Genomic DNA, 72,089 nt, shown 5'->3' on the forward strand with positions numbered 1-72,089 from the left:
ACGTCTATTATAGAAAACGTCAATTTTTAATTTTCTGTGCCGGAGAATAATATGATGACAAGGTGTAATAGTGTTCATGAATCAAGATGTCAATAGCTTGTCCTAACAAAGGTTCACAGATTTTTCTCTCAAGTCAAAGCTACTAATGATCATCACTGGGGTTTCCATAGTCCTCGGGCATTAGCTTAAAACTTCCTTCTTGATGAGAATGTCATTGAAATTGACCTGGTTGATATTTAATCAATTTAAGAAATATAATTAGGAAAGTTGGCTAGACATTGAAACTGTACTTCGATGTGACAAGGAAGGAGGGAATAATGGGTGGAAGTTCCTCTAAATATCAATTTCCTTTGGCTACTGTAACAGGGAGTCGGCGACGCGCTCTCCCTATGCAGCGCCGCCAGCATCCCACTCATGAGGAGGAGCGAAGACGGTGCCGATGTTAATGAGTTGGCGCTCATGTGTACTGAGATGCTGGACATGGGTCATGTGACGCTGGCCACGTCATGTGATCCATCAAGAAGACCTATTTAAGCAGGTAACCTGCTGGCCACAGGTTGCCTGTGATTTGTCTTACTTACCTCACTAACGTATCCTGCATGTGCGACTTCTGTCTGTTTGACCTCGGCTTGTATTTGACTCTGACCTGGTGTTACCCCTGATACTGATGCGATCTCCTGGCTCTTGACCTCGGCTAGTACTTTTGATATTGTTATACCCCTTGTGCTTGTGTTACCTCCTGTACCTTGTCCTCAGACCCCTTGCTTCTGTTGTTATTTTGTACCGGCCTGGGAAGCTCTTGCTTCTGTGTGATCTGTCTTGTTTATTTTTTTTAATTTCTTTAGCCCCCTGCACATAATTAAGCTAGGGACTTCCGCCCAGTTGTACCCTGTTGGTTAGGACGGACCGTGCAAGTAGGTAGGGATAGGGGTGTGGGTGGAGATAGGGCTGCACTTATCCCTACCTATTTGTGACAGCTACACTAAACATACCTTAGATGTTCCTTAGACATAGGAGAAATTTATACATGTTGGGGATTCCAAATATGGTCCATGATAACATGAAAGAGCCACAGATCAGATTCATCCAGGTTTGGTCAAGGGGTAAGCTTCCACATGTATTACCTCTTGTAAAGGTCACGTACACACACACACAGGGGGGAGGATAGTGACCACTGCGCTCCACCCTCACCCCTGGCCCTGCCTACTTGCCTCACGAGCCCTGATGACAGGGGACAACTGGACGGCAGTCCCTAACTTAGGATATGTGCGGGAAGGACAGACAAGACAAATAACGGATAGTGAACGGACCGGGTCAAAACCAAGAGGACAACGCAGTAAAGAGGGATAAGCAAAGAATGGTCAGGAGAAGCCGGGGTCATAAATACCAGGAGAGTCGAGAAGTACCAAAGGAGTCCGCAAAGAATAGTCAGGTGGAAGCCGAGGTCAAAATACCAGGAGGGATGCGCAGTACAGGAGGAGCAGGCAAAGGATCGTCAGGGAACAGGATCAGGTAAGTATACAGGTATCCAACAAACGCCAGGAACCTAAATTAGCAGGCAACCTGTGGCCAGCAGGCTGCCTGTATTTATAGTGGGGAGTGAGGGTCATGTGACGTGACCAGTCGAGCACCGAGTGATCAGCTCGGCGCTCAAGGCAGACCTAGGAGCAGGGAGCCTCCCAGCTAGCATAGCCGCCCTGGGAATGAGGTCAAACACAGATCCTCACTCCCGAAGCTAAGCAGCAGGTCTGCGGCTGATGGGAGACCGAGTGTGCCTCTTCAAACAGCTATGTTTATGGTCCATGTTTTCTCCATACACACAAGGATACATACATAAGCATAAAAGTACACATGACACAACATTTTCAGGTGGGATAGATACCCCAGTGTCCCCATAACAGACAATATTACAGAGTAACTGTTCTGTATGATATTGTTGGACGGAGAAATCACTGTACATGAATGCATGCAGATATCTCTTTCTTTACCTTTCCTCTTGGCTGATATGTGTATCACGAGATGGCCAGATTTTCAAAACAACATGATTTAATGATATTTTGTCATGAGATGTCTATCCTATATGTTTATTTGTGGCCACCCAGTGGTCATGATATAGATTGCAGCTTTTAAACGGTTTTACTAGCATGTCATGATATTGTATTGAATTGGTTTCATGAGAAATTGGAATTTTTAGCCAAATTATAGATAAGGTAAAGGTGGACACACCTGTATATTTGAACATTATCCTGGAAAACATAGTTGCGCCATATAAATTTTCCTTTCCATGATGGCCACACATTAGGTAAATGTAAGTTGCAGGTAGCCCCCACGCTTGTTGTTGAACTCACTGATGTATGTAAGGTCTCAGCTGGACCTTTAATGCAAACTACTAGAAATTAACTACTAACATTAAATGTGAATAATGAAGAATTGTTATTAAATTGGGGATGCAAGCATTTAATAAAAGGGACATGTCAGGAGAGGTGACAGCTCCTCTTTAATCAGGGCTAGACCTCCACATTGTCCCACAGTCTATGCAATTAAAGGGTAAGATTCATGTTGAGGGTCACGCTTCTAATTTTCCCCAGAATTGTTGGGGGAAAACAAGCATTATGCTTCTCAAAAGGTTTGTGTGGTACTGTGAAACAGCACTACAGTGGGGCCCCATTGAGACATTAGCCATGGGAACCTCTAAATTCTGTGGATGCCTCTGTAAATGCAGTTGTGCATTTTCTAGCAGTGCTCTAACCTTGTGGAGAGGTGTCCTAAGTCCACCCCTGAAGGAGAGGGGTTTTATGCTGATGACCTATCCTCAGGAATGGATAGGTCATCAGTATGTGATTGTGGGGGTTTGCCTCCCGACACCTCCACTGATCAGCTGTTTGAAGCGGCCATGATGCTCTGGTGATCACCGCGGCCTCCTTGCAGCTTGCCAAGCACAGTGGCGTTCATTGGATCGTGGCCATGCTTGTTACTACAGCTCAGCCCAAGTCACTTGAAGAAGTGAAGGCTGAAGAACATGATGTCACTGGCCTAGAAAGAGGCCACTGGCTGAGCTCAATGCAGTGCAGCTGCCTCTTCAAAGAGCTGATCGGTGGGGGTGGGGTGGGGTGGGTAGTCAAACCCCCTCGGATCAGATACTGAAGACCTATTCTGAGGATGGATCATCAGTATAAAGCACTCTGAAAATCCCTTTACCATTAGTCTATGCAAGATTTGGGTGGAGGCACTAGACCAAGAGAGTGGTACGACTTGCACAACACCTTAGACCCCTAAGTGGGGGTCATACATGCACCGAATAAGGCTGCACATTCCGGCTGGTCTGGTTGAGACAGAACTCTCTATTACTTTCTCAGGCACATTATATGGCGTATGTCACCGGATCTGTGCAAGCTACAGATAATAATCATCTGTTTGTACTTGGGTTATGCCAGTTTAGATCAATCACCATGAATAGCGGTTGTGAAATCTTATCTCCTTGTGAAGGAAAGTCAAGATACTGCGGTATTATTCCCTGACATAAAATGACACTTTATTTCAAGTGGAGATCATTAGAACCGGGATGTTTCTTCAATTACGAACATTCTTGACCTGGCATCGAGCATCGGCAATTAGTCTCCTATTTGTAATGAAAAATAAATGATATGAGATGTACATAAATATGCTTATTAGAATGATATGCACACTTCTTTTTCTGAGAAAAAACTGTAAATCTTTCCCTGAAGATGATTATCAGGGGCATAAAATATGTAAATGAGATCTGCAAAACCTAACATTTTAGAAATTAATATATAAGAACATTTTAAGCATTAATATAGGAGAGTGATGGAACATGATTTGCTCTTCTCACTTCATACCTAGGATTATTGTATAACCTCACAACTCTTACCTGCCCCATTCTCCATGTATGTTCTGGACTTGTAAGTGCTACTGGGGTTGATATGTCCCCCCACCCCCCAAAAGGATGTAGAACATACAGATGCCATGGGATGCTTAGCTCCTATCCCCTTTGCCCCTGGATAAAGAAAAGAAAAAAACAGTGTCCCAAAAATGGACACCCTATTGGCCATCAGCAATTAGCCCAATGTTCATTGAAATGGGGCTGACTAGGCTAATTTTTATAACTTGTGGCAAACATAGACTGGGTCCCGACAGAAAAGATCCAATATGGGCACCCCCCATCATGGAGTTTACCTGCACTAATTCCACAACACTTGGATCAATGCCCAACTCCTTGTAAATAAAGAACAAAAATAATTTCATCATCCAAGGATGGGCCCCATTTCTCCAAGGGCCCAATAGTCACATTACCTGCCTTTTTAATATGTACGCCTTTAGCTTGAAAGATACATAGCTAGCCAGAAACACCCATTTGTGGACCAGCTTGTTTTGTTACTTTGGATCTCATCAACAAACCAAATATTCATCCATAGACATCTGTGCCTTCCATGGGGTGCTTGACCCTCATCATAACAGAGTAGGATTCTGACTGGCTGAGGGTGAATATGTCTTCATTTGCAGATGGTCTCTTTAAGGGGAGTCAGGACCTTGACTAAGCTGCATCCAAGGCATTGCTCTCAACCAGCCAGAATCCTACTCCATACTGATGAGGGGCAAGCACCCCGAAACAGCCATCTACGGATAGATATTTGGCTTGGCTACTTTTCCTTATCATGTCCCAAGACATGTTAAAAGATCAAACTTGAATTAGCAAGATGGCTCCCTTTCCCTCTTTGCATATTATTTTCCCATGGGACATTGCCACTAAGTCTCCAGACACAGCAGGTCTCCTTATGAAGAGCCAGTACCCTACCAAAGCTAGATCTCATCAGCAAAAAGAAGCATTTGGGTGGCAATGTAATTTGAACAGCCTCACCAGATGAGTGATTCATTTTAGGACGGTAGAAAGACTTCAAGCCATGCTGCTTGGGAAATAAAAACGTGTAAAGAGCATTCCTATACAGTAGCTAACCAGATCCTTGCCCTGTGCTGAAGAGGTCGAGATGGTGTCGCTGTTTTTCGAGACTTTTGTACTGATGACCTATCCTCTGGATAGGTCTTCAGCATCTGATTGGTCTGTATTCCGGACCTGCCCTGCTGATCAGAAGTTTGAGAAGGCACCGGTGCTTGCAGTAGCGCTGCGGCCTTCTCTCAGATTCCAAGCACAGCGCCATCTATTGCCATGCTGGGTATTGCAGATCATCCCCGTTCACTTTAATAGGGCTGAGCTGCTCCTAGGGCATGTGACCGATGAACGCGATGTCACATGGTCTAGGCAAAGATGAGAGAAGATTATGGTGCTACTGCGAGTCATGGTGACTTTTCAACCCCAGACCCCCACCGATCAGATTCTGATGACCTACCCAGAGCATAGGTAGGTAATCAAAAAAATCTCGAAAAACCCCTTTAACATACAAGTATTGTTTTAAAATTATCAGTACACCTTCAACAGCTGTCGCTCATTCAGCCAACTGCTATTTTTCCCAACCTCCCCATACATGTGCAGGCTTGGCTCAGTTAAAGGGAACCTGTCACCAGTATTATGGTGTCCTAACTAAGGGCAATAATAAATAAGTGACTGATTCTCTTAGCACAATGCTGGGTCACTTTCTTTAATTGACCCAGTCAATCTGCCAACATCTTGTATTGAAAGCTCCAGCTGATAATGATGAGTCCTGAATATTCATGAGCTCCTGACTCTCCCCGCCCACCTGCTGCTGAATGACAGTTTGTTTCCATATGAATCAGCAGCAGGTGGGCAGGGGAGTGGCTATAGCTCTGAATTAAATATACGCTGGACTCAATGACATCACGCTGGACTCAAATCAGCTCATTAGCATGCGGCATCTTTGTGTGTATATTATGAGGTAACCATCTGTCACACCAGTAAGTGAATACATCTAAGGTATTTTTTTGTAGTTAATGATTGTATATAATTAGCTAGATTATAATCAAATATCCACATGACAGGTTCCCTTTAAGTGTGCATGTGTTCTCAATAATGAGAGGGGAGTGAGCTTCTGCCTAATCCCCATCTGCCATTGGGGGAGAGCAGGACACTTCCATACACATTGAGATGGTCTGGCAGTTGTGCTGAAATGGGCATGTTTGCTCTGATGCTTATATCCACCTTACTTAAAGGAGTTCTCTCACTTCAGCAAATGGCATTTATTATGTAGAGAAAATTAATACAAAGCACTTACTAATGTATTGTGATTGTCCATATTGCCTCCTTTGCTGGCTTCATTCATTTTTCCATCACATTATACACTGCTCGTTTCCATGGTCACGACCACCCTGCAATCCATCAGCGGTGGTCCTGCTTGCACACCATAAGAAAAGAGCACTAGCCTCTGTGGGCTCCCATGGTCCTGGCTACCAGACAGGCCAGGGCTTTTTCCTATAGTGTGCAAGAACGACCACCGCTGATGGATTGCAGGGTGGTCTGTAACCATGGAAAAAGCAGTGTATAATGTGATGGAAAAATGAATCCAGCTAACAAAGGAGGCAATATGGACAATCGCAATACATTAGTAAGTGCCTTGTATTAACTGCATCTACATGATAAATGGCACTTGCTAAAGTGAGACAACCCCTTTAAAGGAATTATCCACTTCTTTTATATTGATGGCCATCGATATCTGATCGGTGGGGGTCTGACACCCAGCACCCTGACGATCAGCTGTTTGAGAGTAGCACCAGTGCCTGTAGTAGACGAAGGAACTGCACAGCGCCATCCATTGAGTAGTGGATAGAGCTGCTTACTGCAGTTCTACTCCTATTCACTTCAGGGGAGCAGTTGTGCAGTAACCAGATCCTTCCACTAGATGGAGCTGTGTAGTTCTGGTGCCAAAGCTACTGGTTGGTGGGGGAGCTAGTTGTTGGACCTCTGCTGATCAATATTGATGGACTATTCTGGAGGTATGATATCAATATAAAAAGAGGGGACAACAGATATTTTTCTGTATGCACTTTGCATATTCTAGAGAATTTGCATGCAGTATTTCTTCTTCCATGACATATCTGGTGCGCATCCTGTATCTTTCATGCTCATAAATCCAGTAACCTCCTGTTCTGTCTTTTCTACCAGGCAATGTGTCAGTCTGACCTGATCCTTCTCAGCTTCTTTTCTTTGGCTTGAAATCACCTGACAATGATTGTTTCGAGCTTAGAAGCAACAAGTTTATTTTTTTTTTTACTATAGACCCTTAGAATAGATGATCTTTAACAAGGGTAACAGAGCACTGAGGGTCTTTGTCGACGACTTTTATCTTCAAACAGTCTTCGTGTTAAGAGGAACCACCTCATCCATATCTTTTTTCTCCTTCTCACTTATTTTTGGTTATTTGGCTAAATTTTTATAGCATTTTGCTTTATTTGTAACTGTAAAATACTATTTCTATCTTACATTTGTGGTGATTTCCCCATCATAATGAATGATCAGTATACCTGTGCTCATCTTGTTAAGGGGTTCTCCGTGATTTAAGAGGCTCTCTTGAAATCTATCATTGGTAGTCTACCCTCAGGATAGGAAATAAGTTCTGTGGGAACTAGAATGAGCTACAGAACTATTCACAGCCGTACAGCAGTGCAACTAAAGAAGAGGATGTGGCCCTTGCTTGGGGCACTTACTGTATGGTGGTTTCATACAACACATTTTCTGCTATTTTTTATTTTTTTAAGTTTTGCTTTCCAGATGCCAATGTATCCTCTGGCCTGATAAAATATTCACCTCTCCTCATTCCTGCAGTCCTTTTTAATCCCAACAAGTAACCAATTCTAGGGCCGCTGTTAGAATATTGTCTGCGGTAGAGCCCAGAAGTGAAGAAGACTTCAAGAACTAGGTGAGGTGAGTATCTGTATGTCTGATCTAAAGCTTGTATTTAGGGAGTCTGTCTGAATCTGATATGGGGCCTATATTGTTTATTTAGGGATCTGGAGTCTGTTTTGATTAGGGTGTCTCGTCTATGTATGTATTCAGAGTGTCTGCTCTGGGGTCTGAATAGAGGAGGTCTGATCTTTATTTAAGGATCTGTTTGGGACTGTGTTTGTTTAGGTTGTCTAGCAGGGGTGGACTGTCCATAGACCCTACAGGGAAATTTCCTCATGGGCCGATGCCCAGGGGGCCACTCTAGCCCTCCTCAGGCCGCTGGGTATGTAACAATTTGACCCTCTCAACATTAATAGACGCATCATGCACCCAGCTGGATACCACAGAGACAGTTGAATGCTGTGTTGGGCACAGTAGACTCATGGCTTCTTGCTCCGCCGTTTGCTCCGTCTGTGGCCTACATTGCATATGGTATGGCTGAGCCCCCTACTTGTGTTGCTCCCAACTTCTGTCTATTTGGATGGGCCACATTTTTTTTTCCAGGGCCCCTTTAAGTTGCCAGTCCGCCCCTGGTGTCTAGTCTAGATCTGTATTAAGGGGATCTAGTTTGGGTTGTATATTCGGCGACTCTGGTCTGTGGTCTGTACTTAGGGAGTCTGGTCTGTATTTGAGGATCTAGTTTGGGTCTGTATTTGGTTAGGGATGTGTGTCTAGTCTAGGTCTGTATTCAGCGTGTTTTGTTCTGGGGTCTGAATAGAGGGGGTCTGATCTTTATTTATTGATCTGCTTAGGACTGTGTTCGTTTAGGGTGTCTAGCAGGAGTAGACTGGCCATAGATAGTACAGAAAAGTACAGAAAAATTTCCCGGTGGACCGATGCCCAGGGGTTCACTCAAGCCCTCCTCAGGCCGATGGATATGTAAAAATCTTAAAACTCCCAACATTAATAGATGCATCAAGTACTTATGTACCCAGCTGGATACCACAGATACAGTTGAATGCTGTGTTGGGCACAGGAGACTCATGGCTTCTTGCTCCGCCGTTTACTCAGTCTGTGACCTGCATTGCAAATAGTATGGCTGAACCCCCCCCTATTTGTGTTGCTCCCACCTTCTGTCAATTTGGATGGGTCACTTTTAGATTTTTTTCCAGGACCGCTTTAAGTTTCCAGTCTGCCTCTGGTGTCTAGTCTAGATCAGTATTCAGAGTATCTAGTTTGGGGTGTGTATTCAGCGAGTCTGGTCTGTGGTCTATACTTAGGTAGTCAGGTCTGTATTTGAGGATCTAGTTTGGGTCTGTATTTGTTTAGGGTGTCTAGTCTAGGTCTGTATTCAGGGCATCTGGTTTGGGGTGTGTATTCATGGAGTCTATATTTTGGGTTTGGTTTGCATCTAATGATTTGGTCTGTGTCTAGATTTATTAGGAGCTCTGGTCTTGGGTCAGTGTTCATTTTGGGTTGTGAGAAAGGAAGGGGGGAATGTGCACAAATTAGAATACAAATGCCTCAGTCTAGGAACGAGTCCTATATACATGGATGAGCTGTTAAAATGTTGCAGTTCCATGTCTGGATCCCATAATTCTATTCAGACAAGAGATGCTGGAATATGTAGTTCTCCACTTTCTGGTGGGCTTCATTATATTATAGCCAGCACAGATCATACACTCTGCAGATCAAAATCAGTTTTCGTTGCAAACTATTCATCCAAACAAGAAACAAATCAATGAACACGTTTCCCAGAGGTGAAAGTCAAAGAACCGCTCTCAACGCTCACAAAAGATGCAAAATGCAACCAAACGAATTCACTCCACAATCAATCACCACAGAACAATTCTCCAGGTCGCGATGGATACGTGGGAGCCGCCTCTCGCCACAGTCACAAATATGATTAATTCTCTGTAATAATCCAAGGAACAGTCTGTTTTCTTCTGCAGAGATTACATTGCAAGGTGACACATATCTGTTCAGAGGATTCCGGTCCTGTCTAAATAAGCAGCGGCTGACATCCCTAATGCAGAGCTGATGGATGCGGGCGCAGTGTCCGGGCGTTTGGAACCATCAGATGCAATTATCTGTGTTTCACCAGTATTTTTATGCAATTTTGTGTCCCGTGGAATGTCAGATGTTTCTAAGAAACCCAAAGTTTCAACTTTCTTACTCTCTGATCTTATTGTGCATTTTAGTCACTACCTAGTGTTATAAAATAGATGATGATTCATGACAGATAGATACAGTTGCAAGAAAAAGTATGTGAACCCTTTGGAATGATATGGATTTCTGCACAAATTGGTCATAAAATGTGATCTGATCTTCATCTAAGTCACAACAATAGACAATCACAGTCTGCTTAAACTAATAACACACAAAGAATTAAATGTTACCATGTTTTTATTGAACATACCATGTAAACATTCACATTGCAGGTGGGAAAAGTATGTGAACCCCTAGACTAATGGCATCTCCAAGAGCTAATTGGAGTGAGGTGTCAGCCAACTGGAGTCCCATCAATGAGATGATATTGGAGGTGTTGGTTACAGCTGCCCTGCCCTATAAAAAAACACACACACACCAGTTCTGGGTTTGCTTTTCACAAGAAGCATTGCCTGATGTGAATGATGCCTCGCACAAAAGAGCTCTCAGAAGACCTACGATTAAGAATTGTTGACTTGCATAAAGCTGGAAAGGGTTATAAAAGTATCTCCAAAAGCCTTTCTGTTCATCAGTCCACGGTAATACAAATTGTCTATAGATGGAGAAAGTTCAGCACTGCTGCTACTCTCCCTAGGAGTGGCCGTCCTGTAAAGATGACTGCAAGAGCACAACGCAGACTGCTCAATGAGGTGAAGAAGTATCCTAGAGTGTCAGCTAAAGACTTACAAAAGTCTCTGGCATATGCTAACATCCCTGTTAGCAAATCTACGATACGTAAAACACTAAACAAGAATGGATTTCATGGGAGGATACCACAGAGGAAGCCACTGCTGTCCAAAAAAGCATTGCTGCACGTTTACAGTTTGCACAAGAGCACCTGGATGTTCCACAGCAGTACTGGCAAAATATTCTGTGGACAGATGAAACCAAAGTTGAGTTGTTTGGAAGAAACACACAACACTATGTGTGGAGAAAGAGGCACAGCACACCAACATCAAAACCTCATCCCAATTGTGAAGTATGGTGGTGGGGGCATCATGGTTTGGGGCTGCTTTGCTGCGTCAAGGCCTGGATGAATTGCTATCATCAAAGGAAAAATGAATTCCCAAGTTTATCAAAACATTTTGCAGGAGAACTTAAGGCCATCTGTCCACCAGCTGAAGCTCACCAGAAGATGGATGTTGCAACAGGACAACGACCCAAAGCATAGAAGTAAATCAACAACAGAATGGCTTAAACAGAAGAAAATACCCCTTCTGGAGTGGCCCAGTCAGAGTCCTGACCTCAACCCGATTGAGATGCTGTGGCATGACCTCAAGAAAGCGATTCACACCAGACATCCCAAGAATATTGCTGAACTGAAACCGTTCTGTAAAAAGGAATGGTCAAGAATTACTCCTGACCGTTGTGCACGTCTGATCTGCATCTACAGGAAACGTTTGGTTGAAGTTATTGCTGCCAAAGGAGGTTTAACCAGTTATTAAATCCAAGGGTTCACATACTTTTTCCACCTGCACTGTGAATGTTTACATGGTGTGTTCAATAAAAACATGGTAACATTTAATTCTTTGTGTGTTATTAGTTTAAGCAGACTGTGATTGTCTATTGTTGTGACTTAGATGAAGATCAGATCACATTTGTTGACCAATTTGTGCAGAAATCCATATAATTCCAAAGGGTTCACATACTTTTTCTTGCAACTGTATGAGATAGATTGATTGATATGAGATAGATAGATGGATAGATAATAGACAGCCAGATAGACAAACAGACAAATAGATTGATTGAGATAGATAGATAGCACTGGGATTGATTGATTGATTGATTGATTGATATGAGATAGACAGACAGATAATAGAGATAGATAGATAGCACAGTCATGCTGGATCAGAAAAGGCCATTTCCCAAACTGTTCCTACAAAGTTCGAAGCATGCAATTCTCAATACGATTTCCCTTGCCTCAGAGTTCTAGGCCGACACCTGAAGAACATCCCATAGCATTATCCTCCCTCCACCAAACTTTATAGCTGGCACAGTGCGGTCAGGCAGGTAACATTCTCCTGGTATTCACCCAACCCAGACTACCAGAGAAGTGTGATTCCTCACTCCACTGTAGACATTTCCACCGTTCCAAAGTCCAGGGGCAGCAATCTGGCCAAGCCATCTGGCGCTTGGCACTGTGCTTGGTGATGTAAGACTTGCATATAGCTGCTCGGCCATGGAAACCCATGCCATGAAGCCCCCGTCACAGCACACTCTTTGTGCTGATGTTAATGGCAGAGGAGTTCTGGTGCTCTGCAGCAGAATTCCACAGCATTTACAGCACAAGCAAAGCAGATAAGATTTTAGAAATCTCATCTAAACGCTGTGAAGAAAACTGGCTTGCGCTGCAGGTTGCCAGATCCAGAGCATGTCAATTTATGTAGATTTCAGCCTTCGTAATGCAAAGGTTGAGAACAGCGTAAGACCAGTTGCATTCCAGAAAGTGATGCTGCTACAACAGCTAGTGCATTTTGGGCATTTTTTTGCAGATCATGTTTTCAGCTGATCCACTGCAGAAAATGTGCAGCAAACGATTTTCGTGTGAACGTTCCCTTAGAGAGCACCAGTGGTGACGAGACAGTTACCCACTAACCAGCTGTACAGAACAGGTGCATTTTCCTTTCAAAGGGGTTGTCCCATTGAAGGCAGTGTTGAGAATGCTGGCGCCAACCTCCAGCGATGGAGCTATACCCAAACACTTGATTGGACTTGTACCCCTGCCGACTTGCTAGTGATGGCCTATCCTGATGAAAGGCTATCAGCTAATAAAGGTTGGACAACCCTTTAATTTCATTGTAAACTCTGCTGGATCTAAGAAGTCTTCTTAGGCCTCATCCGCAAATACGGGCAAGAATAGGACATGTTCTACCTTTTTTGCGGGGCCACGGAACTGACATACGGATGCAGACAGCACACAGTGTGCTGTCCGCATCTTTTGTGGCCCCATTGAAATTAATGGGTCCGCATCCGATCCGCAAATTTGGGGAATGGATGCGGACAGAAATAAAAAGTCCCTTAGCTAGGTCCAGTTCAGGGCTCTAGACCCAACAGAGGATCTTACCGTCCCCTGGTGGACCACTCCATCCCTACTTAGATGTCAACCTACTTTCACTGTCCCTAAATACCGAGAATTTCGAAACTACTCTACCTGACAGTAAAGGACATCTCAAGGGCATAGATATAAGAAGGAATGTAAGAAAAGTTAAAATGCCTCACGCTCTCCTGTCAGATATTCATTTCCTCTGCGGATATACGCCACATTTTTACTACCGAGAAGTAATTATCGTAATATCTCATTATATTAAGTAATTGCCGTTCTTTTTCCTCCCATTTTTCGCCCGTTGTATAGACGTGTTATTATTTTGTTCTTTTCATACGTTTTAATGTATTGACATTTCAAAGAATGTAATTGCTTCATTGATTGCCTCGTAATTAACATTCCCGGTGAACAGCACAAATCTTTAATAACAAGATTTCTGTTAAGTAAACTCGCAGCGATCAGATTCCATCTTGCATATGTATCCTTAAGTCAATCCTTCCTTATTTCATTTGAGATTGGAGCAAACACTAGTGTAATAGGAGTTCTCCAAATGTCTTTAAGTCCTCAACAGAGATGTCCATAGTCATCTATCTTTTACGGTTGGATTTGGAAACGATTAAAACAAGAGCAGGCTTTAAAGAGGTTTTGCACAAAAAGTATGACTGTGCAATGAAGGGCATTTCAAATAGTCATGCAATAAAAAATATTATTTGTTTTTTATGTACGTGACATTTTCCTCTCTGGTAGCGCCCTCTGCTGTTTATCCTTCTGGTCCACCTTCTCCTGCATTCACAGGTGGACGGACATGCTCAGTATCTTCCCTGCTCTCAGTTCACGTATAGAGATCTCTTAGTACTTCTAAATTATAGATATCTAGAGCTACTGTATCTCTCGCTCTCTAGACAGTAGAAAAGGAAATTGTGGGGGTATTATAGACCATATACAGTATATCTCTGCCGCTATGCGTGAAAGACTATTTTCTGCAGGGGAGTTATATTATTAACAAGAGCTGATTACAATATTTGTGAACGATGCAGGTGCTTGATTTTCTCATGTGAGCTGCTGCCTGCTCACAGAAAGAGAAGAAATTCCTCCAAATAAGCAGATAAGTGAGTTAAAAAGAGTTTTATATTTGTTGGCCAATCCCTTTAAAGGAAAATAATCTACATATTTTCTATGCAGGGGAGTTATGGGATTAACAAGAGCTGATTATAAGATTTCCTGGAGGATGCAGGTGCTTGATGAGCTGCTGCCTGCTTATAGATAGGGAAGAGAGTGTTATATTTGTTGGATAACCCTTTGAAAGGAAAATAATCTACATACATTAAAGTGTAATTTTCCCCCCAATCTTGTAGTCATTCACGATCTTGAGAAAAACCCATGTGCTTTACACACAGTAGCTGTGGCAGAGGAAGGAGGAATTAAAGGGACTTTTCCACTAAAGCAAGAAGAACGGGCCATTACTGATCAGTGCAAGGATCCCCACTAATTCTTAAAATGAAGTGACCACAGTGAGCGCCTGTCACCGCCAGCTCTCAGAGAAGGTCTTGCAGACGTTCTTCTCTACCTCTTGCATGATGTTCTTTGTTTTGGTTTCACTTTGTCATCTCCTTTCCTTCTCCCAGCTGTCACCTGTTTACACTAATTGCCTCCCTTTATATTCCCTCCCATATGCCTCACTTTGCGGTTTATACTACTTCCTGCTATCTGCAACATCATCCGTGACAGCGCCAGTTAAGTTCTGCAGCTTCTTCACAGATTTATTCTGCACAGCAGCGCTCCCAGCCAACCACTGTGCAGGAAACTACAATATGACCGCACTGACTTGAATGGAGTTGGGTTGCACAATCGGTGGCCAGAAGCACCACTGTGCGGAGACATGCCAAAGAAGCTTTGAACTCTGGATCAGTCGTAGTCCCAGAGGTCAGAATATTATAGCATATCCTAGTCATTTGCACAAACATTTAACTTGCCAACATCTGAGAAGAGGGATTCTGAAAGGGGACATGTAAAGGTGCACCCTATGCTTGCTTGGCAAACATATAGACCTCATGTCCCATACATGCTCCAAGCACAGTAACACCATTGTTTGTTCTGGGGCATTGTAGTTCCCCTTTTTAATGTCCCCATCCCTTTGTATCTATTTCCATCCCCTGAAAGCACATTTGGGCACTGGGGCTGCATCTAATGATACAGCATCCTGACAGTGCATATAGCTGAGATACATGGAGGGCTGCTTTCTGGCAGAGATCAGTACTCCATGCTGGGCCGGGAGATTTTCTAACTATTCTTGGAGTTCAAGAGGTCTGCCTATTTTACCTTCAGCCTGCTGGATGTTCTGGGAGAGATGGCAAGTATGCCTATGGCATTTGAATTCATCATACCCCACAATAAATACAGACCCCCAAAATGGAGCCCTTAAACAAACACAAACCCAAAACCATATCACCTAAATAAATGCAGTCCTCAAACCAGACTATCCCCATGATACAGACTCCAAAACAGACATAAAGATATTCACCTTTTCACTTTCTTGTAGTTGTTGTCACTCCTGGCCATGGCAGACACGGACAACATTTTGACGCCTGATGAAGGCAGAGAAATGACAAATGCGTCCGGATTGCCGGATCTGGCAGGCAGTTCCGGCGACGGAACTGCCTGCCGGAATCCTCTGCTGCAAGTGTGAAAGTACCCTAAAAAAAGATATCCTAAGAGCCAGCTTTTGCCCTCCCGAATAAAATCGTATTTCCATTTTTTTTTTCCCAAGGAGAATTTCCTGGCCTATAAATCTATTGACACCAGCTTGGAGGTTTCCACAATAAGAAACTTTATTCCCCCGGGCCCACAGAAACGTCTCTCTTCCAACCAATAAATACCTTGCTCTGCATTGATGAGGGTCCTCAAACTCTAAAACGGCTGTCTGCGGATAAGAGTCTTTTTCTTATGGAAAATATTCTGGTAATTGCTTACAGTATTTCCCAACTTCTGTTCCAAGACCTGTTTAAAGGGCCAGGCACTGATAATAAGTGGCAGGAGGGTGACAGCTTTTGTCTCCCTTAATCAAAGTTAACTTAAGGCTCTATTAGGCTGCATGATTTTGGGCCAATTATTGAGAATACAAACGCTTGTTCCAAAGAATTGGCCCGTTTAAATGAACAGCCGATCAGCCGGTAAATGAGCATATGGTTGTTCATTGGCTGATTGGCATCTTTCATCACATTGGAAGATGCCTAATCGGCAGCACATCTCCCTGTGTAATCAGGGTTGATGTGCTGCTGTCCATCTATAGAGGGGAATGAGGGTGGAAAAGAAAGCTGTAGCCATCTTTCTTCTTTCATTAAAGGCTGGCATTGGCCTGTGTAATTAGACTGGTGCAAACAAGCGCCGATGTAAATCTATAATCCATCGGTGCGTGCACTGCCTGAAGATCGGGCAGAGAAAAATTACCATTGTAGACTTTAAACTTATAATGACCAACACCGTCCCAGAAAACAAGGTGTCTCTTAACTTCTCTGCAGCTACATGTCATCAGTTGCCTTGCTGTTTCTTTCTTTGACTGTCCTTTCATTGTGTTTTCTGGCTTTGCAAACCAGCATAGGGAACAGACCAACCTAAGGGTGATGTGACCAACAGATTGGCTTCACTTTTGTGGGGTACACTATAAATAAACATGAAGGCTGCTGCTGCCCTCTCACCAGTCAAGCTCCGGTCCAACTGAGTGGGATCTAGTGAAGTGAAGACAGATCGTGGGAAGAGTGTCTTGCCACCACCTGTCTCCATCTCCCTAGAATGACCATGAAACATTGTCCTACTTGGAGGAGACAAGTAACAGTTGTTATCTCTCACAATGTGTTAATAAACAGGGTGGTGGGAATGAAACTCAGGACTTACAGGTGGAAAGGGTATACTTCAGTCATAGTCTTCAGGTCAAGTAGTCATATTTGAAGGAAATATCAGCTATTACTCCCAGATTATCTGCACAAAGAGCATAGTGGGAATGTGAATGATGACCTAGCAGTGGCCATGCACGCTAATTGAGCGTCAGCTAAATCCTACGATTTCAGTAGGACTGATCAAACATCTATTAAATACGGGGTGTCCCAACTCTGACCCGGAAAAAAGGATCAAGCATGGCATAGATATTAGTGGTGGAGGTGTCTGGCAGTGGCTCATTAACAATATGGATGTATAGGTGGGTTGGGATTAATCACTGTTGGTCAAATAAGCATATCTCATGCGGCCTTAAGGGGTATCCTTCTATTGTGGTCTCCAGGACTATGGTAGCTATAGAATGACCCAAGTAGTTGTACAAGAAGAAGACCATTTGGAGCCACTTCTATATGGACAATGGGGAATGTTCATGAGGGAAGGGGTGTACAGGTCCGCACCAGGAGAGACGTCTTCTTTCAATTTCTCTACTGGACCTTCTTTTTTCCTTCGTGCACAGTCCTGTACGCACCCTTGTCTTACCCTTGTCTAATTCATCTCTTTGCAATCCTCATTTAATACCCTTGAATCCATTCATTTGTACAAGAGTTAAGATACACTTCTAACCATCCAGCGTGAGTAATTCCTTACAGTTTCCAATTAAAACCATCACTTAGAAAAACAGTCATCAGTCTGATAAAACAATGCAATTAAATCAAAGCAATTAATTCTTTCAAAGCAACAAATATTTCAGGCAAACAGGGAAACGAGCAATAGTCGGCCATGTTGCCAAATGCGGATTTCATGTTTATAGTTTCACTGGCATATGGTTGTCAAAGAGAGTCCGGACGTAATGCGGCTCCGCACACAGAACATTCACCACGGATTAGATTCTGCTTTTCTCCATTACAGAAATACAGAAGATTTCTTTTTTGTCACATTGTAAGCAATTCATAACTCCTGATGTCTCTGAAGCTCACAAAAGTGAATCCGAGTAATATCATGAAAGTCACTTGGGACTTTTAGAGCGGATAATCTTTCTTTCCTTGTGTCACTGGGTTGATGGAAAAAATGACTAATGATTACCTTAAATTGCAGTAAATATATTTCTTTAGCTAAAGCCAGAACTTTGATTCCATAAGTCTATTAAGTCTTATGTGTATGTAGACTGTAAACTTCATCTTGCAAGTCATCTCATGAAACAGATTTGCAAGATTTGGGAAATTGCAAAATGTAGATCAAAGGTCCTGTCAGATGCTGCTCTTTTCATCCTTGACCAAATTCTTTCTTTGAACGAAAATTTCTACCCAGTTGTCCAATGCACAAAACAATCAGCAAAGAGTACAGATGGCACGTCAGAAATGCCATCCTCTGAAGGGTTTAGATATTGGCGATGATCCTTGGTGTCTTTATATTTGCTCTTTTTACTGTGTCATTATGTTTTGGGGGATTTTATTTCTCATTTCCATATTACTAGTGTTTCTTCTATATACAAAAATTATGCAGAAAATGACAACTAGGAAGCTTAAAGGGGTTTTCTAAAATGTTCACCAGGTTAGGCCATCAATATATGATCGTTGAATGGGACTAAGCTGCACCCAGGTCATGTGACTGATAAACGTGATGTCACAGGTCTGGGAAAAGGATGTGTCGCTCACTGGAGCACTGCAACCTCTTTAAACAGAGTCGGACCCCCACTGATCATATATTGGTGACCTATTTTGAAGGCAGGCCATCAGTATGAAAATCTGAAAAACCCTTTTAATAATTGTCCAAGTGGAGCCCCCAAAGTTGGAGCAGAATTCTGTAAATACCGGTATTTTCTAAAATTGTCACCTCTCCTGACATGTCTGTTTTAGTAGTTACTTGCATTCTCTATGGCAGGGCTGGCCAACCTGAGGCTCTCCAGCTGTTGCAAAACTACAACTCCCAGCATGCCCAGACAACCTACAGCTATCAGTCTACAGCATGGCATGGTGGGAATTGTAGTTTTACAACAGCTGGAGAGCCGCAGGTTGGCCAGCCCTGCTCTATGGAATCACAATTATGGAGTGTCTACTATTCTATATTGTGCAATTCCTTTATTTTTCCTCTTATAAGTTATACATGAATAAGTAGCAGTCCACCATACCACATAAAAAGGTACAGCTGGGGGTTACCAGTTTAGGGTGTGTCCCTGCAGTCTGACATTGTCCAATCAGTGATGTCAGATTTGATTCAGATAATGTGGCCGTGACAAAGATATGCAGTAAAGGTGCTTTGATATAATGATTTGGTAGCTCACATTTATTATCACTAAGTATCTCTAAGGTTTGTTAAACAGGGATTTTCCAGGAGTTTGATATTAATTAACTATCCTTGGGATCAGGTGCTAACATACTGTAGATTTCATAGGGCCTCATAGCAAAACTGATATGGATCCCGCTGCCCTATCCACTTTCCGAGAGTATCAATCATTCCCAGGCAATGCAGAATGCAAAGTTTAACATCCCAGATTTCTGATATATACAGTCAGGTCCATAAATATTGGGACATCGACGCAATTCTAACATATTTGGCTCTATACACCACCACAATGGAATTTAAATGAAATAAACTAGATGTGCTTTACCTGCAGACTGTCAGCTTTAATTTGAGGGTATTTACATCCAAATCAGGTGAACGGTGAAGGAATTACAACAGTTTGCATATGTGCCTCCAACTTGTTAAGGGACCAAAAGTAATGGGACTATCGGCTTCTCAGCTGTTCCATGGCCAGGCGTGTGTTATTCCCTCATTATCCCAATTATAATGAGCAGATAAAAGGTCCAGAGTTCATTTCCAGTCTGCTATTTGCATTTGGAATCTGCTGCTGTCAACTCTCAAGATGAGATCCAAAGAGCTGTCACTATCAGTGAAGCAAGCCATCATTAGGCTGAAAAAACAAAACAAACCCATCAGAGAGATATCAAAAACATTAGGCGTGGCCAAAACAACTGTTTGGAACATTCTTAAAAAGAAGGAACGCACCGGAGAGCTCAGCAACACCAAAAGACCCGGAAGGCCACGGAAAACAACTGTGGTGGATGACCGAAGAATTCTTTCCCTGGTGAAGAAAACACCCTTCATAACAGTTGGTCAAATCAAGAACACTCTCCAGGAGGTAGGTGTGTGTCAAAGTCAACAATCAAGAGAAGACTTCACCAGAGTGAATACAGAGGGTTCGCCACAAGATGTAAACCATTGGTGAGCCTCAAAAACAGGAAGGCCAGATTAGAGTTTGCCAAACGACATCTAAAAAAGCCTTCACAGTTCTGGAACAACATCCTATGGACAGATGAGACCAAGATCAACTTGTACCAGAGTGATGGGAAGAGAAGAGTATGGAGAAGGAAAGGAACTGCTCATGATCCTAAGCATACCACCTCATCAGTGAAGCATGGTGGTGGTAGTGTCATGGCGTGGGCATGTATGGCTGCCAATGGAACTGGTTCTCTTGTATTTATTGATGATGTGACTGCTGACAAAAGCAGCAGGATGAATTCTGAAGTGTTTCGGGCAATATTATCTGCTCATATTCAGCCAAATGCTTCAGAACTCATTGGACGGCGCTTCACAGTGCAGATGGACAATGACCCAAAGCATACTACAAAAGCCACCAAAGAGTTTTTTAAGGGAAAGAAGTGGAATGTTATGCAATGGCCAAGTCAATTACCTGACCTGAATCCGATTGAGCATGCATTTCACTTGCTGAAGACAAAACTGAAGCGAAAATGCCCCAAGAACAAGCAGGAACTGAAGACAGTTGCAGTAGAGGCCTGGCAGAGCATCACCAGGGATGAAACCCAGCATCTGGTGATGTCTATACGTTCCAGACTTTAGGCTGTAATTGACTGCAAAGGATTTGCAACCAAGTATTAAAAAGTGAAAGTTTGATTTATGATTATTATTATGTCCCATTACTTTTGGTCCCTTAACAAGTGGGAGGCACATATGTAAACTGTTGTAATTCCTACACTGTTCACCTGATTTGGATGTAAATACCCTCAAATTAAAGCTGACAGTCTGCAGTTAAAGCACATCTTGTTTGTTTCATTTCAAATTTATTGTGGTGGTGTATAGAGCGAAAATTCGTAGAATTGTGTCAATGTCCCAATATTTATGGACCTGACTGAATATATATATATATATATATATATATATTTATGTAATAAAAAAAATCATCTTTGGCCTCACCTGCTTTATCCGACTTTTATGTTGGAAAAAGTAGAAGAGGTCCTTCATAAATATGACTCAGCCACCACTAGAGGGAGCTCATTGCATTGGAATGTATACAATTACCGTGGAAGCTGTAGCAATCGCTTTTCATTGAGCTCCCCTTAGTGGCGGCTGCATGAAAATGCAGTGTTTACAAGTTGAGAGTCGAAGAAGCAGCTCAGTGCTAGGCCTCCCCTTACCCAGGTCCCTGTAGCAGTCACCTCGACAGAATAGGTCAGTACTGCGGCCTCCTCAAAGCATACCAAGCATGAAGCTCTGGCCCATTCACTTGAATGCGACTGGCCACATGAAAAGCCCACGTGACGTCACTGGCCTAGAAAGAGGCACCAGAGCGATGTGACCTCTTCAAACTGCTGGGTGCTGGGAGTCGGACCACCACTGATCTGACATTGATATCTTCAGGATAGGTCATCAAACTCCCATGAAACTTTTAAAATTATTTAGGCTGTTACCTTGGGTTAAAGGTTTCTACATTCGCTATTTAGTTTTGTGAAACACCTAAAGGGTTAACAAAGTTTGTAAAGTAACTTTTAAATACCTTGAGGGGTGTAGTTTCTTAGATGGGGTCACTATTTTGGAGTTTCTAGTCTAGGCTACATCAGGGGGGGCTTCTAATGGGACATGGTGTCAAAAAAACCAGTCCATCAAAATCTGCCTTCCAGAAACCATATGGCGTTCCCTTTTTTCTATGCCCTGCCGTGTGGCTATATAGCCATTTACAACCACATATGGGGTGTTTCTGCAAACTACAGAATCAGGGCAATAAATATTTAGTTTTGTTTGGCTGTTAACCCTTGCTTTATTAACGGAAAAAAAGGATTCAAATAGAAATTTTTTTCACAGTTTTGTCACAGTTTTTATTTTATATTTTTAACGCTGTTCATCCGAGGGGTTTGGTCAAATGTTATTTTTATAGGGCAGATTCTTACGGACGCGGCGATACCCAATATGTCTACATTTAAAAATTTATTTTACAGTATATTATCATTTTAGGAACCAAAAAAAAATATTTTTTGTATCTCCATAGCCTGGGAGCTACAGTTTTTTTTTTTAGTTAGGCGACTATCAAATGTAGGGGCTAATTTTTTGCGGGATGAGATGGAGGTTTTATTGGCACTAATTGGGGGTGCATATAACATTTTGATCGCTCGCTATTACACTTTTTGAGATGTAAGGTAACAAAAAATTCCTTTTTTTTTTACAAGTTTTTTTTTTTTTTTAACGCTGTTCATCCGGAGGGGTTGGGTTAAATGTTATTTTTATAGAGAAGATTTTTACGGACGTGGTGATGCCCAATATGTATGGCTCTCAGACTTTGGAGACACTAAGCAGGCATCCTCAAACTGCGGCCCTCCAGATGTTGTAAAACTACAATTCCCACCATGCCCTGCTGATGGCTGTAGGTTGTCTAGGCATGCTGGGAGTTATAGTTTTACAACATCTGGAGGGCCGCAGATTGAGGATGCCTGCACTAAAACTAATATTTTTGGGGAAAAAAAAAATTGTTTCCGTGTCTCCAAAGTCTGAGAGCCATAGTTTTTTATGTTCTCTAGGTGACTGTTGGGGATTATAAAAATGTACTACTCCATGGAAGTGTGATACTCCCTGAAGCAATCGATAACGCAGAGGCCCTATGATCGGGGAAAGTGTCACATTGAGTGGTGGTGTCCTTCCGTCTTGTGACACACTCTGCATCTTTTTTGGGTTCGTCCCTTCTTTCCAATATGGGGGACCACACCTGTAAAATGTTGGCCAGGGTCGATCCAGGCGCCTCCAATTCCCGAGATACTCTGGCCTGCTCTTCCTGCTCTTTCCCGGTCTGAAAAAATCAGGTATATAGCACCCAATGACATTTTCCGGCCAGCCAATCACTGTAATGCCAGTACCCAACATGGCTACTGGCATTACAGTGAGAAAAGTACTTACCTGCACGTTTATTGACTGCTTAGCAGCCACGAAACGTGCGGGAAGGAGACTCGAGCATTGCACTCGAGCACATGCAGTACTCGTCCGAGTACCGCCACGTGCCGAGCATAGCGATGCTCGAGCCGAACTGGTATTCGGCCGAGCATGCTTGCTGAACACTAGCTATAAGGAATTAGAATTTCATTTGCCAGGTGGCTTCATGCTTTCAAACTTTTTACAAAATTTCCCAAAATAATAATTTCCCAAAGTGTCAGATTCACTCTATGATATACCGTATCTCTGTCCTTTGATTTTCTGTACGTTGGCAAGTTAATAAATTGGGTCTTTGTATCTCTTTAATAACAAATATGAATCATTAAACTTTAATTATGCGGGGAGACAATTTACTGTTAATGTTATGTTACAGTAATTTAGGTCGCTAATTAGTATTATTAGTCAAGTGAAAATTACTTTTATTTAATAATCTAATGAACTGAAAAATTTTGCTAAAATGAAATCGCAAATAGTTTTTAGCAACACAAGTACATTTGTCGTTACACTTCTGAGGAAGTAACGGTTTCCGATGTTCAGGGGGTTTTGGGATATTCATCTAATTTCTTGTATGATTGTGACAGGGAGAAGCGACTTTTGAGCACAATCAGTTGGGGAACATATGGCGCTCTCGGCTCGAACCCGGTACAAATCTCTACAAGCAGCTCAGCAAAAATGTTTTTTATTTTATTGGAATAAATGCTCTCTACATGAATCCCTCGATTTATGATTCTCCTGTTTAAAAATCTGAAAATGAAATTCAAATTTCCCGAGAAGAAAATGGGATATTGTTATATAACAGGTGCTCCAAATGTTGTCACAATACGACTCCTGCCGTATCACCCTTCTGGCTAGCATAAATATGTATAGGTACATAACAATTCTGCTTCCCTTTTTCTAGTCCATTCATCACATTTCTGTAAGTTACAGATGATTTATGATTGATCCTGGGTTGTTATGCAAATTAAACACTGGCATCTTTTTGCAATGAGGTGCTGAGCCTGCTACGTGTCAAGATTGCCTACAATATGGTCTTAAGATATCTAGTTGTAAGTGATCTTTTTTTAGAAAACGCTGAATATCTTAATGGCCAAATTACCACTTTTAGGATTGAAATTAAAAGAAAAATATCAATACTAGAGATAAGCGAAACACTCAAAATTCAATTTGACTAAATCGGACGACCATTTCAGTTCAGGCCGATTTTATCCGAATTGAAAGTGCTACAAGTGAACTGAAAAATTGTGTATGACATTCTGAGGTCTCCTAGGACTCATATGTTTTCTCTTTTGTTTCTCACTTCTCACTCAATTTTTCTTTATAAATTTCCCTTTCCAAAATTTGTGATTGAATTTGTTACTGCAAGATACCGTTCAGTGTTATTGCAAAGGCAATACTGCAATAAGGCCATTATTATACCAGTGTTATTGGACACATTGTATATTACTTAGTGTTGATCGAGCATGCTCGGCTGAACACCAGTTCGGCTCGAGCATCTCGATGCTCAGCACATGACGGTACTCAAATCTCCTCCCCGCACATTTGTTGGCTGCTACGCAGCCAATAAACACACAGGTAAGAACTGCCCTCACTGTAATGCTGTAGCCATGTTGGTTACTGGCAATACAGTGATTGGCTGTCTGGAACGCGTCATCGGGTGATATATAGCACCCAATGACACGTGTTCGGCTTAGTGTTAGTCAGGGAGAGCTGTGCTGAAAAAGGGAAAGATAGTGTAGGGAGTGAAATTTTCTTTTTTACATTTGAAAAACTTGTCAGAGACACAAAAGTCCTTTTAAGGACTATTGTTGTGTGTGGCAGCAACAATATATATTTTTAGCGCAACCTGCGCTAAATTGCTAAAACTTTACAGACCCAAAAGTCGTTTAAAGGACTGTTGTGTGTGGCAGCAATAACTTTTTTTAGCACATCCTGCGCTAAATAGCGTGCAATAGTTAGGCCGCTGCAGACAGCGACATTATCTGTGCTACATCTCCTGTGTAACGTGTGAGCATCCCAAAAATATCTGTGACATCTAGTGTACTTTTAACGTAGACGGTGTCCGCTGCAGACAGTGACATTAGCTGCGCTATATCTCCTGTGTAACGTGTGCGCATCCAAAAAATATCAGTGACATCCAGAGTACTTTTTCCGTAGACGGTGTCCACTGCGGACAGTGACATTACCTGGGGTACATCTCCTGTGTAAGGTTTCCACATCCAAAATACCTGTGACATTCCCTGTAATTTTATATTAGCCACTGCTGACATCAGCAACATTATCTACGGTATTTCTCCTGTGCAACGTGTGCGCATCCCAAAAATATCTGTGACATCCAGTGTACTTTTTCCGTAGATGGTGTCCGCTGCGGACAGTGACATTACCTGGGGTACATCTTCTGTGTAACGTTTCCACATCTAAAATACCTGCAATAGTTCGGCCGCTGCAGACCGCAACATTATCTGCGCCACATCTCCTGTGTAACGTATGCGCATCCCAAAAATATCTATGACATCCAGTGTACTTTTTCCGTAGACGGTGTCCGCTGCAGACAGTGACATTACCTGGGGTACATCTTCTGTGTAACGTTTCCACATCCAAAATACCTGTGACATTCCCTGTAATTTTATCTTAGCCGCTGCAGACATCTGCAAAATTATCTGCGGTATATCTCCTGGGTGACGTTTCCACATCCCAAATACCTTTTTTAATTTTTTGGTGCATACACTTACAAAAACTGCGCTACTGTACGTGTGACATACTTTCAAGCATATATATATTTAATATGAAAAAAGGCGAGCAGTAAGGGACAGGAAAGTTGCCATGATGCTGATGGTGCACGCAGAGGCCATGGCCCTGGGCACGTTGAAACTGTGCCTGCTGCCAGAGCGCAAGAAAAACAATCATCCACGATACCTAGTTTCATGTCCCAGTTTGCAGGGCGGCACAGGACAACGCTCTCGAAGTCAGACCAGTGCAACCAGGTGGTCGGTTGGATTGCAGCAGATAATGCTTCTAGTCGGTTAAGCACCACCCTGTCTTCCACCAAGTCCAGTCTCAGTAGCCAAGAGTCTGGTCAACACAATTCTCAACCTGATCCTTCTTCCTCCCACCATGGAGAGTATTGCCGAACAAGTGATCCCACACTCGGATATTCCGAGGAGCTATTTTCAGTGCCATTCCTTCATTTGGGCCTCTCGACAAGAGGGACATGCGATCTTGTGCCCTGCTTCCCAAACTCTTGAGCATCCACAGTAACAAGAAGATTGTGGGGAACGGCAATTAGTGTTTCACGAGGTGGATGATGATGATGAGACACAGTTGCCAATAAGTCAATGGCAATTAGTGTCTCAAGAGGTTGATGATGAGGATGAGACACAATTGTCAATAACTGAGGTTGTTATTAGGTCAACAAGTCAGTAGGATGAGCAGAGTGAGGAAGTGGAAGAGGAGGTGGTGGACGATGAAGTCACTGACCCAACCTGGGAAGGTAACAAGCCGAGCGATGACAGCAGTACAGATGGGGACTGATCCACAGCACCGCAACAGGCTGGAAGAGGCAGTGGGGTGGCAAAAGGGAGAAGGCGGGCCACACTAAAATGGCCCGCAACTGTTCCCCGGAGCACACCCTTGTGGAAATTTCCCTTGCCAAGGGGTAGGTGTTCTGCAGTCTGGCGCTTTTTTGAGGAAAGTGCGGACGACAAAAGAATTGTAATTTGCAACCTGTGCCATACAAAAATAAGCAGGGGCGTGAACGCTAGCAACCTCACCACCACCAGCATGGTCCATCACATGGCATCAAAGCACCGTAATAGGTGGGCTGAATGCCTGGGTCCACAACCTGTGTCTGCGGGTTACACCACTGCCTCCTCTTGCCCTGTGTTACGTGCTGGCCAATCCCCTTTTGAAGGAGCAGGTACGGATGCCTCCCACCTGCACCTGGACCTTCGCAAGCACCATCAGCGACCAAATCCACTTCCATGTCCCAGCGCAGCGTACAAATGTCCTTACCCTAGGAATTTGATCTCATGCGCAAATACCCAGCCACCCACCCACAGGCCATAGCACTAAATGCCCAACTTTCCAAATTTCTGGCCCTGGAAATGTTGCCATTTAGGCTCGTGAACACTGAGGCCTAGAGATGGCCTTGCGGTTCGCCCGGCGGTTGTTTCATGGCAAACTTTTCTTGTTCGCGGTTCGCCAAACGGGCGAACACATGGCGATGTCCGCCATCGCCATTTTTTTTACATTGTGAAGAACTTTGACCCATGACACATCCATCAGGTGGAACTTACCTCCTCATAGAAACTAATTAAATTAGTTTGACATGACCGATCCCTCATGAAGCCATGCTGACATGGTGTTATTTGCTTATTTTCATTGAGGTTCTCCAGGACAGCATCTCTTAGAAAAACTTCAAAGAGTTTACCCACAACGGATGTTAAACTTACTGGCCTATAGTTTCCGGGCTCAGTTTTTGGACCCTTTTTGAATATTGGCACCACATTAGCTATGCGCCAATCCTGTGGAACACTCTCTGTCAGTATAGAGTCCTTAAATATCATAAATAAGGGTCTGGCTATGACATTATATGCCATCTGGCCCTGGCGATTTGTCTATTTTAATCTTTTTAAGACGCCGCTGTACTTCTTCCTGGGTCAGACAGGGCACGTTTAATGGGGAATTTACTTTTACATTCTGCATTTCATAATTTTCTTCAGTGAATGCAGTGGAGAAAAAATATTTAATAGCTTTACTTTCTCCTTATCGCTCTCTGCAACTCCCCCCTCATCACTCTGTAAAGGGCCGACACTTTCAGATTTATACTTTTTACCATTTATATAATTGAAGAACATTTTAGGGTTAGTTCTGCTCTCTTTGGCAATTAATCTCTCGGTCTCTAGTTTGGCCACTTTTATTAGTTTTTTACATATTCTATTTTTTTCCTTATTGTTTTTCAGTGCTTCCTCGCCTCCCTCTTGTTTTAGGGATTTATATGCTTTCTTTTTATCATTTATTGCTTTCTTTACAGTTCTATTTATCCACATTGGTTTATTCTTGTTCCTTAACCTTTTATTCCCATAAGGTATGTACCTCTCACAATTAGATTTTAGGGTGATTTAAAAAATATCCCATTTTGTGGCTGCATTTTTATTCTTGAGGACTTTGTCCAAGTTAGTTAGGCCTATGGCGTCTCTTAGTTGGCTAAATTTAGCTTTTCTGAAGTTTGGTATTTTTGTTCCTCCTGTAGAAACGCTCTTTTGAATGATAATTGGAAGGTTATTACTTTATGGTCACTATTTTCCAGGTGTCCCCCATCCTGCACAACTGTTGTTCTGTCAGGTCTATTGGTTAATACTAAGTCCAGTATGGCTGTCCCTCTAGTCGGGTCCTGAACCAGTTGGGAAAGGTAATTGTCTTTGGTTATTGCCAAGAACCTGTTTCCTTTATGAGATATACAAGTTTCAGTTTCCCAGTCTATATCTGGGTAGTTGAAGTCAACTATAATAACCACCTCATTATGATTTGCCACCTCTTCTATCTCGTTTAGTAGTAGATTTTCTGTGGACTCTGGTATATTAGGTGGTTTATAATAAACTCCTATTAATAATTTATTATTGTTTTTGCCTAAATGTATTTCTACCCACGGAGACTCCACATGTTTATGTCCCTCACTTATATCTTCCCGGAGTGTGGGCTTTAGACAGGACTTTACATAAATGCAGACCCCTCCCCCTCTCCGGTTTTGGCGATCCTTTCTAAACAGACTGCAAACATAAATGAAAAGCCAAGACAGCCCCTTTAAAAATGTAGCTGCAATGGTAATCAGCTTATTGCTGCTCATTGTCTTGAGGCATTTCCCATACAGTGGCTGCTATGTCTTATCACGTGGTTGCCATTCAGATCTATGGACTCGGGTTCTAGCATTGAAAATCTGGAAAGTTCATTCACATCAAGGTAATCTTCCCCCCAAATTTTTTTTGTTTTTTCTATTAAAATGAACATTTCTTGCCTAAACTTTCCTAAAATCTCCAGGGAAAAGCAATTAATCTTTTATCCCCATTAAGCTGTCTGCGGGAGATTAATCATCCGAAGCGCTTGCACGATGATTAGGCTGCAATGTTTAGAGATTAAAAAGAGAGAAAAAAATGAAATCTTCACGCAAAGCAATGAAAATCACTTGTGTGGAAGAAAGCTGTGGAGGGAGCTGTCTCCGTAACAAGATCACTTTTTTTTTTAAAGATGGGGATGCATAAATTTAGTTTGTCATTGTATTGTCAGCAAGGGCTATCACACTGTCATGTGGCTTAATGTCAGATTGGGACCCAGCTGGAACATCTTGTGTTTCTTGGTGACTTCAAAAAGTGCAGAAAGTGTGAGCTGATACTAGAAAAATCTGTCTATTGAACATATTAGAACATACTTTAACCAGTGTCGGACTGGGGTACCTAGGGCCCACCAGTAAAATATATTTTGGGGGCCCACCATATGGATACATTCAAATATAATAAGTAATCTAACAAATTTTCTATATGAACATACACTCACCTAAAGAATTATTAGGAACACCATACTAATACGTGTTGGACCCCCTTTTGCCTTCAGAACTGCCTTAATTCTACGTGGCATTGATTCTACAAGGTGCTGATAGCATTCTTTAGAAATGTTGGCCCATATTGATAGGATAGCATCTTGCAGTTGATGGAGATTTGAGGGATGTACATCCAGGGCACGAAGCTCCCGTTCCACCACATCCCAAAGATGCTCTATTGGGTTGAGATCTGGTGACTGTGGGGCCATTTTAGTACAGTGAACTCATTGTCATGTTCAAGAAACCAATTTGAAATGATTCGAGCTTTGTGACATGGTGCATTATCCTGCTGGAAGTAGCCATCAGAGGATGGATACATGTTCTCATTCTGTTTACGCCAAATTCGGACTCTACCATTTGAATGTCTCAACAGAAATCGAGACTCATCAGACCAGGCAACATTTTTCCAGTCTTCAACAGTCCAATTTTGGTGAGCTTGTGCAAATTGTAGCCTCTTTTTCCAATTTGTAGTGGAGATGAGTGGTACCCGGTGGGGTCTTCTGCTGTTGTAGCCCATCCGCCTCAAGGTTGTGCGTGTTGTGGCTTCACAAATGCTTTGCTGCATACCTCGGTTGTAACGAGTGGTTATTTCAGTCAACGTTGCTCTTCTATCAGCTTGAATCAGTCAGCCCATTCTCCTCTGACCTCTAGCATCCACAAGGCATTTTTGCCCACAGGACTGCCGCATACTGGATGTTTTTCCATTTTCACACCATTCTTTGAAAACCCTAGAAATGGTTGTGCGTGAAAATCCCAGTAACTGAGCAGATTGTGAAATACTCAGACCGGCCCGTCTGGCACCAACAACCATGCCACGCTCAAAATTGCTTAAATCACCTTTCTTTCCCATTCTGACATTCAGTTTGGAGTTCAGGAGATTGTCTTGACCAGGACCACACCCCTAAATGCATTGAAGCAACTGCCATGTGATTGGTTGACTAGATAATTGCATTAATGAGAAATAGAACAGGTGTTCCTAATAATTCTTTAGGTGAGTGTAGGCTGGTTGAGGTGCTGTACATTGAATATATGTATGTAGTGCAGTAAATTTAATGTGTTGTTTAAAGTGTTATGTGTCACTTGTGCAGGGGGTGAGACACAAGGGTCCCACTTTACTCAGGGGCCCACCGTGGGATTCCCCTGTACCCCTGTGGGCCAGTCCGAGCCTGACTTTAACCATTTTATGGCTATTTGGTCTCAATAAAACAGTATTATAGTTTGGTTTTTGTTTGTTTTTTATATCACAAGTCACTTTCTCCCATAACATCAACACATTCTTCTTCTGCTGCTGGCCGCATCCTCACTTTATCTAATTGCTGTAGGATGTTCTATGCATTCACTTCATGACATGGCTGGGAAGGCACCCATATGCTGTCCGCATCTGTGTGACCATTACGCAAATTATAGAACATGTCCTATTCTTGTCTGTTTTGTGGACAAGAATAGGCATCTCTACTAATACGAGTGAGTAAATTGCGGAATGTGCCTTTCCGGTATCCATATAACGGACACAGTCATGTGCATAAGGCCTTATGTGTTTTTTCTTTGCAGGTATTTTTTGTTGCAGAGCAGGATTGCTGAGTCAATTCAGATCAGACATTGTGGAGTAATAGGAACTGGCTTTATTGGAACATGCGTGCAACAACAGAAGGTCACCTTACATGGTGAATGGCACAGACAGGAAAAAGAAATCAGTGAGTTCACCTCAATGTACAGGAAATACAACACATCATAGTAATGCATGGAGAGACCACAAGTGAGCATTAGTAACAGTGACATCTAGTGTTATAACTGTGAACTGCAGTCAATCCAGAAATAGACTAAGCGGTAAGCTGTTGTATATCCAACACCCCATCTCAACACTTAAGGCTTAGTCGGTTAAACCCATCTTCTTTGTAAGCCTTGAGTGTCTTTTAGCGGTCAGGGGCTTTGTAAGGATATCTGCTGTCATATCCTCAGTCGGGCAATAAAGCAACTCAAGAAGTCCCTGTTCTTGAAGATCCCTAAGAAAGTGGAACTTCACATCAATGTGCTTGGTTCTTGAGTTAACTCTTTCCATCTGTGCAAGTGCAAGGCATTCTTGATTGTCCTCAAAGATTTTTGTTGGTCCCAACTGTGGTTGACCCAGGTCTGTTAACAGTTGTCTCAGCCATATAACTTCTTGGCTTGCCTGCGCTGCTGCAACGTACTGTACTCCTGCTTCAGTAGAATATAGTGTAACAGAGAACTGATTTCTGCTAGTCCAACTGATAGCACCTCCTGACAGAATAAATAAGTAGCCACTGGTAGATTTTCTGTCGCTGATGTCTCTGGCCCAGTCAGCATCCACATATCCTATTAGGGTGCTTTCATCACTCGCTGGTAACTTTAGCTTGTAGTGCAAAGTCCCTTTAAGGTTTGAGAATGATTCGCTTTACAGCATTCCAGTCAATCTGACTTGGCATTGAAACCTTTCTGCATAGGATTCCAATAGTTGCTGCAATGTCAGGCCTTGTAGCAGTGGTAAGGTACAGCAATTGGTAATGGGGTATCTTGGCTGTTCATCTCCTTCAGATAGTTGGTTTCCATGGGATATTTTACTGGTTTGTCATCTTCCATTCCAAATGTTTCAATTATTTCTTATATTTTGTGTTTTTGGTTCAGGAGAAAGCTGCCATCTTACTTTCTCTCAGTCTGGATGCCGAGGTAATTCTTATGTCGCCAAGATCTTTGGTCTCAAAGTGCTGATTTAGGGTTTTCAGTATTTCTACGTCATCCCCTTCTTGCTCAAAACAAATAAGGATGTGATCGTCCACATAAATAAGCATATATCTGTAGATCCATCTGTTTGCCAGTTTCTTTGTGTATAAGCAGGGGTTTGCTTTACTCCTTTGAAAGTCCTGATGTGTAAGCACTTCATTTATTTTTATTTTCCATGCTCTGGCTGCATTCTTTAGACCATATATACTCCTGTGAAGTTTGCATACTAGGTCTGGCCTTTGGATATCTTTGAACCCTGGTGGTTGTTCCATGTAGATTTATTCTGTTAACTCGCCATGTAGAAACGCAGTTTTAACATCAAAAAGTTTCACTTGCATTTTCCTTGTGATGGCTACTGTCAGCAAAGTCCTTATTGTAGCGTGCTTGAGTACTGGCGCAAATCATAGTCCTTTCAATTTTTTGGAGAATATCCCTTGGCTACGTGTCTTGCTTTGTATCGTTCAACAGTGCCATCTGAATTGTACTTCACTTTAAAAGTCCATTTACAACCTATGGCTTTTCTTCCAGGTGGTAGTTCTCTAAGGCCCCTTCCACACAGGCGAGATTTCCACGCGGGTGCAATGCGTGAAGTGAACGCATTGCACCCGCACTGAATCCAGACCCATTCATTTCTATGGGGCTGTGCACATGAGCGGTGATTTTCACGTATCACTTGTGCGTTGCGTAAAAATCGCAGCATGCTCTATTTTGTGCGTTTTTCACGCAACGCAGGCCCCATAGAAGGGAATGGGGCTGCGTGAAAATCGCAAGCATCCGCAAGCAAGTGCGGATGCAGTACAATTTTCACGCACGGTTGCTAGTAGACGATCGGGATGGGGATCTGATCATTATTATTTTCCCTTGTAACATTATTATTAGGGAAAATAATAGCATTCTTAATACAGAATGCTTAGTAAAATAACGCTGGTGGGGTTAAAAAAAAGAAAAAATATTTTAACTCACCTAATCCACTTGTTCGCGCAGCCCGGCTTCTCTTCTGTCTTCATCTTTGCTGTGCACAGGAAAAGAACCTGTGGTGACGTCACGGTGATGGATCATGTGATGGACCATGTGATGAGCGCAGTGACGTCATCAAAGGTCATATTCCTACTGCACAGCAAAGATGAAGACCGAAGCCGGGCTGCGCGAACAAGTGGATTAAGGTGAGTTAAATTATAATTATTATTTTTTTAACTCCTCCAGCGTTATTTTACTAAGCATTCTGTATTAAGAATGCTATTATTTTCCCTTATAACCATGTTATAAGGGAAAATACAATCTACACAACACCTAACCCAAACCTGAACTTCTGTGAAGAAGTCCGGGTTCGGGTATGGGTACCAAACATGCCGATTTTTCTCACGCGCGTGCAAAACGCATTAAAATGTTTTTCCCGCAACGCACCCGCATCTTATTCGGCCCTTAAACATGACGCCCGTGTGAAAGAGGCCAAAGTCTCCATGTTTTAGTGACATGCATGGATTTTACCTCTTCCTCAGCAGCTTTTATCCATTTACTGGCTTCCCATTCTGAAAGCTGAGATATGTCTTTTCAGGTTGCAGGTTCATTGGCACTGGCAGTGCTTGCCTTGTATGAGAGACGTCCAGGAGGTTTACCTTTGTTTTCTCCCGTTGAGCCTCTCAGTTCTGAGCCTGCTTGTGTCTGCTCTACAGTACTTGTAGAGTCTGCACTAACTTCAACTGTTTGTTCAGAAGTTAGAGGTGGGCTGGTCATTGTCAGGTTTCTCTTGTGTTCTTGCTTCTTCGGTTGTCATTACATTGTCTCTCAGATCTATAACGAATGTTCCGCTGTTACTAATGCTCACTTGTGGTCTCTCTATGCATTTCTATGATGTATTGTATTTCCTGTACATTGAGGTGAACTCACTGATTTCTTTTTTCTGTCTGTGCCATTCACCATGTAAGGTGACCTTCTGTTGTTGCACGCATGTTCGGCAAAGCCAGCCGGCTGTCGGGCATGAGCGCTGTCAGTCACAGCGAAGGGCAGGGAAGGGGGCGCAGTTACCTTGACTTGAAGCACGGAGGCCGCTGCCCGCTTGACTTCAAGAGTGACTCGAAAATATTGCGCTCAGGGGATAAAAGATCATTTTTTCCTGCTTTTACCGCATTTGACTGCAGGAAGAAAATCATTAGAAACACACTGCCGGCTACTTAAAGGTATTGCTGGCGGTTTGGGGTGGCTTTTGCCACCGACAGGTTCCCTTTAAACTCTCAGTGGCCAAGCTGAACAATGACAATTATCAGCTATGGAAGTTTAAAGTGGAAATGCTATTATCCAGAGATGACTTGTGGGAGGTCACCACCACAGAGAGGCCACAGGACAATGATCAGGACTGGGACAAGAAAAACAGACAGGCGCGGACTAGTGGAGGATGATCAGCTCATTCACATACGCCATGAGGGCACAGTGAAAGGCATGTGGGATGTACTGAAAAGACTGCATGAAAGACCCAGTTAAAACAGCAAGTTGTTTCTGCTGCAGAAACTTTACAAAATGAGGCTTAGCAGAGAACAGGACATACAGAAGCATATAAACGCCATGCTGGAAGTGATTGCACAACTCATATCAATCAGGGAGAATGAAACAGACAGTCACCCCGCAGCCATGTTGTTGTGCAGTTTACGGGATACATATACTGCACTGATCAATGCGCTGGAGACACGGCCTGAGACAGATCTGACACTAGCATTTGTAAAAACCAGGCTCATAGATGAGTATCAGAGAAGAAAGGAATTAGTGCATGACTCCACAGAAACCGACACCAGAACCGCTCTTAAAGCTGCAGATGCAAGGTTACACAGGAAGGAGACCAGGGTGTGTTTTAGATGCCACAAAGAGGGACACATAAAGAAAGACTGTACTGTATAGAAAGCAGAGCAAATGAGACAGCGTCCCTCTTATATTAAACAAAAGGTCAAAGCCACAATCTCTGATCCGTGGGAAGGAAACTGGAACGCCACATTTAAAGCGATAGGCAACCATAAATGTCAAGGCTGGTGCATCGACGGGGGCAACCAGTCACATGACGAGTGATAGAAGTTTTCACAGAACCTGATCTGAATAACCAAGAAACTATTTACCATGCAGATGGAAGTAAAATACATGCAGAAGGATATGGGCATGGAACCCTTGTATGCTCTGATGATGCGGGACACAATTTAGCCATACCAGTGAAAGATGTGCTTTACATTCCTGATCTAAAAGGAGGACTCTTATCTGTGAAGTGTCTAACAGCCAGAGGACTCACTGTAAAATTTCAAGGTGACAAGGGTTCTATCCTGGACGACAAGTAGACAATAGCAAGTGCCAAGCTGGATGATCATCTGTATCACCTCAACACAGTAAAGGAAAAGGTGTGTCACCGCCAGTTCTGTGAGAAGGTCTGACAGACGTTCTTCTCTACCTCTTGTATGACGTTCTTTGTTTTGGTTTCACTTTGTCATCTCCTTTCCTTCTGCCAGGTGACACTTATTTAGACTAATTGTCTTCCTTTATATTTCCTCCCATACTGCCTCACTTTGCAGTTTATACTACTTCCTGGATGAAGTGTTCACTACTGGAGGCTGCTGCTGCTGTTTGCTCAGATAAGTCTTTTCCTTTATTGTGTTTCCTTGCTAGCTTGATTCTAGGTGACCCTGACTCCGTCCGTATTAAGTGCAGGGAGCCGGTGGTCATGTCCCCTCACTATTATAGGGTTTTCAGGTGTCACACAGTCTTAGGTACGTGGGCATGCAATCGTCTACCATTGAGACCCTTGCATGTGCTTATCAGTCAGGGAGAGCTCTTAGGCTTTTAAAGGGCTCACCTATATGCTCCTTAGTTTGGGATCAAGTCAGTCGGTCGTTTATTTATAAGTTCCAGCTATCTGCAACTTCACCCGTGACAAGGTGAGACTATGTACACATAAGCACTAGTGTTGAGCACGAATATTTGAATAGCTAATTTTTATCGCGAATATCGCCACTTTGAGAATTCACAAATATTTAGAATATAGTGCTATATATTCGTTATATCGAATATTCAGAATTTTTTTCCATCTGAACACATGATTCCTCTATGCTTTTTGCTTGTGGGCCGATGATAAGGAAGCAATGTCAAGTTCACAACAATACATAGTGCACCAATCAGTAATCTGTAGTCAGACCTTCTAAAATGTGAAGTGGCACGCAGTGCAAAAAAATATATAAAACACTGCCGACTCACTCTCTCTGCATATAAAGCTATTGTAATGTTCTGCTGTGCCAACCATTTTCTCCAGTCTCAGGAAACTTATACCAGCTTGAAAAGTGTAGCCAAAGTGACCCACGCCTGTATTTCGCGTTACAAATTCGCATTATGCAACTTTTACGTTGGCGATTTATCGCATTCGATAAAATAATAAAAATCACAGCCAAGCTCCCACATACCCCCATAGTGAGATCACTCATGCAGTGGCATAAGGGATAGGGCTGCAAGCCCCACCTATAACAGGCCATTATATAAAATGAATGTGCAACGCCTGTTAGTGTTTTTAAATGGCATTTAGCATGTATTTTTTTTTTTATTAGTGCTTTTTCCCCATACAGCTCTACAGAAAATTCACATGGCACGGGATAAATGCTTTTCTCCAGAAAAATCACTAGGCATGGAAAAAAACATAAAAAATGGCCAATTGCTAAAACACATGATACAGTATGCCTGAAAAACAAAAACGCCAAAAAAAAAAAAGGCTGCAAAAGACATTATTCAAGCCAGGTGTCCCTTGAGGCTTATTTTATGCCAAAAAAAAAAAAAACGCCCACGAACAAAAGTGTGTGTGATGGAGCCCCAATGGTTGTCTACATGTACATACTGTACAGTAAAATGGTTTAAAACCCAGGTGCACAACACATTGCACATTTACAACGCTTGGTTCTTAACTGGTTAATGGAATAAACAATTCATCATCGTTCATTCCCGAAATTGAGATCTAAATTCTAATTCACAGTCATGTGTCCAGTGCCTTTCGTTTCATCCTGTACATTTTCCTACCGACTCCATATCAATCCCAGATGCTTTCAACTCTTCGTATCGTTCACTTCTCACAACATTGACTTTGCTCTCTCGAGTTCCTCCGACTCCTCACGTCCTTCAAATAACACTTCTCCTGACAACTGCTGTCATCTCCATCACCCGACATTCCACGTACACTCGGTGACTCCCAGCAGATACCTCCTTTCCACACTCATCCCGCTATACAGATAGATATTCACAGCTGTACGTTGAGGAATTCCTAACTGCTTCCTGCTGAGATTAATTGTCTATTCACATCGTTATTCAGATGATTTGATAGATTATGACAAGTGGTGGAACCTGAAATTTCTTGAGACAGCCAAGCTCAACAATAATTATTCCTTTGATTCTCACCCTTGATCCTGCGTCTATCCTTACCTGCACCGTGATCCTTCTCATCGCCATTCCATCTGTCTTCTTCACAGACTGAAATTTAGAATGTCGGTTTATCACGAACCTGAAGGGGACAATACTACAATATTATATCTTTGCTTTTGAATTTTGCAAACGAATACAAAATCCTGCAGCACCGAAAAATTTGGGCAATCAACTTTGCAGGATAACAGGGTGATCTGAATGGATGTGCAACGTCGGACAGCGGCAAAGTGTCCCTTTAAGAAATATTTGTGACGCCAGTTGCAGTGAAGCAACAACAGGAGAGAGTCCCTTTAAGAAATGGTGTTTGTGGTTGGTGGTACCCAGGTGTAGGAATGGCCGAGTGGTATAGGGTGGCCTACAATGTCCCTTACTGTTTTGTATGTGTCACGGTGCTCCTACATGGATATGATGGACCCCAGACGTTGTCTTCCGCATCAGAAAAAGGGGAAAAGTTAACTTGGGGATGAAGAATAAATTGAGTCCAGACCTTGTGATGAAGTTCAATAACAGCTTTACTTTGCATAAACTTTTCTCCAAAGTGGTTTACAGACTTTGTCTTGGTCCCAGCAGGCTTTAGCATTAAAACTGTGGCAGGCAAACTCCTCTCTGCTACATCTGTTGCTCTCTGGCTCTGCTGTACTAACAGACTTAAATATAATCTTTGCTTCTTCTTTAGGCTGTACTTCACCTTGTAGTCTGGTCTGTCTCTAGATTTGTCCAGGGAAAACTACTCCTGGCTTCTGAGGCTCTAAGCTTTGGCCTCTAGGTCCAGCAGAGCTAAAGGTGCTCTAGCTGCCTTGCTTTGCTTAGCTGGGGCACATACAACGGCGACGTGCCCAGTCCTTGCTTCTGGTGAACAAGGTACATTACATGATAACATAACAGTTACAAACAGTAGGAATGCACATTGTGAAGGACCTGTAATAAATACATAAGATGACATGATGTTAACCAATAAAGACAGTAGTGGGGTGCAGTAGTGGTAATGCCACTCTGGGGCGTTACAGATGGATGTATTTTTTCAGCCTTACAAACTATGTTACTAGGAACATTCTAGATTATTGGATGTTTGAAAGTAAAATATTGACCCAATTCTTTTCCAATGCCTCCCCAGGTCCACAAAAAATTTCTCTTACAGAGGTTGATTGGCCTAGACCTGTGTTGGCTAACCTCCAGCACTCCAACTGTGGTAAAACTATGGCTCCCAAGATGCACACTTGCTTGGCTCTTCTCAGAACTCCATAGAAATAAATGGAACATGCTGGTAGTCGTAGTTTCACCACAGCTGGTGCCGGAGATTAGCCATCACTGGCCTAGGCACTGACCAACACCAAGCTCTAAACCTTTCTGCGTTTCCGCCTTTCTCGTGCTACAGCTCCACTCCTAGCGCATTCGTTCCAGGGCTTACAGTGGCTTCGTCCCATGACCAATGTGGACAATCACCGGCCTCAGCAGTCACATGTGCTAGAATGAAGCGTTACTGCTGTGACGTGTTAGTGATGTGCCGTTCTAGCACAGGTGGTTAGTGATCAAAAGAACAAGCTTCTTCCCGTGGTGACTGAAAGTGGATGGGAACAGGGCAGTGGCATTTGAATAGCAGTGCCCCAGAGCATTGAGTTAGTCAGCTCTTTGGCCAGACAACCCCTTTAAGCCTGATACACCTTTATTAAAAATTGTCAATGTTGCAGCTGCAAGACACAAACAGTTTTAAATATAGGCCTGTATGTCCATATAGGATACAGACCTGGTGACTGCCAGAGGCAATTGCCCCCATTATTCTCCAGGTCTGTGCTCCTTGAACCCTGAGGTTCTCTGCACAGACCTTGGAGTTGCCTTCATGAGGTTGCCTGTGATTTTACAAAAAAGGCCAAAAAGCAGGAAAGTTGATAAAACAAAATAAAATAAAAACTCTCACCACTCCCTGTTCTCTTTCCTGCAGTGATGAATTGCTGCTACAGCCAATCACTGACCTTGACAGCACATATGATGTGGTGATTGGCTGCAGTCGTCACATGGATGTACAGTATGTGACATCATCACTGCAGCCAGAGGTGAGCAGAGACCCATGGGGACCACTGGTGAGGCGGCACTAGAACAATTATTGTATTTTTTATCAATTCTTCCGCACTTTAAAAATATTTTTTCATCCATGACAACCCTTTTAAAAGGGTTGACCAGTGGGGCCACCATTTTTAAAAAAAGGGGCAGAATCAGTTAAACACATAAAATAAGCATTATTCACCTCATTATTTCCCTGATGTTGCCATTCTGGTTCTTACAGGCAGGAAATGGCAAGAAACGACTACTGAGGCCACTAATTGGCTGATGAGCATTTCTTACCATTTCCTGAGCATCAAAACAGGACCAGAAAGTGGCAACTATCTAGGACCTAGTAAGTATTGGAACAGCAGGTGCTGGGGAACCTGTGAGTAATGCTTCATTTATTATTTGTAACCCATTCTCTCCCTTACCTAAAATGTTTCTCCCCCTTTAAGATGTTATCACATGATTCAAAGCAGCATTTCTGATTGGCTGTTCAGTTCCATATTTGCTCTTTACTTTGCTATTTCAAAGTCCCAACTTCATCTCTTGGCTTTTTTTCTCTTCCTGCACGACGAGTAGAAATAAATTGAATATGGGAAAGATATTATAAAATATACAAGCCACCATGGATCGCAAATCTTTGCCCCCACACATCATTCCCTCGTTTATGAGTTCAAATCCCGTACAATACTTTAGTCCTAAAAGTTTAGATGACATATAAATTCAAAGTGGATAATTATTTGGTCCCTATCAGTAACTACAGGTAGAGCCTCGCCTGCGTAATTCTAAGAAGAGCGATTGTGCTTTTCACCAGGGAACATAATCTATGGCAGACGAAGTGAGAGATTGACGGGCCCATGTATCAGCGCACTCATTACTGATAATATCATCGACTGCGCCACTCACCAGCACCGAAAAAGAGCTGTAAAAAGTACCCACCGTCTCACATTAAAATATTGCTTTTCATCTCCGAGATGCATTAAATAACCCGATGACTTTCTGTGCAGCTCTATATAAATTAGGTTTAAAAAAATAGATGCCCAAATGTTTGTTCCTTACGAGAAATATTCAGCTTTTCCTATGCAGCCGAGTCATTCATAAGATGTCTAGAAAGGGATCATTATCTCACTTGATACAGATCTAGTCAGGGAGCCTGTATCTCCCCTGCCGTGGCATCAGAAGAGGGATGGTTCACTACAGTGAAGGCACCACATCTGACACCGTCGTCTCTGCAGTTCCCTCTTTTTTAAACAGAGAAATGTGTTTTGGGGAATTTATTTTTGCTTGCACATTCATGCCATTTGAATTGTGTTTCCAAGTACTCCTGAAGAGTTATTGAAGATGTCTAGAAAGATTGTAAACCGCAGATGCTGTCTTGTTGATAGATAAAAACTAGAGACTACACCTTAGAAAAAAATAATTAAAGGGGCTATCCAAGGCCCAGAGGGTCTCGCAAACCCTCCTTAATTAAACAGAACATGTTTGTAGGAGAAAACGTATAATATTCTTACCATTCTGTGTGGATCAGCCTTTCTCTCATGTGATGCTCCTCTTCTGAAAATGCAGATGTCCTTTGCCAGGTTTCCAGCCTAGGCTATGGACGGGAAGTCATGTCCACTGTGCGCTGGGTTAAGAACTACATGATATCTCTCCCTGGTGCATGCGCAGATGAGTTTGCATGTGCGCCAAGGAAAGCAACCGTTCTGGCCCTGTCCACAGCAAAAGTGAAATGCTAGCCTAGCTATAACCAAAAGAGGAAAACCAGTAAAGGACACAATGTTGGAGATAGCTCTTTTCAAAAGAGGAGCATCACGTGACCAGATTCCCAAAAGGTTGATCCACGCAACTTTGGAATGGTAAGTATATTACAACCTTCCCCTACTGGTGTGTTCTGTTTAATTAAGGTGGCTTTAGGGGACCGACTGGGTCCCAGGAAAAACATTTAAAGGGCTATGTACAAATTGGGGCAATTTTTATTTTTTAAGATTGCATTTTACTCATTTTGGGCTAAAAATCAATTATTTAATCCACATTCTTATCAGTAAGTTAAGAATTGAGCTTTAATGGGTGTCTATAAGGTCAGAGATCAGAGATAAAGAGCCCCATCAGCTGAGCTGCCTGACGAAGGAGAGAGAAAATTCAGAACCAGCTACTATATAAACTCAAAGCTGTGCAAGAAAAACAGCTCAATATTAAAATGTTTAATACATACCAATTGAAAAAAAAGATTTTTAGTTAAAAATGAGTACTATACAATAATTTTAAAAAATTTCCATCGAAGGTATACATAACTTTTAAAGGAAATCCTCCTGGGCTATGGATGGGGCATCACTTCTGTGTTGGATGGGGCCAGAACTATTTCTCTCTCTGGTGCATGCATGGATGAGGTTGATTCAGGAGTTTGCACTTGTGCCAGGGAAGTGATGTCCACAGCGGAAGTGATGCCCCATCCCTTGCCCAGGCAAGAAACCTGGTAAAGGTCATGATATTGGTGGAAGCTGGATTTGTTTAGAAGAGAATCATTACATGACCAAATTCACAAGAGGCCGATCCATCCAACTTCGGAACATTAAAGGCTATGAACACCTTCGGGGAAATTTTTTTTATGATTAAATTTTTACTCTTTTTGGACTGCTAAAAATCATTTTTTCAATTGGTCTTTATTAAAAATGTTCAGCTGTTTTTAGATACAAAGTTTCACTTCTCAGTCCGGTCTGCTAACAGCCTAATCTCTGATCTCCTGACCTCACAAGTCCTCATTTAAGCTATATTCTTGTCAGTTTGATAAGAGTTTAGCTATAATAAGTGTTTATGAAGTCAGGGGGTCAGAGATACTGCTTCACATGAGCCATCAGGTGATGGAACTCAGGAGCAACAGTCTGTGAATAGAGAGATTTTTTTTAACCCTTGTAGCTCAAAAACGACTGAACATTTTCAATAAAGGCCAATTTAGAAAAAAAAAAAAAAGTTGTTTAGCCGGAAATGAGTAATATAGAATTCTAAAAAATAGCCCCGAAGGTGTCTATAGCCTTTAAGTATATTAGCGACTTTCTCCTACATCTGTGTTCTGTATAATTAAGATGGCTCATTCACACAACCATATCCGTTATTGCAGTCTGCAAATTGTGGATCTGCAAAACACGGATACCACCCACGTACCTTCCGCATTTTGATGAATGGAACATCCTTAGACATAATAAAAATGCCTATTCTTGTCCGCAATTACGGGCAAGAATAGAACATGTTCTATATTTTTTGTGGGGCCACGGAACTGACATACAAACATATAAGTGAATGGATCCGCATCCGTCCTGCAAAAATGGGCCCTTAGTGGGATCCACTGCATTCTAGAAAACCCCTTTAAAGAAAGTGTCCCTTATCCTACACTGATATAGGATTTCACCTATTGTAAACAGTCCATTAGAAAATACATGTGAATCAGGGGCATAGAAAGGCTCAAAAAGAGATTTATGAACTAAATTTTCCTCCCCTTCTAACGGATTTAAGAAAGGAACTATCAAATTGGGATGATCTTTATGTCTCTTGGGTGGGCAGAGTAAATTTTAAAAAAATGATAATACTGCCAAAAGTACTCTACCTGATGCAGGGGGTCCCCATAAATATCCCAAAAAATTTTCATAAAACTTTAAAGAAGATGATAATGTCCTTTATCTGGAAAAAAGGTCAGCACAGGATTGCATTCACTACTCTCACTAAACCCAAAAAATCGGGAGGATTAGGTTTACCAGACTTTGAAGCTTATGGGGAAGCGACAAATATTTCTAGGATACTGGAATGGAATGTGAGACCGATCAGGAAGCCCTGGGTTGACTTAGAGGAAAGCTGTTCAAACCTATCTCTTAATCATATAACATGGAAGACTACTTACAATCAAGAGTTATTCAGGGAAATAAAAAACTCCTATTACACTAATAATACCTCTAGACTTTGGCAAAGAATACTAAAAAGGATAAAAGTAGAAATACTAGATTACGGAAACCTACCACTTTTGACTTTAATCCCCAGAAAATACAGATCAATCAGCAATAAATTAAAAAAAAAAGGGACTATAGTAAATAACATCATTTTAAAAGATATTATGGTAGGGGATAAATTGTTAGATTTCGCTGCATTTAGGAAGTCTTCAATTCTGCCACAAATCTCCCAGAAGGAGTATTCCCAATTGAGTGAACATATTGCCTCACTCCACATTAAGGTTAATCCGCTATCTAACTTTAGGGGATTGACCAGAATGATTTTGGGAAAAAGCCCAATTGCACATAATATCTCAATCACCTATTCATTGCTTAAAGAGAATGAGCCCCCTCCGTCATTTGGACGGATAGGATATTCCTAAAAAATCTTTTGAGAAGAGAAATTCATTTCTGAACACATGTGACTAAGTTCTTGTTATGTGTTAATTTACCCTTGATCCATCCCCCCTCCCTTCTTTTCCCCCTTCACATTCCCTCCCTTTCCTCTCCCCTATCTCCTTTTTTCCCTTTTTGTTTCTTTTTCTTTAGATAACAGGTTCATTTACAGAATTATTTACAGTCGGTAGACTTTCAACAGATACTTACACACTAATGCAGAAGACAGTAATTAGTTATTATATATTAAAAAAATCAGTGTGATAAGGTTAATATGCCTATTTTTAGGCACTAACACAGCTTGATTCAATAAAGATGCTAACAACCTACAAAGTTTGTATGAGGTTTATGTCATATTAAGATATAAAATGATTATTATAGGATTGTCTAAGTTATAAGATTTCATTAATTAGTAGATATAAGCTACCTGTTGAAATCAGGTCAAGTCGGATTTTATTTAAGAAGGGTATTCATCCAAAAGCACACTCTTTTGAGAAAAAAAAAAGATGTGATTTTGATAATGAAAAGATGTCTTGTATTTAGAACCTGTTTCTTTATACCCATGTTTTACACCAATGTTGTAAATTTATTTTCTGAAAAATGTAATAAACTTAAATTTACAAGAAAGGCTCATGGGCCTTGATGCAAGAGTTCAGCTTGGGCCCCCCTTCCCTCAGTGCTTTGTGGCCAGGGACATCGAAGCACATGGCCTTCATCCTGCCTGAGGCAAAAAATTTACACCCCCCCCATACCAAATTCTTGATATAACCCCTTTCCTCCAGCCAGAGGTGTAACTTGACCAGAATGCACTTTCTATAATACTGGTGTCTTCTTATGTGGCACAAGGGTCTTTGGGCCCCCTCAGTCTCCTGGGCCCGGTAGTAGAGATGAGCACATTGAATCCAACGATTTGATTTGCCATTAAGCCGAATTTCCTTGTGCTTCGTGGTAGCAAATCGATTTAACCTGAAATAGTGTAAAAAACAAAATATATCATACTTACCTCCTTACTTCCTGATTTGCTCTTGATTGAATCAGCCTTTTTCCTGAGCGTGGTGACGTGTGACGCCGGCGTGACGACATCAACTCTGTGAGAATGAGAAATAAAAAAATGCAAAAACAAAACGTATAAAAACCTTACAGTGAAAGGACAGTTTGATTTTTCAGGCTATATATTGTAAAAATGATTTCAAAAGAACTAATTGCACAATTTCCTGGTAAGAACATTACTGTACTTTTCTGACACAGTCTCGTCATCAATATTGTTTGTTTTTATGACTGTGGCACTTATCACTTCAGTATAAAAAGAGATTATATGTGTTCAATTGTGATTTACTATTAATTGAAATGTGTTTCGAGTATAATAATGTCGTTATTATTCAACTGTTGAATTAAATTACCTACACGCCATTTTTCATGAAAAAAAAAATCCTTTTCTTTATAAATTTCATTATATTCCTGTTGAGCACAAGCATTGTTTTATGATTTAAAATTCAACTTCTAGAGCAATAAAAATACCAAAAATAATTTAGCCCTGTCAGTATTATCATTACATTATTCTGTGGACTGGTCACTTTGTCCTATGAGAACAAAACACCACCCTTTCAGCTATCACCATTCCTATTATCTGGTTGGCTATAGGTTGCCCAGTCCTGACCCGTTTCATTGGACCTCTCCTTTTACAAGCAGCTCTGCCGTCACTAACAAATTCATGAGTGGACAGGTCACTGTCTCCTACAAAATCATCACACCTCTCTTCTACTGTGGTGATCCGTACATTAACAAATTGGATCCAGGGTGTTCTATACTCACCCACTTCTAAAGATGCTTCCATCAGAAAGGGATATTAATTAAACAGCATTTTTCAAGAATTTGGGGTGTTTTTTAATTTTTTATTTTGGCAGTACTATACCATTGATAATGACATGCTCCTTCTGTCACAGCACTAATTAGCAAAATGAGAGCTCTCAAGTGTGTAGGAATCAATCAAACACTCCAATATTCAAGCAAAAGGGGACCCCCAAGGGGAGAGAGTATATCTAAAACATAACTTTTAATTGATGATGAAATAAAACACACCACTGTGATGCAAAACTCTAAAAATGTAAGGGGTCCAAGCCTGTTACCCCAACAATACTGGTAGACAAAGAGAAATCCTGCTTCACCCAGTGAAAGGTGTGAGCAGTCTTACAAGACCAATGGATATACCGGGACCAGGGAAGTCTGAGGAGGTCGAATCCGACGGAATTCGGGTGTAGGTCCAGTGGAGAGCCAGGATAGGAAGTAGAATGAAAAATTTATGATTTTTTTTTATTAAATGGTGGAAAATTATTACATTAAAATGTTCTTTACTTGACTTCTATGTCAGAAAAAGTGGAACAGGTGCTCTATAAATATAGTGCTCATTCTGGACCCGATACTTCTCAATGTGTTTACACCAGATGACTGGAATATATACATTGTTAAAAGAGTTTTCCCAGATTTTTTAACTGATGACCTTTCCTCTGGATAGGTCATCAATATGTGATTGGTGGGGGTTCGACACTTGATACCCCCGCAATCAGCTGTTTTGAGAGCAGCTCACCAAGCACAGCGTTGTACGGTTGTGCTTGGAATTGCGCTCAGCCCCATTCACTTGAACGGGGCTGAGCTGCTCCTAGGCCACATGACATGTCTTTACTTGGCGTAGAAAAAGCAGATAGAAGGCTGCGGCACTGACAGGAGCGTCAACAGCTGACCAACGGGGGTTCCGGATGTAGAACCCCCACTGATCAGATACTGATGACCTATCTTGAGTATAAAAATCTCGAAAAATCCCTTTAACTCTCACCCATACAGCTCAATATCTACCAATTCCTTTCACATAGTACATAATAAAAATGTCTGCCTGCAGACACCACTAGGAGCAGCTCATTGCATAGGAATGTAGACAGTCACCAATTAAACGAAGCTGTAAAAATATCTTTGCAATGACTTCCATATAATAGCGCTGCAGGAAATAGACATTTTTTCCCAATATTGACAACAGGAGAAGAATTTCAAACCAGCCCCCCTTTCCCCAGACCCTACTGCAGTCACTTGGTCTGCCTCCATGGTTGGCAAACTTTACTCTTACATAGGCAAAGAAAATAACAGAAAGTGGTCATTTTAGGCAATTATTTTGCACCGCAAAATTGGAGAATGGCATTAACAAAATCTGGTGCATTTTACAGCTGAACAAAACAATTTGAAAAGTATTTAGCAAGGTGCAAACATCAGTCCCCTTTGGAGAAAATCAGTAATACAATTGTCAAAATGGATATTGCACCAAAAAAGAAGTAAGTAAGAGTAATTTATGCCAGATAGTAAACATGCTCCAGTGTGTTCTGCCCATGCCAGATGTCAGTAGACAATCAGGCAAATCAAGTAAAACCTGTGTTCATCTATATCTTGAATGTGCCTTAAAATGTGTTCGTTCATTGGATTGTGTCACGAAGAAGAGGAGCTTTGAAATACTTCAGAATCTTTGTTACGACAAAAAGCATTTTATAATCAATACCGAGTCTGCCGTGGTTCAGTGCTCCTCTGCCTCTTCTTATCTGAAGGAACCAAACGACTTGTACTCTGCTTGTTAACTAGTGACTCATGTTCTGTTCAATGGCTGATTAAGGCAAGAACCTCTTCTCTTTACTTATACTATTAGGCTATGTTTGGTCTCAAGTGGTGCTTTTCCTTCCTTTTATATGCTACTAGAAATCCCAGAGGTGAAGCAAGACTGGAAGCGAAGGGCTTGCAAGGCCAGGGCACGGACAAGATAATCTGCAGAAGGGTCAGAAGATCACACTGGATGGCGAGGATGGAAAAGTAACTTAAATTTACAATATACTGCATGTTGCTAAATAGAGATGGCCTTGCGGTTCACCCGGCGGTCGTTTTGCGGCAAACTTTGCGCATTCACCAAACATGTGAACATATGGCGATGTTCGTATGCGCCATATTCTGTTGCATTGCGACAAACTTTGACCCATGACACACACATAAGGTGGTTCAGGACAGCCAATTGAGACGTTTCAGCACATGGACACACCCCCTAACTTATAAATAAACCTGATCTGGGCACAATTTTACATTCAGTCTTTTGCCAGTGTAGGGAGAGGTTACTGTGTGGAGCAGGGACAGGCTGTTAGGGACACCAAACGCTAATAGGGCCACAAAAGTCCTTTTAAGGACTGGTATAGGTGTGCTATCATTAGGTGTGATATATTGAGGGTTGTGATATACTTATAATATACTTTCTAACATAGAAAGTATATTATAGTGCATTTGTATTGTGCAGCAGTTGTGTGCGGTTCTGCTGCGAAACCGCAGCTATACAGAGGGACAAACGCTATTGAAACAAATAATTGCAATGGGTGTGATATACCTGTTGCCCCCAAAAAACTGATTGAGGGGTGTGATATACCTATAATATACTTTCTAACATAGAAAGTATATAGTGCATTTGTATTGTGCAGCAGATGTGTGCGGTTCTGCTGCGATACCGCAGCTATATTGAGGGACAAGCCTATTGGAAAAACAATTTGCAACGGGTGTGATATACCTGTTGCACAAAAAAAAATTATTGAGTGGTGTGATATACCTTCTTCTGCAAAATACTAATTAAGGGCAGCGATATACCTGTTGCCCCAAATAAACAGGGTGGTGTGATATAACTGTTGTGGCAAAAAATTATAATTGAGGGGTGTGATATACCTGCTTCCACAAAATACTGATTAAGGGGTTCGATATACCTGCTACCACAAAATACTGATTAAGGGGTCTGATATACCTGCTAGTGTTGAGCGCGGATATTCGAATTACGAATTTTAATCGCAAATATCGGCACTTTAAGAATTCGCAAATATTTTGACTATAGTACTATATATTCGTTTTTCGAATATTCATCATTTTTTTAATCTGAACACATGATTCTTCCCTACTTGTTGCTTGTGGGCCAAGCAATGAGTCATGGGCCATGAGTCATTGGCCCACAAGCAACTTAAGCAGTGCGGAATCATATCCTTAGATGGAAAAATATGACGAATATTCTAAAAAACAAATATATAGCACTATATTCGAAATAGTGCTATATATTAGCTTTTTTAGAATATTCGTCATTTTTTTTCATCTGAAGTTATGATTCCTCCCTGCTTAAGTTGCTTGTCAAGCAACTTAAGCAGGGAGGAATCATGACTTCAGATGGAAAAAATGACGAATATTCTAAAAAAACAAATATATAGCACTATATTCTATAGTGCTATATATTCGTTTTTGACCCACGCCTGTATTGATCACGTAATATTCCCATACTACGTGATCATAACCTTGCCAATTTCCAAGTAAAAAAAAAGTAGAATATAACGAGTATTCGAATTTGCGAAAATTCGACGAATATTTTACAAAATATTTGCGAAATATCACAAATTCAAATATGACCCCTGCCGCACATCACTAATAACTGCTTCCACCAAATATTGATTGAGGCCTGCAATATACCTGCTTCCACAAAATACTGATTATGGCTATTCATATACCTGCTTCCACAATATACTGATTGAGAGCTGCCATATACCTGTTTCCACAAAATTCTGATTAAGGGGATTTATATACCTGTTTCCACCAAATATTGATTGAGGCCTGCGAGATACCTGCTTCCACAAAATACTGATTAAAGGGATTTATATATCTGTTTCCACCAAATATTGATTGAGGCCTGCGAGATACCTACTTCCACAAAATACTGATTAAGGGGATTTATATACCTGTTTAAAACCAAATATTGATTGAGGCCTGCGAGTTACCTACTTCCACAAAATACTGATTAAGGGGATTTATATACCTGTTTCCACCAAATATTGATTGAGGCCTGCGAGATACCTTCTTCCACAAAATACTGATTGAAGCCTGTGATATACCTGCTTCCACAAAATACTGATTAAGGGGTTTGATAAACCTGTTTCCACCAAATATTGATTGAGGCATGCGATATACCTGCTTTTACAAAATACCAATTAAGGAGATTGCAATACCTGCTACCAAAAAATATTGATTGAGGTCTGCGATATACCTGTTCCACTAAATCATGATAAAGGTGATTGATATACCTGCTTCCACCATATTTTTTAATGAGGCCTACAAGATACCTGCTTCCACAAAATAATGATTAAGAGGATTGATATACCTGCTTCCACAAAAAACTGAATGAGGGCTGCAGTATACCTGCTTCCACAAATTACTGATTAAGGGGATTGATATACCTGCTTCCACCAAATATTGATTGAGGCCTACAATATACCTGCTTCCACAAAATACTGATTAAAGGGGATTGATATACCTGCTTCCACCAAATATTGTTTGAGGCCTGCGATATAGCTTCTTCCACAAAACACTGATTAAGGGGATTGATATACCTGTTTCTACCAAATATTGATTGAGGACTCCGATATACCTGCTTCCACAAAATACTGATTAAGGGGTTTAATATACCTGCTTTGACCAAATATTGATTGAGGCCTGCAAGATGCCTGCTTCGACAAAATAAGAATTAGGGGGTTTGATATGCCTGCTTCCACAAAATACTGATTAGGGGATTTATATACCTGTTTCCACCAAATATTGAATGAGGCCTACGATATACCTGCTTCCACAAAATACTGATTAATGGGTTTGATATATCTGTTTCTACCAAATATTAATTGAGGCCTCCTATATGCCTGCTTCCACAAAATACTGATTAAGGGGATTGATATGCCTGCTCTCACCAAATATTGATTGAGGCCTGCAAGATACCTGCTTCTACCAAATACTTTTTTAAGGGGATTGATATACCTGCTTCCACCAAATATTGATTAAGGCCTGCAAGATACCTGCTTCCACAAAATACTGATTAAGGGGTTGTATATGCCTGCTTCCAGAAAATATTGATTGAGGCCTCCGATATACCTGCTTCTAAAAGATACTGATTAAGGGGTTTGATATACCTGTTTCCACCAGATATTGATTAAAGCCTGTGATATACCTGCTGCCACAAAATACTGATTAAGTGGATTGATATACCTGCTTCCACAAAATACTGATTAAGGCCTGCGAGGTACCTGCTTCTACAGAATACTGATTAAGGTGTTTGATATATCTGCTTCCACAAAATACTGATTAAGTCCTGCAAGATACCTTCTTCTACAGAATACTGATTAAGGGGTTTGATATACCTGTTTCTACCAAATATTGATTGAGGCCTCCTACATGCCTGCTTCTACAAAATACTGATTAAGGGGTTTGATAGGCCTGCTTCCACAAAATACTGATTAAGGGGATTGATATACCTGCTTCCACCAAATATTGATTAAGGCCTGCAAGATACCTGCTTCTACAAAATACTGATTTAAGGGGATTGATATACCTGCTTCCACCAAATATTGATTATGGCCTGCAAGATACCTGCTTCCACAAAATACTGATTAAGGGGTAGGATATGTCTGCTTCCAAAAAATATTGATTGAAGCCTGCAATATACTTGCTTCCACAAAATACTGATTAAGGGAATTGAAATACCTGCTTCCACCAAATATTGATTGAGGCCTGCAAGATACCTGCTTCCACAAGATATTGATGAAGGGGAGTTATATAGCTGTTTCCACCAAATATTATATGAGGCCTACGATATACCTGCTTCCACAAAATACTGATTAAGGGGTTTGATATACCTGCTTCCACAAAATATTGATTGAGGCCTCCGATATACCTGCTTCCAAAAAATACTGATTAAGGAGATTGATATACCTGCTTCCACAAAATACTGATTGAGGTCTGCAATATACCTGCATCCACAAAATACTGATTAAGGGGATTGATATACCTGTTTTCACATAATACTGATTGAGGGCTGCGCTATACCTGCTTCCTCAAAATTATGTTTAAGGGTTTTGATATATCTGTTTCTACCAAATATTGATTGAGGCCTGCGATATACCTGCTTCCACATAATATTGATTCAAGGGATTGATATACCTGCTTCCACAAAATACTGGTTGAGGCCTGCGAGATTCATGCTTCTACAGAATACTGATTAAGGGGTTTGATATACCTGTTTCCACAAAATATTGATTGAGGCCTGCGAATACCTGCTTTCACAAAATTCTGATTAAGGGGATTGATATACCTGCTTCCACAAAATACTGATTGAGGGCTGCGATATACCTGCTTCCACAAAATACTGATTAAGGGTTTCGATATGCCTATTTCCACCAAATATTAATTGAGGCCTGCGAGATACCTGCTTTCACAAAATACTGATTGAGGGCTGCGATACACCTGCTTCCACAAAATACTGATTAAGGGGATTTATATAACTGTGTCCACCAAATATTGATTGAGGCCTACGATTTACCTGCTTCCACAAAATACTGATTAAGGGGTATGTTATACCTGTTTCTACCAAATATTGATTGAGGCCTGCGATATACCTGCTTCCACAAAATACTGATTAAGGGGATTGATATACCTGCTTCCACCAAATATTGATTATGGCCTGCAAGATACCTGCTTCCACAAAATACTGAATAAGTGGTAGGATATGCCTGCTTCCACCAAATATTGATTGAGGCCTGCAAGATACTTGCTTCCACAAGATATTGATGAAGTGGATTTATATAGCTGTTTCCACCAAATATTAAATGAGGCCTACGATATACCTGCTTCCACAAAATACTGATTAAGGGGTTTGATATACCTGCTTCCACAAAATATTGATTGAGGCCTCCGATATACCTGCTTCCAAAAAATACTGATTAAGGGGATTGATATACCTGCTTCCACAAAATACTGATTGAGGTCTGCAATATACCTGCATCCACAAAATACTGATTAAGGGGATTGATATACCTGTTTTCACAAAATACTGATTGAGGGCTGCTTTATACCTGCTTCCACAAAATACTGATTAAGGGTATTGATATACGTGCTTTCACCAAATATTGATTGAGGCCTGCGAGATACCTGCTTTCACAAAATAATGACTAAGGGGGTTGATATAACTGCTTCCACAAAATACTGATTGAGGCTTGCGATATATCTATTTCCACAAAATACTGATTAAGGTGTTTGATATACCAGTTTCCACCAAATATTGATTGAGGCCTGCAATATACCTGCTTCCACAAATACTGCTCTTCTCTAGGGACTTAGGCACAGGGTCATTTTGAAAATGACAGGCAGAGGAAGAGGCAGGCTATTCCGCAGGGGTGGTAGGGGTCGGGCAGGTGCACCAGGCCAGAGCCTAAGTAGCAAGTTGGAGGAGGCGCGTGCGATTACTTCAAAGGACGTACCAGAGTTGGTTAAGTGGCTCATTCAGTCTTCCACTTCTGCACCCTCCTCATCCTCTGTATCTGCACCCTCCTCACTCTCTGGTGTGTGCACCCCCAAAGACACCACCACCACCACCACCATACCCACTTTACTCGAGTCAGAGGAATTATTTTTCCATCCATTCCCAGACCTTACCGATGCGCAGCCATTCTTTACATCGGATGAGGAGGAGGATGTAGCAACGGCCGCCACCCAGCGATCTGTTGACAGTACCCATATCAAGAGAGAGGTCCCTGCTGTTGCTGCCTACTCCGAGATCTCAAATGTCAGTAGTGGTGAAGGTGACGATGATGACGTGTCAATGGACAACACGTGGGTGCCCATAAGAGAGGAAGAGGAGGGGAATTCAGAGGCAGAGACAGAGCAGCAGAGAGGGAGTAGAGGGACAAGAAGCAGGCAGAGCTTAAAGGGCACAGTAGGCATAAAGCAGACTGCAAATGTATCTGGAGTGAGCCATCTACCATGCACGGTCACTTCTGGTGCTCCCAGGACGCCGGCACATGACTCCGCAGTGTGGGCTTTTTTTAACGTGTCAGCTGCTGACAATAGTGTGGCCATCTGCAGCCTGTGCTGTCAACACATAAGTCGCGGTAAGCACAAAACACTCACCTAGGGACGACCGCTTTAAGATGGCACCTGGCCTCTCATCACCGAGCCCAGTGGGAGCAACACGGTCAGAACCCACAAAGCCACACTCCACGTCCTGCCTCATCTCCTTCTCCTCTCTTCTCCCATTTGTCCTCCACTGCACCTTGCCGTCATCGCGTTCATCTGGCAAAAGGCAGGCTTCCGTGGCCCAAATGTTTGAGCGTAAAAAGTTCATGATGCCGCATAACCATCTTGCCCAATGGCTAACCGCTGGCTTGCTTGAACTGCTAGCCCGCCAACTACTGCCATATAAACTGGTGGACTCGGAGGCCTTTAGAAAAAAATTGAAGGTCCCCGGAAGGAAATATTTCTCCCAGAAGGGCATCCTAGAGCTATATGGCCACGTTCAATGGCAAGTGAATGTATCTCTGGCACGCAGTGTTTGTGCCAAGATACATCTGACCACAGACACGTGGTCTAACAAATACGGACAGGGAAGGTACATAACTTGAACTGCCCACTGGGTGAACCTTCTGACGGCCGTCAAGCATGTAACCCGTTGCTCCCGTGTGGATTTGGTGTTACCGCCACGAATTGCATACAGGCCTGCCTCTTCTTCTCCTCCTCCTACTCCATCCTCCGTCTCCTACTTGGCTGACTCCTCTTTTTCCACTGCTACCGTCTGTTCCGCTGTGCCCCCCAAGCTCCCCAGACTTTATTCGATGTGCCAGGTGAGACGTTGCCATGCTATGCTGTGGCTGCTGTGCCTGGAAGCCAAGAGCCACACCGGTCCTGCACTGCTTTCAGCTCTGTGGTCACAGACCGATCAGTGACTAACCCCGCTCAATTTTACAGTTGGTAAAGTGGTGTGCGACAATGGTGCAAATCTGCTGAGCGCGCTGAAACAGGGCAAAATGACACACGTGCTGTGCATGGCACACGTCTTGAACTTAGTCGTGCAGCAATTAGTTGCCAAATACCCTGGGGTCCAGGACGGCTTGCGGCAGGCCAGGAAAATGTCTGGCCATTTTAGAAGATCTTACACGGCTTTGGCTCGCCTTGCTGACATTCAGCGGCGACACCACCTGCCCACAGACGTCTGATTTGTGACAGCCCGACATGCTGGAACTCCACCTTGTATATGCTTGATAGTTAACAACTACCCATATGAACTCTGCGGCAGGACAGGTTCTAGGGAGCTTGGTTTCTTTTCACCGCGCCAGTGGCTGCTATGCGTGGTGCATGCAGACTTCTGCGGCCATTTGATGAGATCACCAAACTGGTCAGTCGCAGCCAGGGCGCCATCAGTGCTTTCTTTCTGGAGCATGCATTTTGTCTTGTCAATGATCAAGCCATCGAGGAGCAGGATCTGGAAGATGAGGAAGTCGCAATTCTGAATGAATTCCCGGGGGGACTACTCTATCTGAGACAAGTCAACAGGAGTCTGAAGAGTAACACCAATAGAGGATGACTCACAAGAAATGTGAGTACACGTGCTAAGCCTGCACGTACGATGTAACACCAAAAAAGGAAACAAGGCTAGCACAAATAATGATGAATGTAAACTTTATTGTAGTCTCAACACGAGACAAAATGTATTAAAATGCACATAAAAATACAAATACAATGGTAGGTGGGGAGCACTCAGAATAATGGAGCACCACTGGATAACAGAACGTACAAAGGCTAGAGGGATGATAAAAAATATCCTAAAATATATATACGTATACGTATGGCACAAAGCCAAATATCAAATATATAAAACCTAGCCAAGGCTACCAGAACTAGATCAGGGTGAGGTACAATACATGCCAAGGTATAAAGTGCATAGTGCAGAGAATGACAAAGTGCATAAGTATATCACGTTTGAAATAGCCATAGAAAAGCCATGAGGTAAATACCTGAGTGGTGAACCAACAGAGCCCCAACGCACATTTCGCGTAAGCTTCTTCAGGGGGGAGAGCTTTTCTATGGCTATTTCAAACGTGATATACTTATGCACTTTGTCATTCTCTGCACTATGCACTTTATACCTTGGCATGTATTGTACCTCACCCTGATCTAGTTCTGGTAGCCTTGGCTAGGTTTTATATATTTGATATTTGATTGAGGCCTGCGATATACCTGCTTCCACAAAATACTGATTAAGGGGATTGATATACCTGCTTCCACCAAATATTGATTAAGGCCTGCAAGATACCTGCTTCTACAAAATACTGATTTAAGGGGATTGATATACCTGCTTCCACCAAATATTGATTATGGCCTGCAAGATACCTGCTTCCACAAAATACTGAATAAGTGGTAGGATATGCCTGCTTCCACCAAATATTGATTGAGGCCTGCAAGATACTTGCTTCCACAAGATATTGATGAAGTGGATTTATATAGCTGTTTCCACCAAATATTAAATGAGGCCTACGATATACCTGCTTCCACAAAATACTGATTAAGGGGTTTGATATACCTGCTTCCACAAAATATTGATTGAGGCCTCCGATATACCTGCTTCCAAAAAATACTGATTAAGGGGATTGATATACCTGCTTCCACAAAATACTGATTGAGGTCTGCAATATACCTGCATCCACAAAATACTGATTAAGGGGATTGATATACCTGTTTTCACAAAATACTGATTGAGGGCTGCTTTATACCTGCTTCCACAAAATACTGATTAAGGGTATTGATATACGTGCTTTCACCAAATATTGATTGAGGCCTGCGAGATACCTGCTTTCACAAAATAATGACTAAGGGGGTTGATATAACTGCTTCCACAAAATACTGATTGAGGCTTGCGATATATCTATTTCCACAAAATACTGATTAAGGTGTTTGATATACCAGTTTCCACCAAATATTGATTGAGGCCTGCAATATACCTGCTTCCACAAATACTGCTCTTCTCTAGGGACTTAGGCACAGGGTCATTTTGAAAATGACAGGCAGAGGAAGAGGCAGGCTATTCCGCAGGGGTGGTAGGGGTCGGGCAGGTGCACCAGGCCAGAGCCTAAGTAGCAAGTTGGAGGAGGCGCGTGCGATTACTTCAAAGGACGTACCAGAGTTGGTTAAGTGGCTCATTCAGTCTTCCACTTCTGCACCCTCCTCATCCTCTGTATCTGCACCCTCCTCACTCTCTGGTGTGTGCACCCCCAAAGACACCACCACCACCACCACCATACCCACTTTACTCGAGTCAGAGGAATTATTTTTCCATCCATTCCCAGACCTTACCGATGCGCAGCCATTCTTTACATCGGATGAGGAGGAGGATGTAGCAACGGCCGCCACCCAGCGATCTGTTGACAGTACCCATATCAAGAGAGAGGTCCCTGCTGTTGCTGCCTACTCCGAGATCTCAAATGTCAGTAGTGGTGAAGGTGACGATGATGACGTGTCAATGGACAACACGTGGGTGCCCATAAGAGAGGAAGAGGAGGGGAATTCAGAGGCAGAGACAGAGCAGCAGAGAGGGAGTAGAGGGACAAGAAGCAGGCAGAGCTTAAAGGGCACAGTAGGCATAAAGCAGACTGCAAATGTATCTGGAGTGAGCCATCTACCATGCACGGTCACTTCTGGTGCTCCCAGGACGCCGGCACATGACTCCGCAGTGTGGGCTTTTTTTAACGTGTCAGCTGCTGACAATAGTGTGGCCATCTGCAGCCTGTGCTGTCAACACATAAGTCGCGGTAAGCACAAAACACTCACCTAGGGACGACCGCTTTAAGATGGCACCTGGCCTCTCATCACCGAGCCCAGTGGGAGCAACACGGTCAGAACCCACAAAGCCACACTCCACGTCCTGCCTCATCTCCTTCTCCTCTCTTCTCCCATTTGTCCTCCACTGCACCTTGCCGTCATCGCGTTCATCTGGCAAAAGGCAGGCTTCCGTGGCCCAAATGTTTGAGCGTAAAAAGTTCATGATGCCGCATAACCATCTTGCCCAATGGCTAACCGCTGGCTTGCTTGAACTGCTAGCCCGCCAACTACTGCCATATAAACTGGTGGACTCGGAGGCCTTTAGAAAAAAATTGAAGGTCCCCGGAAGGAAATATTTCTCCCAGAAGGGCATCCTAGAGCTATATGGCCACGTTCAATGGCAAGTGAATGTATCTCTGGCACGCAGTGTTTGTGCCAAGATACATCTGACCACAGACACGTGGTCTAACAAATACGGACAGGGAAGGTACATAACTTGAACTGCCCACTGGGTGAACCTTCTGACGGCCGTCAAGCATGTAACCCGTTGCTCCCGTGTGGATTTGGTGTTACCGCCACGAATTGCATACAGGCCTGCCTCTTCTTCTCCTCCTCCTACTCCATCCTCCGTCTCCTACTTGGCTGACTCCTCTTTTTCCACTGCTACCGTCTGTTCCGCTGTGCCCCCCAAGCTCCCCAGACTTTATTCGATGTGCCAGGTGAGACGTTGCCATGCTATGCTGTGGCTGCTGTGCCTGGAAGCCAAGAGCCACACCGGTCCTGCACTGCTTTCAGCTCTGTGGTCACAGACCGATCAGTGACTAACCCCGCTCAATTTTACAGTTGGTAAAGTGGTGTGCGACAATGGTGCAAATCTGCTGAGCGCGCTGAAACAGGGCAAAATGACACACGTGCTGTGCATGGCACACGTCTTGAACTTAGTCGTGCAGCAATTAGTTGCCAAATACCCTGGGGTCCAGGACGGCTTGCGGCAGGCCAGGAAAATGTCTGGCCATTTTAGAAGATCTTACACGGCTTTGGCTCGCCTTGCTGACATTCAGCGGCGACACCACCTGCCCACAGACGTCTGATTTGTGACAGCCCGACATGCTGGAACTCCACCTTGTATATGCTTGATAGTTAACAACTACCCATATGAACTCTGCGGCAGGACAGGTTCTAGGGAGCTTGGTTTCTTTTCACCGCGCCAGTGGCTGCTATGCGTGGTGCATGCAGACTTCTGCGGCCATTTGATGAGATCACCAAACTGGTCAGTCGCAGCCAGGGCGCCATCAGTGCTTTCTTTCTGGAGCATGCATTTTGTCTTGTCAATGATCAAGCCATCGAGGAGCAGGATCTGGAAGATGAGGAAGTCGCAATTCTGAATGAATTCCCGGGGGGACTACTCTATCTGAGACAAGTCAACAGGAGTCTGAAGAGTAACACCAATAGAGGATGACTCACAAGAAATGTGAGTACACGTGCTAAGCCTGCACGTACGATGTAACACCAAAAAAGGAAACAAGGCTAGCACAAATAATGATGAATGTAAACTTTATTGTAGTCTCAACACGAGACAAAATGTATTAAAATGCACATAAAAATACAAATACAATGGTAGGTGGGGAGCACTCAGAATAATGGAGCACCACTGGATAACAGAACGTACAAAGGCTAGAGGGATGATAAAAAATATCCTAAAATATATATACGTATACGTATGGCACAAAGCCAAATATCAAATATATAAAACCTAGCCAAGGCTACCAGAACTAGATCAGGGTGAGGTACAATACATGCCAAGGTATAAAGTGCATAGTGCAGAGAATGACAAAGTGCATAAGTATATCACGTTTGAAATAGCCATAGAAAAGCCATGAGGTAAATACCTGAGTGGTGAACCAACAGAGCCCCAACGCACATTTCGCGTAAGCTTCTTCAGGGGGGAGAGCTTTTCTATGGCTATTTCAAACGTGATATACTTATGCACTTTGTCATTCTCTGCACTATGCACTTTATACCTTGGCATGTATTGTACCTCACCCTGATCTAGTTCTGGTAGCCTTGGCTAGGTTTTATATATTTGATATTTGGCTTTGTGCCATACGTATACGTATATATATTTTAGGATATTTTTTATCATCCCTCTAGCCTTTGTACGTTCTGTTATCCAGTGGTGCTCCATTATTCTGAGTGCTCCCCACCTACCATTGTATTTGTATTTTTATGTGCATTTTAATACATTTTGTCTCGTGTTGAGACTACAATAAAGTTTACATTCATCATTATTTGTGCTAGCCTTGTTTCCTTTTTTGGTGTTACAGGAGTCTGAAGAGGAGTCAGAGGAGGATGGTAGCTGGGGGAGAAGGAGGAGGAGCAAGAAGAGCAGGCTTTGAGGGGGACTTTAAACTTTTCGGGGATCCCTGGTGTTATCCGTGGCTGGGGGCAGGAGACCGAGGACGACATTCACCTGGGCGATGAGCAGGAGCCAGGGCGCTCCAATTTAGTGCAAATGGGGGCCTTCATGCGCCAGTGTTTGAAGAAGGAACCCTGCATAAAATGCATAAAGGGCAAGGACCAGTACTGGGTACAAACACAAAATGGCGGACATGTTACCTGCATCACAGAGGACTGGCAGAATGCAGCATTTCCAGGCCTTGCTGTGAGAGATGCTGCATTCTTCTGTTGCGGGCGCTGGCAGAGGAATTTCCACCCACAGCTAAACAGGTGCGGGTACCAATCCTACCGCGCCTGCAAGAAGAGGGCGGTTTCAAGATATTTTGGTCACTTCGGATATGAGATCATTCTTGCAGCCAACCCATCGACAGCTGCTCTCCGGATCCAGCCTCAGAAAACACCTAGACTGACAGGTGTCTGACTACATCGGGTTAACGGTCAATGTAGACGCTCTTAGAAGCAAGGAACCCCTGGACTACTGGGTGTGCAGGCTTGACCTGTGGCCAGAGCTGGCACAATTTGCCATGGAACTCTTGGCTTGCCCCTCGTCGAGTGTCCTGTCCGAAAGAATGTTCAGCGCAGCAGGGGGGATCGTGAACGATAAGCTCACTCTCCTAGCTCACGACAGTGTGGACTACCTCACATTTCTAAAAATGAATGAAGCATGGATATCGGTGAATGCCTAATTTTTGGGGTCTGTACTGGCCTACAGTAAAATGTGTACCCAGTGACCGCCTAATGTACCTCCAGCCACATCGTCACAAGTTTTTTTCTGTCAGGTGAATGTCTAATTTATGGGGCCTCTACTTCAGTGGCCTACAGTGAAATTTGCATCTAGCGACCGCCTAATGTACCTCCAGTCACATCATCACAAGTTCTTTTCTGTCAGGTGAATGCCTAATTTTTGGGGCCTGTACTACAGTGGCCTACAGTAAAATTTGTATCCAGTGACCGCCTAATGTACCTCCAGCCACATCATCAAAAGTTGTTTTCTGTCACGTGAATACCTAATTTATGGGGCCTGTACTGGCCTACAGTAAAATTTGCATCCAGTGACCGCCTAATGTACCTCCTGTGACATCATCACAAGTTCTTTTCTGTCAGGTGAATGCCTAATTTTTGGGGTCTGTACTGGCCTACAGTAAAATTTGTATCCAATGACCGCCTAATGTACCTCCAGCCCCATCGTCACAAGTTCTTTTCTGTCAGGTGAATGTCTAATTTTTGGGGCCTGTGCTTCAGTGGCCTACAGTAAAATTTGTATCCAGTGACGGCCTGTACTCCCGTAGCCTAAAATAAAAATTTTCTAGGCTCCAGCAGGGCACATTTTTGAGAGTTTCCCTTTAAGATGCATAAAAATGGCCCTGATTAAAATACATTTTTTGGGGGGAATTTTTGCCAATCATAACCCTATGGTATGTCACTGTCTATGTTGTGGGACTATTTGTGTACTTCTAGTATGTATTTGGTGGCTTCAACTATGACCTGAGGGTTTTTCAGGTTCGCCTGCCATTAAAGTCAATGGGGCCCGCCACTACCGCGAAGTTCGCGAACATTTAATGGTGAACACACGTTTGCATTAGCAAAACGTCCCGGCCGATGTTCGTCCGTCACTACTGCTAACATAGGTTTTGGAAGTGTGATTGAAAAATGCTTTGATTTCTTATTCATTTGATCCAGATATGTACAGCTCTAAAAATTGTATTAAATCTCCTCTTTGTTGGCTGTGATAGAGCTTTGCCACATACAGATGAGATGGTGCCTGCAACATTATCACTTATAGCAGTTGTTGGCTACTTATACATAGAATTATAGATGAAAACTAAGGCAGGAACACCTTAAAAGGAACCTATCACGTTGAAGAATTACAGGAGGAACTGAGCAGATCGATATTTTAGAAAAAAAAAAAAAAAAAAACACTAGAGCTAGTCACTTTTCATTTAAACCTCAGCTCATTCTGGACTTAGGAGTCCAGTGGGCAGTCCTAGTCTTTCATTGACGGCCTTCCCTGTATAAGTGTTCCTACAGAGAGAGCTTTTAGTGATTAGGACCGCCTTCTGGACTCCTAAGCCCAGAACGAAAAGAGGTTAGGGTTCCAAAACTAAAACTTTAGCAAAATGATGAACAAAATAATAGTTTTAGTGAATCTTTTCCAAAAAGATGATACATGGATCTACTCAGCTTCTTCCACTCTGTCATGTGCTGCCCACAGTTTGGATGGCATTTTCAGTGTGATAGGTTCCCTTTAAATGAAAGCATCTTAGAAAGTTTTTATGTAAATAACAATACATCTTGTACATCTTGGTTGAAGATGGGCAAGGAGTGATGAAACTGTGATAAGCTAGAATCTTATGAAGAGCAATGCTGAAAGGACAGGAAAGAGCTTGAGAGCTTCACTTACGTCTGAAGACTAAGGGTACGGCCACACATTCAGGTTTCATGCAGTTTAAGAATCCAAAATCAGGAGCGAATCATAAAAGGAGAGAAAGTATAAAAGACAGCTATGACTTCTCCTCATTTTTAAATTCATACCTGGTTCCTGGTTTTGGCGTCCAAAACTGCATCAGGAAAACTGATCATGTGGTCATACCCTAAGGATGCCGGTAGGCATTGTAGAGCAAGAGTCAGATGTATGAGTAATAAAAGGGCAAAAATAAATCAACATGAAAAAATATATATAGGATATATGGATATGCCAGAGGTCAATCAAAAATTGATCATTTCCTTTGGATCCTTATGCATAAGAAAAAAGATGGACTCATTGACATGGGTATTGTGGAAGGAGAAAAGGAACCTCAAAGAGGCATAACATTAATGTGAGTAGATGAAGTCTTTGATGAAGGAGGAACAAAGACATGGTACAAATTAAGCAGAGATAAGTCAACAAGAATCAAAAACATAACAGGGGGCAAAGATGAAGATGATTGTAGGATTGATGAGTGCACAGTGGCAGTTGATTTGTATCAAGTTGCCATAAGGTAAGTAAGAAGCCTTTCGCATATAGATTGGAAGGGTAGAGATTAATAAAATAAAATAAATTGAAGAAGCTGTAATAAACAATGTTTATTTCAGCTTCTTCTAATTTTTTTTTAAATGAATCTCAAACCTTCCAATCTATTCCCTTCTTCAATTTATTAAACATCATCAGTGAGATGACATCCAAGGTTAACCCACCAGAAGGCCAGTAAATCAAGTTGGTTGGTTTGAGGGTCGCTTGGCTTCATCACTGTTTTCAGGGTTATTCAACAAATAAGCCATTAGTCCTTGATGAATAAGAACATGTCCTGTCCTGTACAGATTTAGCGTGAAAATATTTTTCTCTGGCCAATTACCTCAGTCCACATAGATGATCCCTGGCATGGAAGATGAGTCAAGGCCTATATCGAGGAGGACATATAAAAGAAATGCAGTGCATGAGAAACACCATCTTTCCCACCATTAAAGCTAGGGACGAAGTTCCACCTCACTACAAAAGACAGACTGAGCTTGGGAAGAGCTTGGTATTGTGTAACTTCTGTGCATATCGTTGAATGTTGAGTTAAATCTTTGTGGGGATTCACTGGCAGCAATAATCATGAGGGATCCTACAGTTGCTCATAAAAGTCTACAATTTCATTGGACAATTAACACAGTATGTCTGCTTCTCTTAGAGCAAACTCTTGCTCCAGAAGAAGTCATTCCCGTGCAGTGTTGCTATGTAGACCTTTAAAAAAAGTGTCATTTAAGTTCCCACCAGGCCGTTGAGAATTACAAGACTGATTTATAACGTGACAGATGTTTCATTTGGCCCAATTACTCTGTCTAAACCCCAGACTGGAAGTTGACTTAACTTTTTCACATGAGATGAAACTAATCGGACCACAATTCTCACAAGTGTTGGGAAATCAATAATTACATTTATGCCAATGTATCCAAGGATAATATCGGGTCCGGAAGACTCTTTCATCTCCATGTCCTCCCTCCACATGGAAAAACAACGCCTCGGATAAGAAGTAATCTGCATTTTATTTGACTCAGGAGGCATATAACTAGTCATTCAGACCTGAGGCACTCAAGAGTGATATGGCGCGTGTAATATGCTTTCTATTGCGCTTACTATTATTAAGGAGTTCAGAATTAACTGTGACAATTATTTTATCCAGTGCTGGCATCACCATTAGCTTTCACAGTTTACTGCTAATAAAAGTTTTAATTGACTGTTACCAGTAATAACCTTCCCCCTACCTTTACTATAGAAATTAGACTAAAAGCCTTGTTTTCAACACGCCTATTGATATTTTTCAAGAGGTGTAGCACAGCGGGGTAGTAATAGGTTCCTAAATATCTTTTTTGAGAATTATTTATAAATCGCCTATGTAAAGTGGATCCTGCTCACCACTGAGCTGATAAATAGGTTTCCTAGCAATATTCAACAGTTAGCATCATAGCCTATTAATCCACTAGACCGGTCATCACTTCAAATGATTGCAGTTTAAATAGGGAAAGGTATTAAAAGGACTTCATCAGATACATAGTAAGTGTTAATTTTCTGTTTCTAGAGGGAATAAAAAACAGTAGACAGATACGGAAAATTGTATTCATTTTCAAATTAAATTCCGCTATCTTTTTTTTAAAGATGTCTGGACACAATTTCTAAGACACAAATGTGGTGGAAAATGGACTCTCAGTCTACGACATAAGTAAGCTTTCGTTCATCGGAATCCATGAGGCTCAACAGGATCTAGTTCTGAAAAATTCAGAAATAGAGATGTTCTATATAATTGGCTGGGACCTTAACTCATGGCCAGAAAGAAAGAATAATGAGCCCGGACCACATCATTAGAAATACTCATAATTTGGAATCCCAACATTTCATGTCAGAAAAATCATTGATCTCAAGGATACAATGACATCTTTATGTGACAATAGTGTTCAGAAATTGCCTATTAGGCTTTTTAGTAGGGTTCCCCAATCGGAAAGGCTCTGTTGGGTCTTAAGAACTGGTTGGGTCTTCTCAATATGTGCATTCCTATTGATTTCATGTTAAAAGGAAGCATTACCAAATTGTTTCTATTGTTGATTGGGTGGCACCAGTCAGCTACTCTGCACACCCCCACTGCACAGCCCCCAAACCAAAAATGGACAAACTTTTACCTTTAGAAGAAATCCGTCAAGTTGTTCAATAATTGAAGCTTTCTTTACCTGGATTTTCTTTTTTTCTCTATGCTCCATAATGCGACTATGCAGTGCCAATGGGGTGGTCACCAATGCCGAGTTCCCAACAAGTAGAGGACCAAACTACTCTAATGCTGTCTAATCAGTGTAGACAGTGTGGGGTTGCTCTGGTTTTAGTTGCAAGTACATGGCTTCAATAACATATTGGGTGTCGAAACTAGCAGAGCTGATTGCTTGAGAACAGGTTGGGGTGGGGCAGAATTTGTGGAGCTAAGGCTGCACTTAAGTAAAAAGAGATGCAGTTGTTGGTAGCAGACATGACAGGTATTGCCGTAATTTTACTGAACTGCAGAATAAAAGTAATGTTATTTGAGCAAATCTAAAAATGTAAACTTAACAACAAAAAAAACTATTTCGGAATTGCTATTTTTTCTCACCCTGGGAAAGAGTTAAAAAAGCTTAATCAATAAGTCATATGTACCCTGAAATGGGGCCATTGAAAAACACAACTCATGCCACAAGACACAAGCACTCATACAGCCACCTTACATCAACAGAAAAATAAAAACTTTATTGCTCTTGGAATGCAACGTAGAAAAAATTATAATAAACTTAGTCCTTAAGTCCCAACCAAACCCAATCCTTAAAGGGTTAAAGGACTAACAAATATTCTGCTTACATGTTTTTAAAAAATGGAATTTAATCTGGGTTCATAATATTAATAATGGTGGAAGTGCCATATAGGGCACATAACTGACCCAAATGGAGCTGACCAGACTCCATTGTAGTTCAGTTTTCATTCAGAATCCTGTTTTTTTAGCTGACAAAAAAGTCCTTCATGCAGGACTTTGTTATCTGGTCTCCCCGAACGGAGCCTCCAACACAGATGTGAATTTTCCCTTACTAATATATTTCAGTTATCCATGATGATATGATCTTAAGATATCATTCCATTAGGTTCCAGGTCCTCGCAGTTATGCTTCTTGCTTGTGCTTGACAAAGGACAAGGTTTCTTGTGTTGGCACGGGCCCCTTGTTGGGTGTGAACGGGGTTGGCTTATTGGCTCACTTCATTCAGCTAAGCCAGCCCCTTTCTAGATGAGTGGAGACATTACTGGGGGCAGTTGGAGACATTACTGTGGGCACTATAGGGAGATTACTGGGGGCAGTGGGGGGACATTACTGTGGGCACTATAGAGAGATTACTGTGGGCAATGGGGGGGACATTACTGGGGGCAGTGGGGGCACACTACTGTGGCACTATAGGAACATTATTGGGGACAGTGGGGGGAAATTGCTGGGAGAAGTCAGAGAAGTCGTGGGACATTAGTGTGGGCACTATAGTGAGCAGAGGGGAGGCATTATGGGGGGCACTATAGGGAAATTACTGGGGGCATAAATATGACTGTGGGTGCTATAGGGACATTACTGGGAGCAGTGGGGGATATTACTGGGGTGCACTATGAGGACATTATTACTACCAGAGACACAATAGGGTCCATTAATATAACTTGGGGAACAAAAATAGGTAAGATTAATCAGGGCACTGTGGGAGCATTATTATTACTGGAGAACGACAGGGGTTATTTTTATTATTGGGGTCACTAAGGGTGCATTTTTATTACTGGGACACTATGGGATCATTATTATTACTGGGGGCACTATATGGGCATTATTATTACTGGGGAATATAGCTGGCACTAAAGGGGCCTTTTTACTGGGGTAATTATGGTGGGCATTACTATTACTGAAGGCACTGTCAGGGTCTCAGGGCATTATTAATACTGGAAGCCCAACCAAGGCATTGCTATAAGGGGACATTTTAACTACTAGGACACTGTAGGGGGCATTACAGGGGGCCTTAGAACTACAGAGGCACTGTAGGGATGCGTTAGAAAGTAACCACTTGTGGTCCTATAGGGGACACTATAACTAATGGGGACACTATAAATAGTGATGGACGAACAACGGCCGGGACGTTCGCAAACCGTGCGTTCGCGGCGGGCCCCATTCACTTTAATGGCAAGCAAACCTGAAAAACCTTCAGGTCATATTTGCAGCCACCAAATACTTACTAGATGTGCACAAATAGTCCCACAACATGGACAATGACATACCAGAGGGGGATCAATGGCAAAAATTCCTACAAAAAATATGTATTTTAATCAGGGGCCATTTTTATGCGTCTTAAAGGTAAACTCTCAAAAATGTGCCCTGCTGGAGCCTAGAAAATTTTTATTTTAGGCCACGGGAGTACAGGCCCCAAAAATTATGCATTCATTGGAAGAAAAAGAACAAGTGATTATGTGGCTGGAGGTACATTAGGCGGTCACTGAATAACAATTTTACTGTAGCCAGTAGTGATGAGCAGCAGAGGCAATATTCGAATTTGCGATATTTCTCGAATATTTGGTAGAATATTCGTCATATACTTGAGAATTCGCGAATTCAAGATTATTTTTTTGATTGCTAAAAATCGGCAATGTAATATTCGTGTAATGCACTCGAAATACAGGCGTGGGTAACTATAGCTACATTTTCCAAGCTGCTAGAAGTTTCCTGAGACTGGAGAAAATGGTCGGCACGACAGAACATTAGAATAGCTTTATATGCAGATAGAGTGCTCCAATATATTTGCGTTTGCGAAATTGGCATCAATGATGCAAATATTTTGCCGCAATATGTGCAACTTCACTTTTTAACAGGTCTGACTACTAGTTATTGGTACACCAAGTATTGTTGTGAACTTGAGACATCACAGCACTATGTATGTAGCATGTATGTATGTATGGACAGCAGAACCTATCAGCTGCACTATATCACTATCTAACCTACACTGACTATCTCCCACTAACTATCTGTATATATATATATAAGCTAACTAACTAACTATCTCATAATGACACAGGAAAGCCGAGAGCACAGCAATGTCTCTGCTGTCTCTCTCTCAGATCTGCAAAATACTGCATACAAGGGCTGCTGGGGAGGTTCTGATATAGCAAATATTCACAAATTCTCGAAGTGCCGATATTCACGAATAATATTCTGAATAAAAATTTTACTGTAGGCCACTGGAGTAGAGGCCCCAAATATTAGGCATTTACCTGACAGAAAAGGCGTTTTATGCCGCTGTATATACATTAGACAAGGACCATTCTTTGTTCTGGGTACTGGTGGATATGTGTGGGCTGGCATGAGAAAATTAAATTACACGTGGTCGTCACAGGTGTTGAATTCCTCTGAGATCAATGCCTCATTTATTTTTAGAAATGTGAGGTAGTCCACACAGCATCTCTCGCAGCAAGGTCTGGAAATGCTGCATTCTGACAGCCCTCTGTGATGCTGGTAACATGTCCGCCATTTTGTGTTTGTACTGGGTGTCTAAGTACGTTGCCACCCAGTACTGGTCCTTGCCCTTTATGCTTTTTATACGGGGGTTCCTCTTCAAAAACTGGAGCATGAAGGTCCCCATTTGCACTAAATTGGAAGCGGTGGAGTGCCCTGGCTCCTGCTCATCACCCAGGAGAATTTCGTCCTCGGTCTCCTCCTCCAGCCACAGACAACACCAGGGATCCCCGAGAAGTTTAAAGTCCCCCTCAAAGCCTGCTCTTTTTGCTCCCCCTCCTCCCCCCAGACATTATCCTCCTCTAACGGCTTGATCAATGACACGACGCAATGCATGCTCCAGAAAGAAGGCGTAAGGTACAATGTCACTGATTGTACCTTGGCTGCGACTGACCAGTTTGGTGATTTTATCAAATGGCTGCAGAAGTCTGCATGCGTCGAGCATGAACAGCCACTGGTGCAGTGAAAAGAAACCAAGCTCCCGAGAACCTCTCCTGCCGCAGAGTTCGTACAGGTAGTCGTTAATGGCACGCTATCAAGCATATACAAGGTGGAGTTCCAGCGCGTCGGGTGGTCACTAATCAGACTTCTGACGGGCAGGTGGTGTCGCCGCTGAACGTCAGCAAGGCGAGCCATGGCCGTGTAAGATATTTTAAAATGGCCAGAGATTTTCAGGGTATTTGGCAACGAATCACTGCACGACTAAGTTCAGGAAGTGTGCCATGCCCTGCGGAACGGCCGACCTATTCCTCTGCCTGTCATTTTCAAATTGACCCTGTTCCAAAGTCCCTAGAGAAGAGCAATATTTGTGGAAGCAGGTATATCACAGGCCTCAATCATTATTTGGTGGAAGCTGGTATATCGCACCTCTCAATTAGTATTTTGTGGAAGCAGGTATATAGAACCCCTTAATCAGTATTTTGTAGAAGCAGAGATATCGCACCCCTCAATCAGTATTTTGTGAAAGCAGGCATATAGAACTCCTGAATCAGTATTTTGTAGAAGCAGGTATATTGTACCCCTGAATCAGTATTTTGTGGAAGCCGATGTTTCGCAAGCCTCAATCAATAATTGGTATCGCATCCCTCAATCAGTGTTTTGTGAAAGCAGGCATATATAACCCCTTAATAAGTATTTTGTAGAAGCAGGGATATCCCACCCCTCAATCACTATTTTGTGGAAGCAGGTATATTGCACCCCTTAATCAGTAATTTGTGGGAGCAGATATATTGCACCCCTCAATCAGTATTTTGTGGAAGCAGTTTTATAGAACCACTTAATCAATATTTCGTAGAACCAGGTATATTGCACCCGTCAATCAGTATTTTGTGGAAACAGGTATATAGAACACCTGAATAAATATTTGGTGGAAGCAGGTATATTGCACCCCTCAATCTGTATTTTGTGGAAGCAGGTATATAAAACCTCTTTAAATGTATTTTGTGGAAGCAGGTATATCTCACCCCTCAATCAGTATTTTGTGAAAGTCGGTTTATCGAAGGCCTCAATTTTAATATTTGGTGGAAGCAGGTATATCGCACCCCTCAATCAGTATTTTGCGGAAGGTATATAGAACCCCTTAATCAGTATTTTGTAGAAGCAGGTATATCCCACCCCTTAATCAGTATTTTGTGTAAACAGGTATATAGAACCCCTGAATCAATATTTAGTGGAAGCAGAGATCTTGCACCCCTCAATCAGTATTTTGCGGAAGTATGTATATCAAACCCCTTAATCAGTATTTTGTGGAAGCAGGTATATCGCACCCCTCAATTTGTATTTTGTGGAAGCAGGTATATTGCACCCCTTAATTAGTATTTTGTGGAAGCAGGTATATAGAACCCCTTAATCAGTATTTTGTAGAAGCAGGTATATCGCACCCCATAATCAGTATTTTGTGGAAACAGGTATATAGAACACCTGAATCAATATTTGGTGGAAGCAGGTATATTGTACCCCTCAATCTGTATTTTGTGGAAGCAGGTATATCAAACCCCTTAATCAGTATTTTGTGGAGGAAGGTATATCGCACCCGTCAATCAGTATTTTGTGGAATTAGGTATATCACACCCCTCAATCAGTATTTTGTGGAAACAGGTATATAGCACCCCTTAATGAGTATTTTGTGGAAGCAGGTATATCGCACCCCTCAATCAGTATTTTGTGGAGATAGGTATATAGAACTTTTAAATCAATATTTGGTGGAAGCAGATATATCGCACCCCTCAATCAGTATTTTGTGGAAGCAGGTATATAGAACCCCTGAATCAATATTGGGTGAAAGCAGGTATATTGACCCCTCAATCAGTATTTTGAGCAAGCAGATATATCAAACCCCTTAATGAGTATTTTGTGGAAGCAGGTATATCGCACCTTTCAATCAGTTTTTTTAGGGCAATAGGTAGATCACACCCATTGCAAATAGTTGTTCCAATAACGCTTGTCCCTCTATATACCGTAGCTGTGTTATTGCAGCAGAACCGCACAGATCTGCTGCACAATACAAATCCACTATAATATACTTTCTATGTTAGAAAGTATATTATAGGTATATCACACCCCTCAATCAGTTATTTTGGGGCAACAGATATATCACACTAGTTGTAATTAGTTATTCCAATAGCGTTTGTCCCTCTGTATAGCTGTGGAATCGCAGTAAAACTGCACACAACTGCTGAACAATACAAATGCACTATAATATACTTTCTATGTTAGAAAGTATATTATAAGTATATTACACCCCTCAGTATATCACACCTAACGATAGCACACCTATACCAGTCCTTAAAAAGACTTTTGTGGCCCTATTAGCTAGCGTTTGGTGTCCCTGACAGTCTGTCCTTGCTCCACAAAGCAACCTCTCCCTACACTGTCAAAGCACAGAATGTAAAATGGCTGCCAGATCAAGTTCTGTTATAGGGTGGGGGTGTGTCCATGTGCTTAAACGTCTTAATTTGCTGTCCCGTCCCACCTGATGGATGTGTCAGGGTCAAAGTTCGGCACAATTGAAAAGAATGTTCGGCGAATCGCGAACGAACAAAGTTCACTGGGAAATGACCGCCGGGCGAACTGCAAGGCCATCTCTAAC

Source organism: Bufo bufo, chromosome 9, assembly GCF_905171765.1.
Source record: "Bufo bufo chromosome 9, aBufBuf1.1, whole genome shotgun sequence".
Lineage (NCBI taxonomy): Eukaryota > Metazoa > Chordata > Amphibia > Anura > Bufonidae > Bufo > Bufo bufo.